The sequence below is a fragment of the Xiphias gladius genome, chromosome 17 (genome assembly GCF_016859285.1).
Source record: "Xiphias gladius isolate SHS-SW01 ecotype Sanya breed wild chromosome 17, ASM1685928v1, whole genome shotgun sequence".
Classification (NCBI taxonomy): domain Eukaryota; kingdom Metazoa; phylum Chordata; class Actinopteri; order Istiophoriformes; family Xiphiidae; genus Xiphias; species Xiphias gladius.
The window spans coordinates 9075738-9137187 of NC_053416.1; the positions used below are offsets into that span (position 1 = coordinate 9075738).

At 41.2% G+C, this 61450-nt stretch overlaps 4 protein-coding genes across 11 annotated transcripts; 2 read left to right on the forward strand and 2 right to left on the reverse strand.

The window, feature by feature from the left end:
• Positions 1-6493: 6493 nt before the first annotated feature.
• Positions 6494-26788, reverse strand: LOC120802449. 2 transcript variants are annotated; one of them, XM_040150287.1, is made up of 8 exons: positions 26452-26697; positions 26294-26341; positions 26151-26174; positions 10664-10791; positions 10479-10536; positions 10099-10179; positions 7483-7792; positions 6494-7140 (listed from the first exon to the last, which is right to left on the reverse strand). In XM_040150287.1, exons 2-8 carry the CDS (start codon positions 26308-26310, stop codon positions 6859-6861), a joined length of 900 nt encoding a protein of 299 aa, XP_040006221.1. In that variant the 5' UTR covers positions 26311-26341; positions 26452-26697; the 3' UTR covers positions 6494-6858. The 2 variants fall into 2 exon arrangements, with proteins under 2 accessions (XP_040006221.1, XP_040006222.1); XM_040150288.1 differs by lacking the exons at positions 26151-26174; positions 26294-26341; positions 26452-26697 and adding an exon at positions 26761-26788.
• On the forward strand, positions 15603-25818 carry LOC120802446 (LIM domain kinase 1-like). Of its 3 annotated transcripts, none has more exons than XM_040150277.1 (15): positions 15603-15830; positions 18261-18399; positions 19270-19382; positions 19548-19721; positions 19881-19986; positions 20146-20417; positions 20494-20683; positions 20824-20910; positions 21318-21449; positions 21547-21606; positions 21714-21779; positions 22760-22946; positions 23483-23538; positions 23749-23906; positions 24471-25818. In XM_040150277.1, exons 1-15 carry the CDS (start codon positions 15787-15789, stop codon positions 25072-25074), a joined length of 2388 nt encoding a protein of 795 aa, XP_040006211.1. In that variant the 5' UTR covers positions 15603-15786; the 3' UTR covers positions 25075-25818. The 3 variants fall into 3 exon arrangements, with proteins under 3 accessions (XP_040006211.1, XP_040006213.1, XP_040006212.1); XM_040150279.1 differs by having other exon boundaries at positions 21417-21449; XM_040150278.1 differs by having other exon boundaries at positions 19273-19382.
• LOC120802448 (septin-5-like) lies at positions 26754-39294 on the forward strand. 5 transcript variants are annotated; one of them, XM_040150282.1, is made up of 13 exons: positions 26755-27125; positions 27223-27396; positions 30726-31115; positions 32957-33053; positions 33436-33522; positions 33750-33873; positions 34107-34241; positions 34413-34530; positions 35613-35714; positions 35802-35898; positions 36142-36304; positions 37146-37248; positions 37340-39294. In XM_040150282.1, the coding sequence occupies exons 1-13, from the start codon at positions 27102-27104 to the stop codon at positions 37409-37411; spliced, it is 1686 nt and encodes a 561-aa protein (XP_040006216.1). In that variant the 5' UTR covers positions 26755-27101; the 3' UTR covers positions 37412-39294. The 5 variants fall into 5 exon arrangements, with proteins under 5 accessions (XP_040006220.1, XP_040006216.1, XP_040006217.1 ...); XM_040150283.1 differs by having other exon boundaries at positions 27226-27396; XM_040150284.1 differs by lacking the exon at positions 27223-27396 and having other exon boundaries at positions 26756-27125; positions 37340-39293.
• A 127-nt stretch (positions 39295-39421) lies between these two features.
• mntb (MAX network transcriptional repressor b) lies at positions 39422-57297 on the reverse strand. The gene is made up of 6 exons (XM_040150280.1): positions 56921-57297; positions 52314-52899; positions 52150-52191; positions 51685-51796; positions 44590-44782; positions 39422-44020 (listed from the first exon to the last, which is right to left on the reverse strand). Exons 1-6 carry the CDS (start codon positions 56991-56993, stop codon positions 43215-43217), a joined length of 1812 nt encoding a protein of 603 aa, XP_040006214.1. The 5' UTR covers positions 56994-57297; the 3' UTR covers positions 39422-43214.
• Between the last annotated feature and the right edge of the window lie 4153 nt (positions 57298-61450).

Here is a 61450-nt window from a genome sequence, read left to right on the forward strand (position 1 = left end):
GAAACAAATAATTAGGTTACATACATGTTAACAGAAATGCCATAGAAAAGTAAAGTTATAGTAGATATGGTAATATATCAGAACATTGGAATGGCAATACTGACAAGTGATTTGTTTTATTATGGTAGCTTGACACTTTTTCAGAGCAGCTATAAATATGAGTAGATAGGTAGGACAGGAGTGGTTTCAAAGTTAACATCTTATATCCCATCAGTATACTGCAGTATGGTAAAATACCAAAACTGTCACATTTATGTGGTTTGAAAACGCAGTCGTCCTATTCTAAAAAACTGATCAGATTTTTGTCTCATTCCTGTCCTGCCTGACGACGTCAGTTGATGACACATCACTTCCGCTAAAAAGCTGAATACCAACAGCAGCAAGGTGTTATGATGTAATAACTGTGATTTTAGTTGATCCACCGTCATTGCTTTAGTTGAAGGGTGATAATGTTTATGCAATGGTAAAAAATTTTTCTTTATTTCCAAAAAGCAGTATTGTTTTTGTTTCAGAGTACCTGCTGGAAGGTGAAATTAGATGTTAGATAAATCCCTCCAAGGAAAAGCAATTCTGTAACTGGCAATAGTCAATAACTCTATTGGCCACATTTAGTTGCCTATCTCATGTGTATAAATGTCTTTTTTTAATCACTATGTTATTATCACCTGAGAAGTCAATACTTATACTATGTCTTATTTGTTGTGATCTTCAGGCTATGGTACAGCTGGATCTAAAGCTGCTAAGTACGGTAAGGTGTCATTTGTCAAGTAGAACATTATATGTATTTTCGTCTAGTTGTTTGAATTGAGGGAGCAGAGCTGTTTATAGGCACCTCTTTAGATTTTACCAGAATTGATCTCTTTTATAAAAATGTAGGGCAACCCACTGGCGTTGCACCTGGGGTAGGAGCAGGAACTGGCACTGGAGGAGCAGGTACAGGGACTGGCACTGGAGGAGCAGGTACAGGGACCGGCTCTGGTATTTCAGTTAACGGCACCAGCACTGGCAGCGGTGCAAGGACAACAGCTGGACCCAGTGGTAAGCTTCTGTTTCGAGGATTAAGAATACATACTTTGGTAACAGTCAATTATTAATCAAAATTATATATATATATATATATATATATATATATATATATATATATATATATATATATATAAATAATAATAATAATAATAATAATAATAATAATAATATATGTGTGATAATCTGTCTTTTGGATCAGGAGGACGACTTGGAGGCGCAGGAGGCACACCAGCTCCAGAAGGTATCTGATTTTTTTGTCACACCTCCTATTGATTTATAACTTGATACTACTGTATTCTGTTTTTTTCACCTTCCAATCTGATCTGCTCATATCTAATTATTGATATAACATATCAATAATCATACATATTGTCCTATTTTCAAATCTCAATTGTTTTATTACTTTGCCCTTATTCCAGGTGATGGTGGTACTGGCAGTGTGATAGAAGGGTCTGGAAGTTCTGGAGGAGAAGGTGTGTTTAAATTAGCTTGATTCCTAAGAAACTGTCTTTTCTTACCTTGAAATCATGCACAGATTTTGTGCATAGATGACAATTAAAATTGAGGTCCAAAGATGTAATGATCTGATGGCTACGGAAGAATTCCCCCAGACTGCACGGCAAACACCTGTGAAAATGAAGGGACATAACACCAAAACATTAAAACATTATTACCTGAAAAATATAAAATATTGTTTTCATTTAGTTACACATATTTTTTGATATTGCACTGTATATCCTTCTTTAAAAAAAAGTGTACATATGTGAAAAGGCTATTACATCAATGTTAAAACAGGAGGCACTGCTGTAGCTGGCAGGCCAGTGGGAACAGGTGGTGATGGAGATGGCCTGAGTGGAACAGGAATCCCTATCATTGGAGCAAAACCAGGTACTTTGGTCATTCATGCTACAGAGTCAAGATACATATTAATGCAACGTAACTTGTTAATTTATTTGGCTACTAATTAATTCAGAGGTGTTTTGGAAATAGTATTAGTGAAAATGTGTTATGGTAGAAGAAACTTTGCTATCTTAAATCTCACAATTTAGTCTTGTAGCTGTTGTCTCAGATGTGCTGTCTTCTCAATTTCATGTTTTATAAATTATCTTTATAAAACAGGACTCAATGGGACCGAAGTTCCAGGTCAGTATTTATTTCATTGCCCAAGCTTCTAAATGTTTGTCATTTCTATCAGGGCACATTTGTGGCTGTGTCACTGTTGAAACATAGGCTATGTTTTGGTCCTGTATCTTTCTGTAATTCTTCCATGTTAGTCAGCTGGAGATCCAAAAACTGTTTAACAGACGTCAAATGAATTAGGAACGGTGTTTCCTAGATTTTGGTGTGGACACTGCCACCACGTGGCCATTTACTTCTTTACTTCTGAACTTTGAGGTGTAGAAGAAAAAAATATTTTCCCTCCAGGATCCAGACATTTTTCAACATTCCTGCCTCCACACATAGTCTACCATTTTGGATCACTGCTATATACGCTGTTGTTGTTATTTTTCTCAATTTTAGATGATAAGTTTCAACATGCATTTTGAAAATGCACAGACTTAACCACTCAATTTAAATCAAACTTTTATATTTATTTAATATTCTTAATATGGGTATATAATTTAAATAATGGAAAATTTGAATAGGATTTTTTCAATATATTTGTGTGACAAAGCATTTGGAATGTATGTTTACATTACCCTAAAAGTTTAACTTTATTAGCTCAGACATCAAGTTTGCCAAAATATTTACAGAGTTCTTACAAACTTTAAATTTTCAGACGCAGACTGTATATTTACAATTGGAAATTGAAAGGCAACAACATTCACACTACTGCTAGAATTCAGATGACATGTGGATGGACAGTGAACTCAAATACTGTATGCAACATTTATAATCATCGCATTTCCTTGTTTCCTTTGTATTTGGAATAACACGACTAACAATTGTGTTCTCATATCCTACAGGTTCCACAGGAGCCGTCCCTGGTAAGTTTGCATAAAGTATCCTGAACACCGATGTCACTTGTGAGAGGTTAATAGAGCTTATGATTTAAAGTTAAGGTATAAGAATTTTGTAAGAGCATGAGCATAATAAACATAAAATCTGCAAGATACGGGACACAGTGGCATATCGCACTATCACAAATGCTTTTAATTTTGATTCAGATCACAATATTTCTCCTCATGAATGCTTTCACAGCTGTCACTGGTTTACCTGTGCCTGAGAGTGAGTTTTTTTTCACACTTCCAATCACAAAACTGTCACCACAGAATATTGCATGGCAGCCTGACACTAGCTAAAAACTGAAACTGGCTAAAAAACATATTTCAAGAATATTCATCTTTAAAAAATGTATTGCAAAACTGTCATTACAGTTGGTGGCGGGGCTGTGAGACCAAGTGGTAAGTAAACCTCCATAAACTGCTCAGTAAAGTATAAATATTGTTTTCAGGATTTCTCTTACCAGTATTTCTACTCTTGTTTCAAACAGCTGGGACAGGTGTTGGTAAGTAGGAATATGTGGCTCACACACTTCTAAAAGATATACAAGATGTTGGTGATGCATGCACTTCCTGTAGTGTCAACTGGACTGGCTTAGAGATTGTCACTCTGGTATCGCTCGTCGTTTTCTGTCTCTAAAATTCAGGTACTACAGGACTTCTCTCTGGAGGTGAGATTTCCCACTAACCACCTTCACTTACCTTGCACTTTATTAGGAACACACCATACTAATACTGGGTAGGGCCTCCCTTTGCTCTCAAAACAGCCTCAGTGTTTTGTGGCATGGATTCCACAAGATGTTAGAAGATGGTAAATTGTGGCTATAAAGGGAAGCACACGGTCAGCAACAACACTCAGATAGATCTTGGCATCCCAACGATGATTGATCGGTATTAAGGGGCCCACAGTGTGCTAAGAAAACATTCCCCACACCAGTACACTACCACCCGCAGCCTTTATTCTTGACACAAGGCAGGTTGGGTCCATGGGTTCATGCCGCTGACACCAAATTCTGACCCTACCATCTGCTGGTTCTGCAGAAATCGAGATTCAGCACAGGACAGGCTACATTTTTCCAGTCTTGAGCTGTCTAGTTTTGATGAGCCTGAGCCCCCTACAGCCTCAGATCACTGTTCTTGACTAATAGGAGTGGAACCTGACATAGTCTGCCACAAGGTTCAGCGTACTGTGCATTATGAGATGCTTTTCTGCTCACCATAGTTGTAAAGAGTGGTTATCTGAGTTACTGTCGCCTTTCTGTCACCTCCAACCAGCCCGCCATTCTCCTCTGACCTCTCTCATCAACAAGGCGTTTCTGTCTGCAAACTGCTGCTCCCTGGATGTTTTTTGTGCTTACCCACCATTCAGAGTAAACTTTAGACATTGTTGTGCATGGAAATTCCAGGAGATCAGCACTTTCAGAAATACTTGATTGGCTGATTAGATAACTGCATGAATAAGCAGGTTTACCTGTGTTCCTAAAAAGTCATGGTGAGTGAACAGTGCAGAGCACTTCTTCGCCTCATGCCTTCCAACTATGATACCTGCTTGTGCTACTGAGATTTGTAATTGCAGCCTCAATTTCTATATCCTGTCTGCAGAGATCTTGTGGCTGAAATCAAGGAAAATATTCCCTGACTTTTCTAAAATTTCACTGTATACATTTTTTCAGGTTCTGGTGGTGATCTCTCAAGTGGGACACTGCCTGGAGCCAAACCTCTAAAACCCCCAGGTGAATAAAATAAAATCCAGTTCACCCTTAAACAAGTTACAACTCAAGTTTCATGATTACCAATGGGAAAACGCAAGTACATACTATATGAGTTCCACTGAGTGATGATCATAAGGTCAACAGCCACTTATCAAAATCTATTATACTGTACATTCAGAACAGCAATTAAGTGTTGGCCGTCCCTCCTTTCCATTTGTCGAAACCTACATCAGTCTCATAACACTCATTATGTTTCAGAAGAGATTAGGGCAATAATATGTAGAAAGAAAGCAGGCAAAAATTTAAATAGATTGGGAAATCCCATACTCGGGACACACCGGGCTTCTTCTCTATAACAGTATAATCCTATGCTGAAATACAGGTCCTTTCTCCTTCTGTGCCCTGTCTGCAGGTGTCCCCAGAGGTGACACACCAGGTGAAGGAGATGGAGAGGGAGGTCCTGATGGTGAGAGAGGTGGTACAAGAGGCAGAGGACTGGGAGGAGTAGAAGGGGGTCCTACCAGTGCAGGAGGAACAGGAGGAGTTTCAGGTGGTGTAACAGGTGTGGGGAGAGGAGACACTCCTGCTACTGGAACTGGAGTTGGACCAGAAGGGGCAGCTGGAGGTGTAGGAGGAACACCAAAACCACCCAAAGGTGCCATTTTTGCCACCATTCAGTATCAACAACTTTGTATCATAATATACAGAAAGACTATAAATATAACAAAAAAATTGTCCCTACATCCTCAAGAAAAAGTGCTATTATATGTTTATATTTAAATGTAGCATACGGACCTGATGGGACTGTGGCAGGAGGTGTAAGTGGTGGACCTGGTGGAGTTGGAAGCGGTCCTGGGGCAGCTGGAGGTGGTCCTGGGGGTGTTGGAACCGGTCCTGGAGGAGTTGGAGCTGGCCCTGGAGGAGTTGGAGCTGGCCCTGGGGCAGTTGGAGCTGGCCCTGGGGCAGTTGGAGCTGGCCCTGGAGGAGCAGGCTTGGTACCTGGGGCTGGTGGGCCTGGTGGAGTAGGAACAGGAGCGCTTAAACCTGGAAAAAGTGAGCTGCTTTAATGTTTTGGTCTCTGAAATGTCTGTGTATTCACTCCAAACATTCATACCTATCCCTATATTACAATGAAATATTTACATATACTGTAAATATCACACATTATCCATCATAGGCTATGGTGCTGGTGGAGCTGGAGTTTTACCAGGTGGAGGTATGCTAACTTACACTATCTTTGCTATCTACAGCAAACATAACTGAAACTTCCTAAAATACAATGAATTTTTTTTTTTCTCTCTCAGGTATACGTTACCCAACTGGAGCTGGATTAGGACAGGGAACAGGAAAACCAGGCAAAGGTTCTATAAACCATCAACTATACAGTCATCTTCCTAATGAGGACTAATTTTGGCTTTGGCAAAGAAAGAAGATACATGATATATTCAATGTTTCTCTCTCTCTATCAGTATATGGAGCTCTTGCAGCAGGAGGCCAGGGTGGAGTTGGACCTGGCAGTTATGGAGTTGGTCCTGGTGGCTATGGTACTGTTCCAGGAGGTTATGGTGCAGGACCCGGAGGTTACGGGGCTGGCCCCGGTGGCTATGGCGCTGGGCCTGGTGGATATGGAGCTGGACCTGGAGGCTATGGAGACAGAGGCATTGGTGTTGGTCCTGGGGGTGCTCGACCAGTCGGAGTTGGAATTGGTCCTGGAGGTTTAGGTGGAGGTGTAGGAGGAGGAGTAGGCCCCGGTGGAGTCGGCGGTGGAATGGGAGGATATGGTGGTGGTGTGGGTCCTGGTGGTAAGTTTACTCTATGAAACCAATATAATTAAGTTAAAATAATTATGATTAGTTTTGATATAAAAAGAACACCTCTCCTTTAAATGGCATGTAATTGAAATATTGGTTGACTGTTTATTTCATATGCTCTGTTAAGCAGGTACAAGATACGGCACAGGCCCAGGACTGGGTACCGGCACTGGCAAACCACCAAAAAGTATGATAAGAATGGACTGATATTCAGAGTAAACATACAGATACAAACATTTATGCAGAAAACTGAAACTGAAACAATATTTGTTTTTAGGTTATGGAGCGGGAGCTGATGGTACTCGGTTAGGGCCTGGGGGCTATGGGTATGGACCAGGTGGAATTGGTACTGGTCCAGGAGGTTTTGGACCTGGTGGTTTTGGGCCTGGGGGTCCTAGTGCTGGTAGTTATGGACCTGGTGGTTCTGTACCAGGCGGATATGGGCCCAGCACTGCCGGGACAGGACTGGGTGGTGCCGGAACCAGGCCAGGTGGTTTTGGACCAGGTGGTGTTGGCACAGGACCAGCCAGCTATGGACCTGGTGGAGCAGCAGCCATTCCTGGTGTTTACACTGCTGGAGGTCCAGGACTGGGGACAAGAAAGCCACCCAAATCAGGTATAATGATCATGTGTTTTAACATTAACAGTATTTAATAATGTAATATATTTTAAGATATATTCAGGCTGTTAACTTCTTCATCACTGGGTGGAGCTCAAGGTAAGAAACTTCTTAATTCTAAAACTTGTAATGTACAGATTGGTTAGTGTATTTCTTTATCTCTTTGTACATGATAACATATCACATCTAGCTAATCATTACAAATATGTCTTTTATGATGGCACTTTGACGCAGTTCTGTTGTTTGTCAGTGTACAACCAGGTTAGGGTTATTAAAAACCTATGGCTGTTTTCCATGTAAAGGGGCTTTACCTGGTGGAACAGATTCTGGACCTGGCAGATATGGGCCTGGGGGTTTTGGGTCTGGAGGCATTGGACCAGGTGGAGTTGGCACAGGACCAGGAGGCTTCGGACCAGGTGGCGCTGGCACAGGACCAGGAAGCTTCGGACCAGGTGGCGTTGGCACAGGACCAGGAGGCTTCGGACCAGGTGGCGCTGGCACAGGACCAGGAGGCTTCGGACCAGGTGGCGTTGGCACAGGACCAGGAGGCTTCGGACCAGGTGGCGTTGGCACAGGACCAGGAAGCTTCGGACCAGGTGGCGCTGGCACAGGACCAGGAGGCTTCGGACCAGGAGGGCAGGCATTAGGAAAAAGAAAACCTTCTAAATCAGGTAAGTAATGATCATACAAGTGAAGCAATAAGGCAGGTGATACACAAATATTAATTGTAGTGAAGGAGAAACCTATTTGATTTTATTGATTTATAAGAAAAGTAATTAGTACAACATTGTTGAAGTACCCCTTCTCATCCGTTTTTTCCAGGTTATGGAGGAGCGGGATATGGATCAGGTGAGATTTGGGTTAGGATTAGGGATGGTAAATATCTTTTTATGTATTTTTGTGATATTTCTTTTTTTTTTTAACTTAATCTTTATTTAACCCATTAAGTCTCTTGAGATACATTCTCTCTTTTACACGAGAGATCTGGCCAAAACGGCAACTTAAGACAGGTGTCACACAGTTAAGAACACACATCGTTAATTTACAACAATCACATACAGTATAACACAATAAAACAAGACCTGAGGGACATGAGAGAGATCAAACTTGACTATTTAAAACAATTACACTCCTCATAAGACATTTTTTGAATGTGATATATATGTGGTTTATACACTAAAAACTAATGCAATCTGATGCAACAGCTCTACGATAAATCCTACCGTCATAAAAGTTGTAATGTTCAGTTATTATTAAAACCATTTCAGAGAGGCATTGATTCAACTTTGTCAATTCTGAGGATGGAGTTTGTGGTGCTGTTAAATTGTATTGCAATAGAAAGTTATTTCTATTATTTTGTCCACCTTATTTGTACCATTGAAGGTATGCTAAATAACAGACGCACATCCCTGTATAATGCAATACAGTTCAACAGCACCACAAACTACAGCCCCCAAAATGATCACACAGTTTAATCAACACCTCTATAAAACAGTGTCAACAAAAACTGAACATTACAACCTTTGTAGGCTTTATCACACCGCCGTTGTATTAGACTGCATTAGTTTTAGCTAGGTGTACCTAATAAACTGCCAACTGAGCGTAGTTTTGCTTATATATTTATATTGTTGTGCTGTTTCCCAGCAGGAGTATTAGGAGGAGGTGCAGGAGCTGTTCCTGGTGGAGTTGGAGCTGGACCTGGAGGCTATGGTCCTGTAGGATATGGTCCAGGGACTGGATCAGGCCCTTTTGGTTATGGGCCTGGGGGTGCTGGACCTGGTGGTTATGGCCCGGGAGGTGCTGGAACTGGTGGATATGGCCCAGGAGGTGCTGGAACTGGTGTATATGGCCCAGGAGGTGCTGGAACTGGGCCAGGGGGCTTTAGACCCGGTGGGGCTGGTGGATATGGACCTAGTGGCCAAACACTTGGGACAAGGAAGCCTCCTAAATCAGGCTATGGCTCATCATTGGGTGGAACTGGCTATGGACCAGGTAAAATTCTCTCCTGATGTATATAAATGTTTCATTAAAAGGTTTTTGATAATTAGTAATACCAGCAGTACACAAAATTCATATTTTTACTGGATATTGGCCCTACTACTGCTAAAGGACCAATTCTTCTATAACAGACCGCAAAATTACTGCGGGTTATGGCAAGAACATACTTAAAAAACAAATGTAAGTGACTCTCTATTTGTTAAAATACCTTGATAGTTTTAAGGTGGGCAGCACTAAATGTCCAACACTGATTCACTCATAAGAGTATGCCGTGCTTCAAAGCAAAAGGAAATGAGTCACAAAGTCTGGTCAGCAACAATCGGGAGTATAAAATGCAGTTCCTCTCAAATGTGTTATTTATTTTTTCGTATAGTCTTCATGTAGCTGAGAGCCTCGGTGATGCTCAAAGCAGAGACTGAATTAATATGCAGATAACTCTCCTTTTATACCTAGAATTTAATCCATATAATTAAAAACCATTTGGATTAATCATTAAGAATGTAATGTCATGTAGAAAATATTACTGACTTCATATTTCTGGACAGAGGATGGTCTTAAGTCACAAAGATATTTATTAGGATGGATGGAGTTGTCCTGTAGCCAACCAACAGAGGGCAACAAGTAAATATCTAACCTAGGAGTTCTGCATTGGCTTCAACAGCCAAGGCCAGTGTTGGCGTAGTGAAGGATATGAAATTTTACATTACTAAAAAAGAAAATTGTAAATAATCGTGACATTTCCATATTATACAATTGATGAACAAGTTAATACAATATACTTGAATCCTTGCCCCCGTGATAAAACTGGACTGCAGACCAGTCTCCTTCCTTTGGTTTATTCATTTGTTGCTTTGTTTTCCTTAACTTACTGGTAAACATATCTATTATTCTACTTGCCATTTATGTTATCTAATATACCTCAACCACACCTGTGTTCATCAGGTGGTGGAGTAGGTGGGCTTCCTGGTGTGGGAACAGGAGGTATCACTGGAGGTGGCACAGGTGAGTTTCTAGTTTACAAAGGAAAATTATAGATAAAAAAGTGAATACATACAAATATGAAGAGGCATCAAATTACAATTAATCAATTTTAGGTTTTTGACTACAACTGTAATAAAAATACATTATTTAGAAGACCTACCTCAGGTGCAGCAGAGCACATACTGTACAGTATGTCCTGGTGTTCTTGTAAAATGTTGTAAAATGTGAAACAAGTATGTCAAAAATGAAAGATCTAAACTATTAAAGCCTTTCCACTGTTATGGTTATTAAGTGCTTGACTAATTTCTAAATGTTTATTCTCACTCACCTGTTCAGGCAGTGTAGCAGGAGGAACAGGAAGGGCAGGAGGTCCTGCAGGAACAGGCCTGGGAGTAGGAGTGGGCGGCTTACCAGGTCAGTTTAAATAAAGCACTGACAAAACACAGAACAGTAAACCCACAGTATAATAATTTGCAATTTTATATTTTTAGATTTGAAAACAAATGCACTCACAAAATACCTTGCCTGCTGGCTGGTGTGTCACAGTTAACTCAGAGCATTGTGAGTAATGCAGGCTGTAATATGTCCACTCTTCCAGCAGGGGGTGTTGGCCCTGGATATGGTGGGGTAGCTGGTGGAGGCTATCCAGGTAAGACACAAGCACCTGGTTACTCTGCTTTCCTGACACTCAGTATACTGTTTGAAATGATTTGAAATGAAATGCATACATTTAAAATATTGATAAACCCTGAAAGGGATCGACACACATGGTTATATGCACGCCAGGTATGAAACAGGAGAAGCTTTCATCCTGAGTGTCAGGCCTTGCATGGTGAATATTTGTCTGGGTATATTTTCATTCACGTCTTTGCTGAGATAAACAGAGTAAATGAGACCAGTGTAAAGATGATCAGTTGTTTATTATGAGTTTGTCTTCTGTTATTGTTCTCCAGGATATACGGGGGCCGGGCAAAAATGTAAGAAAACTCACTGTGTCCTCTGGGAAGAAGCACGCTCTAATTCGCTTCACCGAGCACTTTATTAGGAACACCATAGTAATACTGGGTAGGGCCTCCCTTTGCACTCAAAACAGCCTCAGTGTTTCAGACTTCAGCATGGTTGATGCCGAATTCTATTGTACATGAAAATCCTAGGAGATCAGCAGGTGAAGCTCCTGAACTGTGTGTGCACACATTTTAATGTATTGCACTGCTGCCACACGATTGGCTGATTGGATAATTTCTACGATGGAAGGTGTACAGGTGTTCCTAATAAAGTTCTCTGAGTATATGTCTAACATTAGCATATAGATATACTACACACACACACACACACACACACACACACACACACACACACACACACACACACACACAAATACAACATAAATACAATATGACCATAATGACCTTGATTAAGACAATTACCCATTTTTTCCTTGTTTCTTAAAACGACTTTAACATTAGTTTAGGGGCTTTTTATTCTTAAACACAAAAGAGAAATGAACTCTGAATTTCTTATGTCTTGTAATTATCTTGTCAATCAAACAAATAAAATCAAAAATGCTGATAATTTTGAAATTAGTTTTGGAAAAATTAAGTAGTGTATGCTTTTGTAATCTCTAGGCCTGGGTATCATTGTAGAGAGTCTCAGAGCCTGTATATATCTGCACAATAACTTTCCTTTTTACTTTCTTGTCCTATACAGCCAAGGCACAGAAGGCAGCCAAATATGCAGCCATGCAGGCCTTACTGGGAGCTGGGGCCTACAGAGGTAAAAATCATGAAAAATGTATTGCTTTACAGAAAGCTGTATCTATACACTGTAAAACGTTGTACTGGAAATATGTGAAGTCCAGTCAACTTAAAATTTCTAGTTCATTCAGACCCATTTCAAAACTCATAATCAACATAATCATGAGTTCTTCTGACTTTAAGCGTTGAATGAATGTTCGGAGAGCACTTCCCCGGCTGGACTGTATGAGGATTCAAATTCTCAACAAAGTTTATCTCCTTCTAGTTTAATGAAAAGTTACATGATGAAAAAAGTTTTATATATTGTGGTTATTTCCATTATTTCCCCACTAACCATGGTAAAAGGTACTATAAACTTTAGTAATGATCACTATGAACTTGCAATTCAACAAAGCCACTAGGAGCAGCTTCTTGTGTAAAAACCACAATTTTCTCTGCAGTAAGTCTGGTTCAAAAATGGTTTCCACAGATCTGGCATGTTTAAGACTTGCCACATAGTCTTACAATCACAAATACAGTAACTATGTGGCCGTGTGGCAAATGAAAAACTGACCTTTCAAACTGAGATAGTGTCACTGTGAAGCTATTCTGACTATAATGCTTATTATTGTAAAGTGTAACTAAACTTTTGGTGACCGAACTTCATGTCTTAAGTTTACTGTCTTTTTATGAATTTATTATTTTACATTACAACTGCAGAAAAATTCTCCAGCTAACTCAAAGTTTAAGGCTTTAAAGAAACTTGTTTTTTCATGTTGACCTAGCTTAACATGTTTTAGATTGTGATTTTTTTCCCCATAAAGTATGTATGTTGTATGTCAAGGGTATGTCTCTGTGTTGGTAATTAGGTGCTGGCTGTCAGGGTAAATACTGTGGCCGAAGGAGGAAGTGAGAGACCAACAGACAGGAAGTGACCTCATTCAAACAACAGTGGTGCTACTGCGTGATCCCAGATTGTAAACGTCTTACCTGCCATAGAAGCTAAAGCTTCAACACATTCCACGTTACCATTTTTATTTTCTCTAATTAGATTTTATACAAGGGTCTCTTTCAAAAAGAGCAATGGTTCTCAACCTGCTGAGGTCGGGATTCTTTAAAGCAAGGCGATGCCTCCGTTGCAGGCTGCCGTGCAGACTGGTGAAATGTGTCCCTGTCATGTTGTTTTTTTGATTATTCAGCGATTTGACTGGTCAAAGACTTAAAAATATTCACCATTTCACAAGAAGAAGCACAAGTTAAAGTAAGTGTGTATGCGGAAACATTTGTTATAATAGCATTTTTCACCCATGAATCACCTTGTGACTCTCTGGGGGTCCTGACTACCAGGCTGAGAACCACTGAAATAAAGGATCAAGATTTATCTTTTAATTGTAAGACCAAGCTGTGCTATAATACAGTTTTTGCTTATTGTTGTTGCGTTGAACATCATTTGTGTTCCCGTGCAAGTATCGCCATGAATCCTCTGGGTGAAGACCAAGGACTCCCTCAGGGCAGCTCCTTCAGACCTGTCTGCATGCTGACACAATGTTTTGTTTTTTTTTTACACTTCTCCAAGGCCACATTTTAGTCCAGTTAGGCTGGATTTTCCTTTGGTCTGCAGAGTGTAATGTTTGTTTCATTAATTCACTGTGTTCTAGCTTTTACATCAAAGTGTTAATTCTTGGATAGTCTGTCCAGCAATGTGTAGAGAGAGTAACAGACGGCTGCTATTTTGGGGAACTGTGAAGAAAAGGGACTCTTAATGGAATTTGGTGTGGTATTTGGACCAGCCATTATCTGATCCCTGAAAAGCAGTCTGTGTTCATTTAACTGTGCTCAGGCCTCAGCAGTATCAAGAGATGTTGAGACTGAAGGTCCTCAGCTGTTAACACTTGTGAAATTCTTCCACTCCATTCACAACACTAAAGGCACTGTTTTATAGCTACATAACACTAATTGGTATTCATGTAAAAATTTTGGTTGACATGAATATTTTTTCATTATTTGATGGATGTATTTTTTATGATATTCTGATGTGGCTTAGATTTGACTTTTACATTTGCTGTTACAGAAAGCATTAAAACTCAATGTGAGGCAAAATGATCTGAATACGATGCATTTAAGTGACATCTGAGGAGCGTTGATTACTGTGTTTTTCTTTCTTCTTTTTGATTTACCTCCTTTAACACTGTTTGACAATTGTTCACGTTTACTCATCGTTTTAAATTATGCTGAGAAAAAGCAGAAAAAGCTAAGTTCTTTATCTATTTAGTCTCATTTTACAAATTTAAGTGAATTAATACAGTATTAAATATTTGAGTTATTTTGTTTGAGTGAATTTTAACAGTTTTTAAAATTATGTACTACTTTGATAAATATAAGTGCTTTGTTTTCTACATTGTCTACATTGTCTGTGATATAATTAGGATAAAAAAAAGTGCAACTGAAACTCATCTTGCATTTGAGCTTACATTTGTATCTCTATCATGTGGGTCAGCATGTGTTTTTAACAGCTGTGTTTTTTATATGTGGCCTATGAAGAAAATTGTGCACTTTTGTACACTTTCAGACAATGCTCTCTAAAATAAACAAATGACCAATGACAACTCTTTCAGGTTACTGTTATTTTAAAGCAGCTACAATCATTGACTATGTAGCACATGCATAAAATGTGAAACGGTAGGGAGTTGACGCAAGTCAATAAGAGGAAGCTGGACACTCAGAATCAGATGTTGGTTTTCTGTTGAGGTTCTAATAACCACAAGTTAAGCAGAAAAGAAAAGAAGGAAAAAACAAACTACCCCCTGGGCAGACTTAAAAACAGTTAGAGCGGCAGTCAAGCAATTGTCTTCATGGTAACTCATATTGAAACACCAAGTAAACACCACAGTGTATTCTACTGCATGCTTCACAGCACTGCACAGAATATTATGTCGTCTACTGCAGAGATGCAACCACAGAAGGAAAGCTAAACCAAAGAAGACATACAACATACAGCCCCCCCCCCCTTAACCTTAAGCTATTAATTTTGTTGCTGCACTAATTATAGAAAATGCTATTTGAAATAAAAATGCATGCTCTGTAACCAATGTCTAGTGCAGTCAGGTGACTTTGTTATTACTCTGGTGTCTTCGAGCAAAATTAAACAGCAGAAGAGCCACACTCCCATGGATAATCTGAGGGTATCTAAACGTTATACTGAACAGTATCAATGGTTTATGTCTTCTGATTCTGACCCCTTCTCCTTTCTTACGCTTTGACTGAAATCTTCCTGTGTTTGTTGTGTGTGATGAATAGAGCGCTTTACTGTAGGATCAGGACAGAGCAGTAAATGGAGCATTCATAAAGAGATTATGCCTGTGCGGATGGGAACGGAGCTCAGTTCAAAACACACAGACTCGCTGAATCTCCTACGCCACTTCTGAGAAAAACACATGCTTATATTAACTCATATTAACACTCATGTAGGTCCACATTTAAGAGTTTGTAATCTTAACTCTCCCAAACTCTGTGGACTCTGCAGAAGAGTGTAACTGTATCTTGCAGAGGTCTACATACTGGAAGAAATAGGAGCGGGAGGGTGGAGCAGAACTTCTTTACTGGGATAGGTCTGTTTCACTGCAGCCGGCAGAGGAAGCCTGGCCAGCTGGTGTCAGTGGGTCAGAGTTTTTTTCTCACATAGCTCCTTGGCACATTAGAGAGGGAACTCATATGCACAGGAAGCCTTTGAGCGCATGGGGAGAGAGAGAGTTTAAAAAAAAAAAAAAATGACAACGCCTCCTACTACTCAGAGCAGAGTACATGTATGATCTGCTCATGAACAAAGCAGCTAACAAGCTCTTTTCTTAACTGGGTGGATTGTTTCTGAGTGACAGTTGTCCATCTGTGAACTGACACGACAGAATGTCACGGCGGGACCAGAGGTTTCGGAGAGGAATGAAAGGACGGTAAGAGCCACTGTTGTTAAATAGTGAGATGTGTATGTGCAAGTTAGAGAAAGGAGGGAAAGAGTATGAAAGAGTGAAAGTCAGTGAAAGAGAATCTAAGAAAACTGTAGCTCGACAACTGCGATACTTCCTCAAACATAGGTCTGCTGCGACAAGCACATACATGAGCAACGCCTGCTTCAAAAGTCTCTCTACTTTCACATCAACTATGAGTATGTGTATGAGTAGTTTGTGAAACCAAAATAACAAGGCAACGTTACTGCCTTGTCAGCTATAGAAGCAGCCAACAGTACAATCCATAACAACACTTTTTCTGTTTGTTTATTTTGATCCCCATTTGTTTAACCCGACCAACAACTGCTCTTCCTCAGGGCTATATTATAACATACATACAGAAATACTCCTAATGCCCACACTTAAACCACATACATAACACCACTGAGACAATAATCCCTGTAACACCCGACACAATACAACTAGACCAAAAACAAATGTTTGCTTTTAAAAACTACTTTTACTTGAAGGAAGTCCAGCAGGGCGAAACAGGCAATACAGGGAGGAAATCATGGCAGGAGAAAAAGTCATTAGCTTCTTAAAATTTGACCTCGGTTAATGTCCTGACATCGTGACGTTTGTTTTATGTACACCAGGTGCAAGCGTGTCCGCAGCTCCACTTTTAGTGACACAGGGACAGATCTTAGAAGAGAGAGGTTTTTGAATGACTAAAGATGCAGCACGAGCCCAATGAGGGGAATACTTTCAGGTGGAGAAATTGGGGAAATGTGAGGAGATGGATGGCAGTAGGGAAAGCGAGAGAGGATAAATACTTTAGATATATGCCTCTGCAGATGTTTAAGCGGAATCACAGATGTGAAGCTGTAAGGTTCCACATCCGTCGCCAGTAGCACAATAACAAAGACAGGAGGTCAAAAATAAACTTGCAGCTGTCTGATGGTTATATTACTTAATTATTTCCTCAGTAACTAATGAGAGGTAGGTCTACCAAATCTCTAACAGTACTTCCCATAGTGTTCATTATCACAGATATGGTATCAAGTAAGTAAAAATCACAGATGACCATATTGCTACTCTCTGTTAACAAATGGCATAAAAAGTGTTCCTATTCCCAGTTCATTAAAGTGTTTGCATTTTCTACCATTTAAAATTAAGAAAAGAACTACTGGGTATAGTTGTCACATTAATGACATTGAAGCGGTCTCTGGCAAGCACAATACACAACCACAGTAATGACTGATTAGTACCAAAATTCAAAAGAAGTAGGATCATGGTTAGTACCACTTTAAGTTGTGTAACAAGATTTCAGACTGCACCGACAACACAATGAACAATTTTTCTAATGTAATCAAGAAAAGCTTGATTTATCAAGGTTGACTGATCACAGTGAAATGCTGTCGTTAAGCGTCTCTTACACCCGAGGAAAGTTGAGTATTTTCTTTCCCTAACTTGATTCTCAATAGTAAGGCAACCTTTTCATCCCCTATTGTAAGAGCAGCATGGCATTTACAGTTGAGGCTGGGAGAGAGGAAACATGGAGCTGTACTCTGTCCAGGAAGTTGACTCCCACTCTGGCTGTAGTGTTGGAGAGATAAGAAAGCAGGTTTTTACTGTACATAGGTATTATTCTACATCCAGTTTTGGCCAGGATGCCACTGAAAGTTTTTGTTTGCAGATTTGAAAAGACTGAATGTGAACATGCGGCACTGCATTTAAGGAAGGGTTTTAAGTGGCAACTGTCGTAATGTCTGCTCTTCGGTAGTTCTCTCTCACAATCTTTGTGTGGGTGTGCCCAGGGGAAACTCACATTAAGTAACAGTGTTTCTGCGGAACATGTGACTGACCAGTGACCCTAAATGAGTAGTCCTTTTGTGAGAAGCAATATTAATTTGGTGTCCAGATGAATGTGACCTCTGTCACGGTGACATCAGCAATTTGAGATCTGTATCAGTTCAACACCATCCCTGCTGTGAAGATAACTGTATGTCCTCCAGGCGGGTGCTGGAGAAACAGAGAGCAGCTTGATGTTTCAACCTCAACTTTGTGACTAATAAAAGCATCACACTGTCACACAACACAAGCAGGGTCTTACAAGTCAAGAGAAGAAAGGAACTGGGTATCAGTGGCAGAGTATACGGTGTGCTAAAAAACAGGCTAAAGGAAGGAAATAATTTATGGGCCAGCTGACCTGGAAGTGTTCTACCTGATCCTGTGTGACACGATCTAACAGGTCGACTCTCCTCAAATCTCATGTGTTCCATCACTGATGAGGCTCGCGTTACTTTGCTCCAACACACCACTGAAGTATCTATTGTCTTACAGCCTATCTAAATCTGGATTTCCTCTTGTTCCTGCCATTTCATTGATTCGCCATGGCCATATCTCTCTCTCTCTCTACTTCCCTCTTTTCTTTAGGTGCTGTGAATGTGGCTGTATCTTGTCTCACTGGTACTATGAAAGAGAGGGACAGCTCTATTGTAAGAAGCACTACTGGGCCCGTTATGGAGAGCACTGCCACGGCTGCAAGGAGACAATCACAACAGGACTCATTATGGTGACATGATTATCACTTTTTAAATCATTAAAATACCAGATGACCAAAATGGAGGGTTAAAACCTTATGCCACAAAGCAATACAAACAACTACAAATTCAATGTGTATTATTTTGATTATACTATCACTCTGATGCTTCAAGGAAATATTGTAACTTAATGGCACAGTAAAACTGTTCCTTACCAAAGTCATTTTGTCTGTGCAGGCTATAAATTTTACTGTACACTTACTACAAGACTACAGAAGAGGAAAGCCTCATTTCCTGACTAGTTTTTCCTCCTGGTCCAAATTTTGTGATGTTGGCTAACATCCCATTATTATTAGTCACAACATTTACAGAAAGTTACAGACACAACAAACTGTCCCAAGCCAAAGTCACCTTGGCAGATAATCTTCCTTCCCGTTTCTTTTTTTCCCTTTTTGTTGCGAATTGAAATTGATAGCTGGTGGGCTAGTTTAAAAATAGCTGCTTTACTGATCAGTCAGATCCACCAGTTGTTCAAACTAACAAGTGGCCATATAAATATCAAATATGTACATAATGTAATATCCGTAGATTGAAGTATGGCCGTAATCAAATATAAAACAAAATACCAAATCTTAGCAGGTTACAACGATTATTCATACATTCAAAGCCTTCCTGCCCCTTGGTTCCCTCCGGGTATGAAAATAAATACTTTTTTTCCCCCATTCAAACCAGAGGATATCCTCTGAAAACATCCTGACACTACAAGGCCTTGATGCAGGAATGTATAGAAAGAATGCATAATTCAGAGCTGCATTTGGCCCTTCAAGTCTGACCCCACCAAATGTCATATGGTGACCCTTGGCCTCTGCATTGTGTTTTACCAAACTGCCTCCCTGTATAAGCAGGTTGCTGGAGCGCAGAAGTACCACCCTGAATGCTTCACTTGTATCAGCTGTGATATGTTCATCGGAGATGGAGACACTTACACGCTCGTCGAACACACCCAACTCTACTGGTAAGTTTGAACCAGAAAGGAAAATTTGCAAAGTTCTTTTTATAACTGCATCAGAGATGCTAAAATTGTAATCATGAAAAACAGAAAAGGTATAAATTGTGGACATACAGAGATCTGATTCTAATGTGTGCCCTTCGTTCTGTCCCCTTATTTTTTGTTCTGCAGTGGTCACTGTTTCTGTCAGGATGTAGTATCAGCTGTTAGGTCAGCTTCTCCACTCACCAAGAGTCCCCACATGGTGGCGCTGGTGTCCCTCCCTCCCCATACAGGCAGGCGACGAGGCCTGACTGTGGCCACTGACCTCAGCCAAGACGCATGTCCTCTCGTCACTGTTACAGAGTGAGTCTCTCGATCTAAGACATGAACAAGAGTGAATTTTTAATTTAATTAGCGCTAACCTCTCAACTAAACCCAAAAACTGATCCAACAGCCTCTCCCTCCTTTTCTGTCTTATTCCACCTTTCCTCCACCCATTCACTCATTCTCAATCTCCCTCAGGTTAGATTCAACTGTCCTCAGCCCAGATCTGCTGTCCTCTGTCCACACTGGTGATCACGTACTGGAGGTCAACGGCATTCCTGTTCGCAACATTTCCCCAGATGAGGTAGGCCTTAAACCACCTACTGACTTAGTAATAATATCCATTTATACAAGTATAGATGAGAAGTGGTTACATTTCCCTGCATGCACAAAACATTAATTAATAAGTAATACTTAAAAACCACAACATTACCAAAGGCCAACGCAACATTCTTTCCTCTAGATACACTATGTGATCCAGGACACAAGCAGACCACTGCAGCTGACCATTGAACACAACCCGCAGTCTCCTGATGACCTCCTTCGCTCAAACAATCCCCAGGACAACATCAGCTGTCCTGAGCCCTGTGTCCGCAACAAACTTTCTTCAACCTGCAAACTCCCAAGTCTGGAGGAAGAGCCAAGTCCAGTTGTGGAGACGGATGCACAAATCAGGATGAGCCTCTCACCGCCTCAGTACCAAGGAATCATGGGAATGCGATCCAGACACATCTTGTAAGTGCTGACTATTAGCCTATTTTGAGTCATTTTTCCTCTCCTTCTCTCTAAGAATTTTTCTTTCCTTTCCCAGGCGCAGCTGTAGTATAGATAAGTGTCCTCTGTCCCCTGGAGCAATGTCACTTTTATCTCAAAGGAGAGATATGGTTCGCTCAGAGTCCCTTCGTGTGGACCCTGGAGATCGGACCCACCGCATCTTCAGACCTTCAGACCTCATCCATGGAGAAGTGCTTGGCAAAGGCTCCTTTGGACAGGCTGTCAAGGTACCACAGTTACTTTTTTCTATCAGATTGTCCCTTTCATTTTTTATGGGTAACTTTCTCAAAACATTTCAAACAACTGTACGCCTAGTTTTCAGTTCTTTGCAAGACTGATTTTAAGCGACCAACTTGTTTCTGTCAAGGTAACACATCAGGAGACAGGGGAGGTGATGGTGATGAAAGAGTTGATAAACTTTGACGAAGAGACACAGAAGACTTTCTTAAAGGAGGTAAGTGGTCATCAGAGCAGGAGATGCCATGTGTTTTAGGATGTACTTAGCAGGGAAACTTACATTTTTGATACTCATATGTATTGGATGTACAACATGTTAACCTCACACCGCACACTCATATTTACCAACCCTGCTAGTGGTCACTTTATTTAGGAGACTATAAAGCAACAAAAACAATAGTACATTTTAAATCTAGGGCACTAAATCAAGGAAGATGGAGGTACTTCACTACGGAAACCTTCTTATAGGTTGTAGGTTGGTAAAAAAGCTGTATTTTATTAAGACTCCCTAGCACAGTTTTAAACCAACTTACACAATCGAGAGGATTAGTTGACTATCTTACCTATTAGGTATCTTTATGTTGCTATAATGTCATGAGACACATTTCCACTGAATTTCTACAGGTGAAGGTGATGCGCTGTCTGGATCATCCCAACGTTCTAAAGTTCATTGGACTGTTTTATAAAGACAAACGAATAAATTTTGTCTCTGAATACATCCAGGGAGGAACTCTCCGAGAGACCATCATTAAAATGGTAAATTAAGATTTTTTTTTAAAGTTTTTTATGTTGATTCATGAGTACTATCAGAGAACCCAGGCATTGTATGTTGATCACAATCCTTTTGTTGTAGGACAAGGATTTTCCCTGGAATATAAGAGTGGGTTTTGCCAAAGACATTGCAGCTGGAATGGTGAGTGTTTCCGGTTTAATATTCTGAAAATAAAAGATTAAAATCCAAAATGATTCCTTAATCTGGTACAAACTTAATCTAATGTATATAACATCTCTCCCTCTAAGGCCTATCTTCACTCCATGAATGTTATCCACCGAGATCTAAACTCACACAACTGCCTGGTCAGAGAGGTAAACAAGTGTTTCCATCACACCCACCCTTTATATATCTCCATTTCAAGAGCGGTATGTGTTGTAGTGTTACATTAATATCAGTGAATATGTTGCAACTGCATTAAATTTGAAAAAATTTATGGAATTAATCTGAACAAATAAGACTTGGTTAGGTTCCGATAGCTGGCACCATTTTGGGTCCAATTACAAATTGGTAAAATACCCAGATTTGTTCTATTAAATCTTTTATCTATTCTTTTTAGCTACCAAAGATCAATGTAGTCATCCAGCTAAAAAGTAATTTTATAACCTATCTGGAAAAACATGTTTTATAGATCTGTGAAATTTAATGTTTAACTTTTGTAACTTAAATATTAAACCCATACATAACTTTTGTTTGTTAAAGTTGTTGAAAGCATTTCAAAAGGCTTCTAAGTCTTCATTAACAAGACTGTCGTTCAGCTTTTGCCAACCTCTGTATTTCATTATTACCATATAGTTTTAGCTTTTCCTTGTTGCATACATAATAGATGTCAAGGCTGCCAAAGAAGAGGTCGAAACTCCACTTCAAATACACTTGTAGTAGAAAGAAGAACTTTACTGTCAGACCAACACCTTACGGTTTGTGGCCTTCATTAGGGTCATCCATGAGGGCCACAAGCCGAATGCACTGGTCTGACAATAAAGTTCTTCTTTCTACTTCAAGTGTTGCTGGAGTTTTGACCTATTCAGGTTTTTTCCCTTCTCCATGCACCCTGGAAGTAAGTGAAGTTGTGCAAGAATTCCCTACTCAGTCTCTACAAAGCTGTCAAAGAAGCCATTAGGTTAGTGGGAAATGTGATCTTGATTTTGAGAAACAGAAATGCTACACATAGCACTTTCAAACAAAAACAGAACACCATAACCTAACTGTGTGTTCGATCTTTCATCTAAAAACAGAGCATAACGCCTTCATTAAATGTTCTTCACATGTCTCTCTCTTTCTCTGATTTTTTTAGAACCAGTCTGTGGTGGTGGCAGATTTTGGACTAGCCCGGCTGGTGATGGAAAAGAGGAATCAGAGCAAAACATCTTCTATGGAGCAGCCTGCAAAGGGGACATTGTCAGAGTTCCGCAGGCCTGACCGAAGGAAGCGGTATACTGTGGTAGGAAACCCCTACTGGATGGCCCCCGAGATGATCCATGGTGAGTGCATAAGGTTTCAGACTATCAATTATAGCAGGGGATCAGCAGTCTCTAAATCCAGGACCCACAGGGCGCCCAAACCCAATTTGACCAAGTGTTTCTCTCTGGGATCCCATAAGTATGGATTGTTTGTTTCCAGCCCTGTATGTACTGGAGAGATGATAGTAAAATGTGACTAGGTCTAATGCTTTTATTTTTGGGAACATCTGTATTAGACAAGATGATGAGAAAATGTATTGTAAGCCTAATTTCTTTTTTTGAAACAGTAAATGTTGGTTTCTTTTTTTAAATAAAGTACTGTACACATTCTGGTTTGACACAGTTATAAATATTCTAAGTAAATTTTCTGAACAGTGTTGACCAATCTCAATATTCCTCTTAATACCATAAGTGCCCCAGTGCAAAAAAAATACGCACAAGGGGGGGGAACTGTGTAGGTCTAATAGTAGATCTAATCTCTACATCTTCAGCATGGGCCAGTATGTGACAGTAAAGATTTGCTTCACATTTTCCAAACTTTCCTCTGCACCTCTCAGGAAAAACCTATGATGAACGGGTGGACATCTTTTCCTTTGGTATCATGATATGTGAGGTAAGAACAACTAGGCAAAGTAAAATGTTCCTAAAAATATTATGACCTTGATTTTCTAAAAATTCAAAAATATGTTGTGTTGACTGAGTTAAAGTAGTGTATAAATGTCAAAGAAACAAACCTATATTATCCGTATTTTTAATTAATCAAGCATCTTCAATTCAAATTTGAAGCTGAGTATGTACAGTATCTTTCTCGGTCTCTCCTAAGATAATAGGCAGAGTCAGTGCCGACCCTGACTACCTTCCCCGGACAAATGATTTTGGGCTAAATGTAGCCGGTTTCCTGCAGCAGTACTACCCTAGTGAGTGCCCCTCAGCCTTCCTGCCACTGGCTGTCCTCTGCTGTGACATGGACGCTGATGAACGGTATGATCGCACAACTCCAGTACAACTGCAAACCTAAATTTATATAGAGCAAAATATAAGCTACATGTAAATATGCACAGTTAGTATTTTGTTTCAAAACACATTTTAATTTTTATGTTTTAACAGGATCTTTGTATAGTTTGTGGAACGTCATTCTATTCACATCTATTCAATGATGTGAAAGTAGATGTGAAAGTATAGTGACAGTGTAATGTTGTAAAGGAAACGCTAAACAAAATATTGTATTCATCTGTTACCTTTACCACTACAGTCAGCAAGTCATAGGGTCATTTTCTGGTTAGTTGATGCAACAAGTATAAAGTATACTATCTCATAGTAACTGATGTATGAGGCCACACACCGCTTTTAGCGTTTATGCAGGGCTCTTGGGCTTTGGGCTGCCCCAACAGAAAATACTGTACCAAGCTATGCATTACACAAATAAACTAAACCAAGAGAGTGCAGAATAGTCTACTAAAAATTTAGTCAATGAAGTACTGCTGTAGAGCATATAAGGCCCTAAAACCTCTCATTAGTACAACTCTTTGTCTTTCACTCTTTCAGTCCTTCCTTTTCAAAGCTGGAGGAGTGGCTGGAGAACCTACTGATGCACCTCGACATTGGTCTGCATTTGCTCTCTGAGTTAGAGCAGCTACGTAGAGCCTTCTGGCAGGATCGCAACCACGAAAACGACTCTCACAAACAGGACAACACCTGTAATTCTCACGAACAAACCCACTGCTCAGAGCCACAAAGACAGAGCCCCGACCCTAAGCAACATTCCGACAATGGAAATAACCACATAGAGCCTGATCACCTCACTCAAAGCCAAGACCAAAACAGCACGCCTGACAGCGATTCAGATGAACAGCAACACACACATGATAACCATGACATGAGGACTGAGCACCACCACTCCTGTTTGAACAGAGATGGTATGAACCACTCACAAGACAAGAGCCAGTGTTGCCGGTCTATGAGCACAGACTCAGTCAAGAATGGGTCTGAAACCTATGAACACAATAACCCCTCAGGACAACCAAAAGTCCAACACAAGCCCTCAAAACCACTGCAGGTCAACAGCTCGCTGCCAGGCCAGTCTAACAGGCACAGGAGGACATGCAGAGTGCTGTGGGACAGATCTACAGAGGACAGCTCTTTTCTCTGATTTTTTAATTTGATGGCATAAACAGGACACATCCACAAAGCGCCGTTTTGAGGGATAAAACACTGTATGAACAGTGTTTGGGAGAGAACTGAATGAATCGTAACGCTTTATGTGGAATACTAATGGATTGAAAACCTGCAGAGACATTAAACCAATAAATGCTGATTCATACAGGATATTTTACACGAGAAGTAGTAACAATTTGTACACAGTTTGATAACAATTGCCTAGCTCATTACATTTTCCTCACATTCCTCTGTGAACCAGTATCTACTGTATGTGGTTTCAACTAGAGCTCGACCGATAATGGATTTGGTTGATATCCATATTGACATAGGAGAGTTCAACATTAAATACAATAGTGGCATATTGGCCGTTATTCATTTTTTAACACATAACAGAAACAAACTATTTTGATAAGGATTCCTTAAATTCCAAGACATCTGTCTGATGGACAGTCTACAACACTGTTTTTAAATTACCTCAAACATATCTTTTGCATTTCTGTATCACAATTTGTCTTTACTTATTGGCCAACATCCACAGTATGAAAATATTAGTATATCTGTTATAAGCTAAAAATGGCTGGCCAATTTATCGGTTGGGCTCTTGTATCAGGTTTTTCTAGAAGCTGTGAAACACGTGGCACTTTACTCTTTAAGCTACATTGCATGGATCACTTATTTATCATAATTCCTTATGCATTTTCTGTTAAAAATTTTAAGACCACATCCAACGCAGAGCTGTGAAAACATAAAACTACAACTGTAGTTAACTTAATAAAGAAAAATATAAATTCATACGACTATTTAGCATTGATCACTCACTATTTAACATACGTAAAATTTACTCCCACTCGTTTATCAAATGCAGTCTTTTTTCTAAGGCAGTATTTAGCATGGAACATGGAAGACAACTATTTGCTACTCCTAAAGTGACCACACATTTTTGGTAATTTGATATTTCACACATAGAGTATACGTCGTTAACAATAACAATTGATATGAATGAATTATGAATAATAATTATAATACTTAACAGAAAACACGTGTATTAACCAAACATCAAACACTCACCTCTTGTAGGCTTGATAGATGGCTCTAAAAAAAAAAATTGCAGCAAGCTAATTAAGTTAAATTGCTCCTTTGTGAGAAAGGTTAATGTAGTCAACTTGGGTACATCAAAGTCACAGGGCTAATGTAATGCCATTAAAGCGTACGTTTTTCTGAAAGACATAGTTAGCTCCTTGCTCGACGTGGACGAAAAACTAAAATTAAAAAGTTTTATTTAGGTTATATGTATCTATTCTAAAGTTATTTTTCGTTATTTTGCATTTTTATCCGTACACCAAAACGTTTAAAAGTGTTTTTAATTTACTTCTTGAGCTAGCTCAGTGTCTCCGATGCGTCTCCAACTGGCGATAACGTACCAAATCGTAGCTTAGTGTGGCACTTAGCGTAGCATTAGCTAAAGTTACATTACAAAACCCGAAACTCGTGGCTGTAGCATCCACGGCTGAGAGGTTCGTCTGTGTGTTCAGTATGTAGCATACGTACTCGTATTTTCACTAAAACGTGGCAAAAATGTGGCTAAATACGGGGTAAATGCCTGGCATGGACAGATTTTTTTTTTTTTTTAGCCGTAAGGTACGCAACGTACGTCATCACGCACTTTACATTTACTAACCTGGCAAACATTGACGCCTAGCCCTTGGCCACGACACAGTGCATGTGGAAGTATTTCTGGCTTAGTCGGGTTAATATGTTAAAAAAATAATTATTATAAAGAGTGTGGTCTAGACCTGCTCTATATGAAAAGCGTCCTTATGATTTGGCGCTATATCAATAAAACTGAATTAAGTGATTAAAGCCGGGCCGCTGGAGTCCACTGAGACCCAGTTGGACCGTGGCTAATGGACATTAGCATACCTTACACAGACCTTAGGGGAAAAGTCAAAACACTGTTTTTCCACTTGTCGTCCAGCCGCGGCGGGCTGTGTCTTCAAATGTGTTTTTGTGAACCGGCACATGTCTACTTTCTTCCCCGGAAAGGTAAAATGTTACTTCATTGTTCCTCCTCAGCTTCTCCGCCGGTAACGTTTGTTGAGTTGTGGAAGTATTGAAGTTAAACGCTGGTTCTTTTTGGCAGCAGACCTGTGTGTGGCATAAACACATTTCAGGATACAGCTCGCTTCTGGTGGGGAAACAAAACAAAACAAAAAAACAACGTACGGATATTTTTCCTCCGAGATTTGCGGAGGGGACCGAATCCCGTGGTGTCGATGGCTCAGATGGGGTCATCGGGGCCTCGTTCGGGACTGAGGTGAGATTTACTCTATTCTTTTGAGTTTTGCAAGAGAAAGGACATTGAGAATGAGTGCCAAATGGGTTTTTTGTTTGTTTGTTTTATCGTTGTTGTGTTTTTTTGTTTGTTTTTTGTTTTTTGCTAATATTAAGTGTGGTCAACCGCCCCACTTCTGTTAAAGTGCTTTTCCACGGGGTCATTGCTTGGGGGCCTCTCCCACGCTGTGAATCAGACGGCCCCGATCGAGACTGGGAGCGAGGAAGAAGCACCCGTCGGGTCTCTAATGCTCGAACCTAAACCTAAAAACGCAGGTTTTCCGTGTAGTGTTGAGCTGTGTAGGGTCAGAAGTCTGACAGTCCTTTTACGAAACATTACGTGGCATTGATAAACAGCACAAGACCATCATGCACATGGATAAAACATGGATATGCAGTGGCTTCAGAAAGTAATCACACCCCCTCGCTTTTTGCGCACTTCGTTGTGGTGTAGATTTAATTTTAATTAAACTGCCGTTTCCGCAAATCGGTCTAAACTCGATAATCCACGATGACAAACTGGGTGTCTGCCTTTCCGAGCTCCGTCCAGTCGGTCCAGTTTTGCCGCAGGTGGACTCCGGTCAAGTTCTAGAAAACAACTCAGTGACAACTGAAGCGAACAGGACGCACCTGACCACAACTTGTAGTACCGCAGCAAAGGGTTTGAATACTATGTCAATGCCAATGGAAAGTTCATCCTTTTCAAATTAAATCTGCAATACAATATAGTGTGCAAAAAAGATAAAAAATAAAAAAAGTGTGGAGGTCTGAATAGTTTCTGGAGCCACTGTAGCTACAGCCCCAGTTTGTGCTTCCATGCTGTTGAAGTTTGACTCACAACCAGGAGCTACAATATATCATATAGGTGGTATGAGCATAATATTGATCATAATCATTCAAATATAGAGCAATAGCAGTTTTTTATTATTATTATTATTATTATTATTATTATTATTATTATTAGTGCAGTAGTAGTAGTAGTAGTAGTAGCAGCTTCCTACACTGTGGCCAATGGGGAGTAACAGCCTGCCCGGCTCCTCTGGCCTACGCTCCCTCGTCCTTAAAACCACGTCAGAGCGGGCAACACTGAGCGCACTAAACCCGCGGCTCGGTCCAACCAGCGCATGGCTCGATACGCACGCACGCACGCCACATGCCTCATCACATTTTATTAGTCCTTGCGTAGTCCGGCCTCGCTGACATCGCAGCCTGTCCGTTTTCTGCCGGCAGCAACATGGAGCACATGTCTTCCCCGGTCAGGTTCCGCGGCAATAGAAAAGGTACGTCCACGACGCGGAGCACCTGCAATCTATACACGCCTCGGTTGCGTCGCCGATTTGTTAAAAAAAAAAATGACCAACGGTATCTTGAACAGAAAATTGCTCAGCCAGTTGAAAAATCACTATATCAGCCTGTAGCGTCCCTGCAGGGATGTGTGTGACCTATATAAACTAAGAGATAAAATGTTGTTTTTACTGGTTTAAACTCATAGTGCTGCATTTTATTTAAACGTTTTATTTATTGATATCAGGAGGGTAAAGACTTGTAAATCGACTTACTTTTTAAATTTTTAATTTGTCCCTTTATGTATTTCCTGAAGACCAATTGCCATCATTTTCTTTTCCCAATATCCAGCTTATACATCAAGTCCTTCTGCATTTGTATTTTTATTTTTTATGAACTATTCATCCCCCCCCACACACACACACACATTTACTTATGCTTTCCTTTCAAAAAAGCTGCAACTTTCTCAGAAAATGAGGTAGGACAAAGTTGTAGAATTGTCTTTAGTGATAGTGGTTATAGCTTGTGCATGCCTGTGTGTGTTTAGGACTTAAATCTCCATCCCCTCCACCCCCACCCCGTCAGAGCATTAGAAGCTGGGTTAAGCCTGCTGCAAAGCTTTGTGGGTAAATGAGAGCTGACAGGCAGAGGGATGCCACACAAACCCTGATCAGGCCGGCGGCAGCGTGGGCTGCGTTGGTCTGCTGCCTTCAGACCAGGTCAAAAGGATGATGTGAGCACAGTGTGAGGCTGGAGGGATGTGTCTCTCCTGTAGAGCAGGGGTGGCGGTTCGGCTGTCCAGACTCACTCTGGGGGGGGGACTACCTGTGACGTGACCAGAGCAGGTTTGGAGTGAGGTGTTGGAAAACGAGAGGGAGCACAAATACGGACTGCACGGTCATTCATACAGCCCTGCTGAATATATGCATCCACCTGCTTTGTTTACATAAGATCCACACTGAAAAATGCTCCTTAAACAAAAGAAAAAAAACAAGCACTTCAGTCTAGTTAATATATCCAGTTTGACCCTAGTGTTTACTGACATCCAGCTCCAAACTGTCTGTTGTCTGTACCTCCACCCATCCTGGACAGATGGACGAGGGCCTCTGTAATGGTATAATGGGATCACAGGTTAGAGCTAATCAGTGACGAGGGGGCATAGTCAGCCACTACAGCAGAAGGCACATGCTCGTGTTTGGAGATGTGGCCACAGTAGCCAGTTAGTCAGTTAGTGATTGACTTTATATCTGCAGTGTGATCGGAGGGCCTTAAAATTAGCTGTAGATAATCTAAATTGTAATATACATACGTAGATAAATAATATATAGTTCTAACAGTCTCATTCACAAACAGTTGAGGGGAAAAAAAGACCCAAAATCAAAGTGGGATTTCCAAAATCATGAGTTTTTAATGTTCTACATTGAATAATAATCCATCCCTAGTGGTCCTCTCTCCTTATCAAGTTTACTTAACCGCTGATTTTACGTTTTTTGCGTGCTCTCGTTGGCTTTCCGTCTGTACTTCAGGTTGGACTTGACAATGAAAAAGTCATGTATGTCATGTGGTCAGAGCCCCATGACTGGAGCGATAGGCGGCAAACTGCAGCAACATTCAGGGTGTGACATTTCTTCAGCGCTCCAGACCATCGCTTTGTTTCACCTGACTGCAAGCTCGAAAGCTTCAGAGTACGTTGTACAGGATTGCAGGACAAGGGCTCCTGTGAGTCGGGGCTTGTTCATCTGCAGCCGATAATTAGAAAATAATAAATGCAAAATGAGGGAAAGTAAAAAAGCAAAATACAAGTTTTTCCTCAACATTTTTAAGATTTAAATGTACTTTTTTTTTTTTTTTAGTCCTTTTAACTTTCAGCCCTCAAATAATTATTTTTATTGTACCATAGTTGTTTCAAGCAAATCAGTAAATAGGAAAGATCACTTCCTTTTTAGTTTTGACCAAAGTGAGTTACATTCTTGAGACTTTTGATGGTCCATATAAAAACATGTGTACCTCTGCTGCCTCCTGTCCCAGTTGTCTAGTCTGTCCATTGATGACCAGGAGGACACTCAGTTTCCTTACGCCATGAGGGATCTCCCTCCCATCTCTCAGTATGGTGAACAGCAGCAGGCACCAGGTCACCAGGCACCAGCCAACCCTGAGGCAGAGGGAACTGGGACAGCAACCAACGGGAGACATCCCAGCCTTCCCAGGACTCTTCCTCTGCCCCGTCCCATCCCCTGCCACCCTGCTGGATCTCCGACAGTCCCTCACAGACCAAATTGTGTGGGGCTGGACGCAGAGTTTCAGCCCCTGCCGCTGAGGAGGCAGCTCGTCTCTCAGGTGTCTCTGGACTCTCCGCTCAGCCCGGCCTCCCGTCCACGCAGTCCATGGGGACGCTTTGACCCCTATGACTCTCCAGAGGTGTGTTTTTTTTGTTTTGTGTTTTTTTTTGTGCTTCTGTTCACTGTGTGTGTACATCTTTATCATTAGTATGTGTGTTTATTGTTTGTTACTGTCTATTGTCATGTCGTTTGCTTTTTTGATGTAGTTCTTTTTCAGTGTTTGCAGATTGAATTAGATCTATATTAGGAAATTCTATGAACCTATGCATTCCCCAAAACCAGAGGCAACACATACTTTCAAGAAGCAAAACAATAAAAAAAAAACACACATCTTTGAGCTGAATTAAAGAAAATCTTGTTTAAATTAGGAAAAACATTTGAAATTACATTAGTTCATATTTTTTTACAATTAAATCAAATTAAACTGAACAAATGCTCAAAAGGAAGTAAAATCACGTGAAATGTATAAATAAAACTAGAAATACCAACTGTTTCTAAGCATGATGAACATAGCAACATTTGATCAAATAAGGTGTAAGAAACTGACAATAGATATGTAGCAAGTCAAGAAAGGGCCAGAGGAAGAACAAAATAATAAACTCTTACACACATTATAACACCTGGATTCATATTCATGTTTTAAGACCCATATTTCGTAGAATAAGATCCCTTACTTTATTTCCTAGTATGTCTCTGGATCTCTGGATACTGCCCAATACAGACATTTTTCTCTTCCTTGCAACCTGTTTACAGCTGCTTCATATTCACCTGCAATTTAAAGAGTTAGCGAATACAGAGGTCAGACATCAACTTTCAAGTTCAAAGCATAGCTGCACATCGATGTGGTTAACAGGCGTTAGATCAGACGCAACACCTCTGCTCTGCGCCCAAAGTTCATCTTTGCCGAGAGAGTCGGGAGACTCTGGCTGTTTCCCTGATGCTACTGGGTCAGAGGGAACGTGAGGCCAACAATACAATGAGTACGCCAACATGTAAGATCTTTGCTGCATCACAGAGGAATTCAGATTAAATCTGCGGGGGTTTGACAGGGCTATTGATATCAACCCATGACTGATTAGTTAAACAATGTTAACATTTCAGGCTTTTGACCGACCTTTGTCTGACCCGTGCTCGTATTTGTAACAGAAATGCTATTAGGTGCTGTAATTTGTCAACCCAGTAGCATGAGAATTTTTTTTCTTTTTCTTTTTTTTTGTTTATTATATTTATCTGTCAGAGACCATTCACAAAAAAACATTAATCTCATACAAAGAGAAAAGCTGTGTTGTACCAGATTTAGCTACTAGCAGATTTTCCTCTACAGACCCTGGGCAGGTAGAAACAAACACTAAAATAACTAATGCAATTAATCCAAATACAAGTTCAAAACAACATTAAACACTAAACTCAAGCTCTGATCATTTGCTCTGTGCAAAGTTGTACGAAGCTTTTTAGTGCTGGAAGTGGAATCGGAATACAAAACTAAATTCTCAATGTTCAACATGGTATGCTTACTAAGTTTATCACATTAATGATACCATCGTGGTTTCCTATCCAAGACCGTCAAGGCTTTTTTATAAAGTTGGCTTTAAGGCTGTCTGTCTTGCTCACCTTACACCAGCATGTAATGCAATATTGGAAATTAGAAAAAAAAAAAAAGTCATTACATTCAGAAACTCACTTACTGTTGGGGCCTCCAAACAGTAAGTGAGTTTCTGTATGGCTCATCTTTTTGGTGAGCTTTTTAAACTCATGAAATACCAACTCGGCATCTACCCTCTTCTCCATTTTTACTTGTATTTTACTTGTATTAAAAGAGAAAAAAAGTTGCAATAATCTTCCAGATTATCACCCATTCAATCCTTAATTATAAATAATATGCACGTACATACATTTTAAGTTTGTGTTTTCTTTCTGCAGGATCAGGAGAAGGAGTATGTGGGTTTTGCCACGTTGCCCAACCAGGTTCATAGAAAAACAGTGAAGAAAGGTTTCACATTTACAGTCATGGTGGCAGGTGAGTCCCTTATGTCTGCTAACCCCCCCCCTAAAAAAAACAAAACAAAAAAAAACCACATACAACAAAACACGCCATCAGAGCAGATGTCAGTTGACTGGCACAATGCTAAGAAATGCCCTAATCGGTGTAGATTACAGACATCAGACATTATTGCTCTGAATTCTACATTTGTCAGCCATGACTAAAAACATCTATGACTGATTAGTGGGAGCATGGTGTTGTGTCATTTTGTGAAGAAGTACTTTCTTTTTTGGTAAAGGTTTTGCAACCAAATGTGTTCAAATAAATTACAAACATTTCAGCATAGCTGGATGTGACATTTTACTCATGCTACTACAAGAATCAGGGCTCGGTTGAGTCTCTCTCTTTCCCTCTGTAGGAGAGTCTGGCCTCGGTAAATCCACACTAATCAACAGTTTGTTCCTCACGGACCTCTACAAAGACAGGAAGGTTCCTAATGCAGAGGGTGAGATTTCTTCTATTATTCATTTACATGTAAATGAGGTAGGAAAAAGCAGCTGGAATCAGACTATGTCCTGTAGATGTGTGGTTTATGTGTAGAAAAAAAAAACGTCATTATTAGCTGTCGTTTACCTGGTGCAAAACGTGATGCTGCCATTACCTCGCCTCGCACACACTGTTAACTTGTTGCCTGTGTAGATTCAGTTACACTGCACCTGCATCTGTCTGCAGAACGGATCAATCAAACAGTCGACATCGTCAGACACACCATTGGCATTGAGGAGAAAGGAATCAAACTGAGACTCACCATCATAGACACGCCAGGGTTCGGCGACGCCGTCAACAACACAGAAAGGTGAGGTCAGAATCATTTCACTCCTGCAGACTCAAACCAGCTTGACCCAGACATGACACAGTGCTGCCCTGGTGGCACTTCTGCTCTACTGAACAGGCTCCAAGGTCTTGAACTTCAACTTCAACTCATGGCATCACAAGCACACTGAACATGCTTTTATTTTGAAATAGGTCACGTCGGTTCTCGGCCGTGCTTGTTGTTTGGCTCACTCAGATTTTATGTGTTTGCATCAGCTGGAAGCAAATAGAAGACTACATTGACCAGCAGTTTGAACAGTACTTCAGAGATGAGAGCGGGCTGAACAGAAGGAACATCCAGGACAACAGAGTTCATTGCTGCCTCTACTTCATCCCCCCATTTGGCCACGGGTACACTGACAACATGTTTTACTTCTGCACATGGAGCTAAAGTAGCACAACATTACTAGAACAGCCACACCTAAAAGTTCTTCAATATCTTTTGGGCCTATTTCTGTATGTGTACATTCACACACACACACACACACACACACACAAACACGTCTGTTTTCCTCCTGTCAGTCTTCGACCTCTGGATGTGGAGTGCATGAAGGCCTTGCATGAAAAAGTCAACATAGTTCCTGTATTGGCCAAAGCTGACAGCCTGACACAAGCAGAGGTCTGCAGAAAGAAGATGAAGGTACGAGATCAAAACACACACACACACACACACACACACACACACACACACACACACACACACACACACGGCTTAAACCACAGGTTCTTTGTTGTATGTGTCCAATGTATTCAAAAGAGCGATTTAACATTACACGTCCACCAAGTTTGGTAACGTCAGCATGCTAACATGTTTATGTTAAGCTTGTATAATGTTTTAGTGTCTTTTGATGTCTCAGTTTAGCTTTTAGCAGGCTAACATTTGCTAATTAACACTGAAGTCAAAGTACAGCTGTTGGAAATGTCATTAGTTTAGCAGGTACTTAATAATAAACCAGATTATTGGACAACTGAAATGTTGACCCGATGATGGCGCTAGAGGAAAAGTTGAGGGAGCGCTAAAGTTATTACAGTTCACCCTGAATGAATGTGTGAACAAAATTTCATGACAGTCCAACCAATAGTTGTTATATTTCATCCAAAACCACAAATGTGAACCTTGTGGAAAAGTCAGGGGATTTCCAAAGTCAGCAGCCTTCATCCTCCGGGGACAAAATGGGAGAGTCTGTTCAAAATTTAATAGCAATCCATCTAACAGTTCTTGCGGTATTTCTGTCTGGACCGCAATGGCGGTCCAGTTGACCAATATTTCCGCCCCCATAACCATACCTCAAGGCACAAGTGTGGCCAAAAACATAATGGACAAAACTGACACAGGAGAGGCCAAGATATCTGGACTTTTGGTCCCTGGATAGTGTCTTTCATTAGACCCTCCCTCACTGGTAAACGCCCACATCTTTCAAACTTCAGGCGTTAAAAATTGTCTGTCTGTCTCAACAAAGACTGGTCACTGAATGGGGAAATAGAAACATTTGGAAGCTCCAGAAAAGAGACTTAAAATCAGCGCACAGCCTAATAACACACTTTTGTAATGGTGCTATTTCAGCGTTAGCATCACCTCAATCTTCCCACGGACTCTTCAGGGGAGAGTTCAGGCATCTAGGCCCTCTAGTCTCCGTCGAGAGAGAAGTTTTAGCTTTAGTTTTTTCTCTCCGTCTGTTTCTCTCAAGCAAAAATTTTTGTATATGTGTCCATGTACTCCAGATCAGAGAGGAGATCAAGCAGTTTGGCATCAACATCTACCAGTTTCCTGAGTGTGATTCAGACGAGGACGAAGACTTTAAGAAGCAGGACCAGATCCTGAAGGTTCTTCAGTTAATTTCTCACGGTTGAAAAATGCCGTCTCATCCACGTCAAGACTGACAGCTCATTGTTTTTTGCTTCTCTCTGCAGGACAGCATCCCATTTGCAGTAATTGGGAGTAATGTTCAAGTGGAGGGTAAAGGTCGCAAGTTCAGGGGTCGTGCCTATCCCTGGGGTGTGGTGGAAGGTATTTCACACAAACACACACTCAATAGTTATAGTTTTTATTTTCTTTCCGATTTTTTTAGATTTTTATTTTCAATGCAGTTTGTTCTTCTAGCCTATCATATGGATGGTTTTATCAGTCGTGAGATGGTTGATGATGGTTCACTATCAGTCGATTTATTATGACCTGGTTCTGTTGTTCTGTTGTCTAACAAAGTAAAACCAGTATGATCCAGTAACATTGTTGCTGCCGTTGCATGGTCAGTGGAGAACCCGGCTCACTCTGACTTCCTGCTGCTGAGAAACATGCTGGTGAGGACGCACATGCAGGATCTGAAGGACATGACGCGTGAGACGCACTACGAAAACTACAGAGCACAGTGCATCCAGAACATGACACGCATGGTGGTGCAGGAGAGGAAACGCAGGTGGGTGGAGGCAGGATGCACATGGTCACGGGTGGACCTGAGTCATTAAAATTCGGTCTCTGCATTTGCTTATTTGCGAGCATCCGTAAGTTTAACGCAAGCGTTGGTCATTATTTACCTCTTACTTTCTTGCTTCTATGAGGACAGGGATTTGTTTTTAGACCTTTTTTTTTGTTTTGCAACTTTATTGATATTTTCAGGGTAAAAGAAGGGTCCACATTAGACTTGTCTTTCAATGAAATATGTAATGGGGTGACTTCTTGTACGCACGCATGCAGTATGTTGTCCAGTTTTTCCAGTATTTTACACATTGATCGCAGTCGTAAGGTAAAGGTTGTCTGGGATTTTGACCAGGTATGATGTGACAAAAGAGCAATTGCTCTTATTATTTCTTCAGCAACCTCTTGCCAATGTAGAAAAATGAAAGGACAGGCCCAGAGAGAAGGAATATGGGTAGCCATGTTTTTTTTTTGTTGTTTGTTTGGTTTTTTTTACCACACCGCCTCCAGCATTCATCCTCAACCTGATAAGCTCTTTGAGTAAAATTGGAGTCACAAAATGTTGGATTATTTTATTCCAACAGAGCTGTCTTCAAGACAAGACAAGAATTGGTAGTTTTACTCTGTCTTTTCCATCTATCATTCCAATCCGCTTCAGATATCTCCATTCTCCCATTTCTGTTTTAATTAGTTTTGTTTTCTGTTATATATTCATAATATTAGATGTTCCAGGCCTTTTTAAAATACAGTATAGGCTGTTAAAAATTTAAAAAAGTACAACAGATGTTCACGCAGATTGTTTGTCTTCTTTGCGTGTATGTGGCTGTGAATATGGGTTTTAGTTTGCGTGAGAAGTATCGAGAGAGGAGCGAGGCAGATTTTCCTCTGCCGCTGGCCGTCGTTGACACCGAGAAGGAAAGACTCATCTTTGAGAAAGACGAAGAGGTACATCTCTCTCACTCACTCCCTCATTCATTCACTCACTCACTTACAGCGGTAATCACCACTCGTTTGTTCATTTTTTTCCTCTCTGTAGCTGAGGCGGATGCAGGAGGTGCTGGAGAGAATTCAGGAGCAGATGCAGCACAGCCAGAGAGGGGGCTACTGATTTTTCCCATAATTCCCCAGGGGAGGAGTCAAACAAGAAGCACCCAGGAACACACAGGAGGCCCTGTTTATGAAATCTGATGTCAAAACAGTTGGAATTTATATGAAAAGGAAATCAGGACTATTGCATTCAGGTTCTTGTCTGATTGCAACTCACCAGAACAACTTAACAGTGAGCCAGGCTGGAACCATGGTTCTCCGAAGATACGTGTAAACGTTTCTGTGGGTCTACGCAGAGAAGGGTGTTATGAATAATTACAGGTTGCCCAGGCCTGCAGAGGAGCCAACATTTCCAAATCCCAACAACGTGTCTTGCAGACCTGGGCCCTGTTCTTTAAATGTGGTTTAAATAATTCCGGCTAACATCGGGCTAAAATAATCCTGTTAATTCTCATCCAGCTAGTCTGGTTCTTTAAACGCAGTTTGCGGGTTGATTAGTTGTTATCATGGATGAAGCTGTCTTGCACTCACACTTTCATATGAATGGATGAGTGCATATACATGAGGTAGTTGTGTTGGGAAGCCTCCCAGCATGCACTGGTGCAATAGATTCATGGACAGAAGACTAATTTTATGTGTGTTCCTGCATTGTTGTCCTCAAAGTTATGTTTCAACGCTGGTCAGACTACGAGCAATGTTGGTGCATGAACGGTGAGGTTCTCCCCAATGGACATGCATGAGACTTGTAAGTGATGATCATAAACCTGCCATGAAAATGAAACTTTACCAAAATCGCTTAAAAAGCTGCGTCAAGTGCGTAAACTATTTTCAGCAAAGTGACTTTTGCAGTTTACCTTTTAATAAGTTTTAGTGTATTCAAATGACAGATTCACATTTTAACATCACCTTAAATTTTATATTTTCTAACTCCATTTGTCTTTTAATAGTTTTAATTTTTCTAGTTGAGTTCATGTCTTTTTGCTCTCAGTATCTTAAAACCTGGACTGACTCTTTTTTTAGTGTGCAAGGTTTTATTTTGTTTTATATTTTATCATGTATAAGTATAGGTACTTTGTGATAATTACACCACCAGATCATAAAGATTTCTAAATGACCTGCATGTTCTCACCTGGAATCATAATTATATCAACATTCTTTCAATATATCTCTAAGAAAGTGAGTTATTTGTAACTGAAAATTAGATGTTGTATGGGATTAACTGTAAAATTCATGGTCACGATCCTGCTAAATGTCATTAAAGCTGCCCTTTCTTGGGTTTGGACTCAAGGACTTGTTGCTCAGGCAACAATTCCAGATAAATTTTAAACCAGCTTTGGACAACCCAAAAAAAAAAACCAAAAAAAAATCCAGACTCGTGTCAAATCATCAACAATCTAATCTGGATAACGCAGTCACCCATGTACAACGAAGGGGAGCAAGCCGACTGGCTGATCCAACTCCTGTCAGAAGGCCGATGTGTGAACTTTACAGTCAAACTCTTGACAGGTATAGCGAACGGCTGCACAAGCTCCCGTACGCGCGTTTTCTTACCCGCAGCCAGGAGAAGCATGGTCCAGCCTTAAGCAGTCGCAGGGTCCGTGTTGTGGTCGACAGCACTTTTGGAGGTCACACTGGCTCACCGCTGGATGGAGTCTGTGATCTTCAGGTATGAGTCGCTCCATCTGAAGAAAGAGGTGTTGTGCTGCCACAATGTATTAGTTTTGTTCGGTTTGTTTTAGTAATGTGTCGTAGTGTGGCTCTTTAATTAGTAATGTGACACTGCCATCTAGTGGTCACTGTAGTGATGTTGGGCTTTAAATAAGTAAACTACATTTTTCACGTTTTATTACTTGTGATTGATCTGTTTTTTTTGTTTGTTTGTTTTTTAAATCTTTAAGTCTGCTGTTTTGTAAGGACAAGAACGTCAATAAATAAAAATAAAAAAAGCTTTCTAACTGCAGTTTATGTTTGTCCACATTTTTACACAAGACCATTAAACACAGGAGCAAACGTGTTGTAAATGTAATAAGATTTATTAAGAATCTTTATTATTTCATCAGCATAATTCTTCATTAATATGTTTTATCCATTATCATCATTGTTATCTTAAACAGTGGACAGTTAGATCTAAAAGGCAGCCCAAAGTGTACAGGCGATATATAACTTAAAACTTTCTCCATAGGGAAAACATGTTTTTATATTCATATATAATATCAAGGTAGCATGAGGTCCAAGATCCTGCCCACGTTATACAGTATTGTACATGGTCCCAAAAATAAACATGAAAACAAAACCTTTAAACGAGAAACTAAATGGCAATCTACATGCAAAACAAAATCAAAAAGAAACAAGCATTTAAAATCTTAAGATACATACACTCATATGCCAAAACGTGCATACAATCACAAATTTACAAAACTTTCATACATACATACAAATATTACAAAACTCAAACTGAATATTAGACATTATTATGTTATCAAGAAAAGAGCAACAACTTTTTTTGTTTTTTACTTTTTCCACTCTATGTCTCAGTCCAACTCACAAAATGGAAAACTTAAAAACATTAAAAAAAAAAAGAAAAAAAAGAAAAAAAAAATTATGACAGTAAATCTTTGTCTCTTCCATTCGCTCAGTGTGTACGTGTTTTGCCAAGGTTGTCACAGTGTTCAGGAAAACTGAGTATAGGCACACACGATAGCACCCGAACAGGCTCATACCATAAATCACCTCTGTAAAAAAATAGCTTGCTTGCTACACACACACACACACACACACACACACACACACACTCACACTCCATCATGCACAGGGCAAAATGTATAACCAAAAAACAGAGCCATGCTACAGGTACAGTAGGATTAACTATAGTACAGAATATAAAACATATTGAATACAGTCACATATACAGACATAACATACCGAAACAGCAGAGGAGGAAAGGAGCAGATCCACGCAACATTTGACTACATACACATACACTGATGGGAGATTTCATGGCGTGACGTGTGTAGGCTGGCAAGAAGGCTGTGAAGCCATGAGCGTGCACGTGAACATCACAAAAGACACTACAAAAAGAGGATTGCGACACAACACATTTTTCCATTTCGAAATGAAAATATTTCATAACTGATTTTCTGGACTGGAGCAGAGGATTTAGCGTGCTGTTCAATACTGTTTGTCGGAAAATGGCGCTGTCGAAAAGGCCATGTTGCTGCCAAATTATTCTCCGCAAAACTTCAATAAAATGTAAAGTGATCCCAGGCTTGACCAATACTTCTTCCATTCTTTTTAATATTTTTGTGCTATAGCCAAACTTTTCAAGACCTTTAAGTGAGAAAAATATATCTCACCTAGTTCTTTCCCCAAAAAAAAACAAAAAAACAGAAGAACCTTAACTCAAGGTCAACTTATTACTTTTTCTGGTCTTTTCTTCCACATCTCACAGTCTTCTCAGCAGTTGGAGTTTATCAGGTGACCAAAGTTCTATACCGTACCTAATGCAATGAAGTACAAAGCTTCAATCGGAATCATTTCCCGAGTTAAGATTTTTCTTTTTTTCTTCTGTTTTTTCTGGTCAAATGACTTTTTTCAAGGTCAAGACTCAAATTTCGCACTCAACGTGCCTCTCATTGTTTACTTCCAGATTTCAAAAGCCTGTGCAGGAAGTCTGTGTTGTGCCCCAAGTGTTGTGTGTGTGTGTGTGTGTGTGTGAGTAACATCAGTATGAGGTCTGGGATGAGGCAGCAGAGGGAGCTGTTGCATTAGCGTGAAGAGGATGAAAATCTGTGTTAGCCCTACAGTGTGTTAGGGGAACATCAACCATGATTGCGACAAGAGGAAACCTGCCAGTGAATGTTTTGAGAGCAGTTACTGCTTTCTGCACAGGATCTCAACATCTTCTCCCGGGGTCGTCTCTGAAATCAAATTCACCAAACAAATTTCAGGCATTTGCAATAAGCTGACAACTTTTAGACTTTGCACTGTCCGAACAGTCTGTACCAGGCCTCGCATGAACAGTCTTATCAAAAGCCAATGTAAAGCACACGCAAACACTGCTGGACCTTTTGGAACGATTCTGGCTGGTTTCCTGAGCACTTACAAAGCCTCCGTCTCACCTCAAAGTCACCACTGATTCAGCGTACCCAAATGACAAATCTGTACGTGTATGATCTCTCAAAGTGAAATCATCTTGTTAGGTCGTATCCATACCTTGGTACAGTAAGAATCAAATCAATCTGACAGTAACAGATATGTCCAGGAGCCTTTAACATTACCACTGTTCTTTCAAAAACCCTTAGAAAATAGCTGACATTTAATTCCTTCCAAGCTTTTCACTTTGGGATAGGTAATCACATCAAAACTGGGGTGCATCGCTGTTATACTCTTAACTGGCTGCAGGAATTACTTTATCAATGAATAAATGGGAAATCCATTTTTGCCAATTTCTAATCCCAACTTGTTTTTTCCACTTTAACTCCAGTCTGTTTCAGGACTCTCTGACTGCTGAGCTCAAATTTGTTGCTCTAGTAGTTTGGTGGTTTCCTGAGAGGAAATGCAATGTCTGTGCATTAACCAACAGGCAAAGGTCATGCTGTCTCCCAACATGACTTCTCCAAACGGCGAGCGATAACAGATGGTACTGTATGTTGAGCAAACCAAGCAATCCTTGTCCTAATTCTTCCCCTCTTTAAACCTGCCCCTCGTGTCTGGAGGTGCTCCATATCTGAAACTCCACTGTTTCGGAGTCGCCCTCCAAAAAGAAAGCCACGAGCGGTAGTGGATAAAATGACTCCACTCACATCATCATGAGATGACAGCAGGACAGAAATCACATGCAGAGACGATGAGGTTGTCTTTCTCCCTCGTCTTGTCTTTCTTAAGTGCAGATCTGATACAGTTTCATTAATGCATTACCATCCACTTCTCATTCTTTTTTCTTCAATTATTTGCAAGGTGTTTGGTGCCCAGTGAAATGGTGAGGAACTTTCAATTCGGAGGACGACGGAGAGGATCAGTCAGCTCCCGAAGCAAGTTTTGTACATTTTTTTTTTTTTGTCAGCGAAGGGATGATATAAGAAAACTGGAAGCAATGTAAATGAGGAACTTGACTGTCATGGACCTACAGTTTTCTTGATAACAAGAAATGAAAAACTGCGTCAACAGTGCGTGACAGTGTTGTAGCTCTGTGGTCTACTTCACACTTGATCAAAGCCTTGTGTGTAATTTATTAGGATTAGTGAGACCACGGAGCTCCCTCCTCCTGCTCTCAAACACATCAGTGACATTATTCCACCACAATGTCCCACAGGACACCGTGATTACACGAATACAAAATGGCCACATACTGTATCACCACAACAGCCTAACGACAAACGACTCTCTCGCTCCAATGCATTTTCCCCTCAATGGGTCAATGAATAGTTAAGGTAAATCCTTGATGCCTGAGTGTGAACTGAGCTTATTATGTTAGTGCTTCTGGTTGTAAAGGAAGGAGAGAAGGGAAGGAAGGAAGGAAGGAGAGAAGAAGGCAAGGAAGGAAGGTAAAACAGAGTTCCTGTCTTTGCAGCGGAGACAAATGTCACAGTCTTTTTTTTCACAAACAATGGCCGGACCCACTGACTGACTCTGCTTTAATGTTATTGTTCACAAACTAACAGAGCTGCGACCAGAATATCTCTGAAGATATTTGTCACAAGATGTCCAAAAAACACTTGTTGATGTTTTTTTTTTTTTGGGAAATTTTCATGTGTCTGTCAGAGATTCTCTGCTATTGATTATTGATAGGAGTGTGAAAACTCATCCAGAAGTTCTGAATCTTTCTCTCCTTTCAGTTCATTGCATCTTTTTTTTATGTTACTCTTTCAGGCCAGTTTGAGTGTGCTGACAGGAAAGGTTGGGACTGTAACCATGGTGACAGGGTTGAGGACGGCAGCCTGTCCAACCAGCTGAGGGTGGGGGGCCAGCACTGCTGTGGGTTTCCCTAGCGACGGGCTCCCCTGGCTCACCACGGCTGCGCTGTTCACCTGGGCTCCATTAGTGTTAGCTTGAGGATTAGCCTGGACGTGCGGCAGGGTGTGATGCGTGAAGGTGTGAGTGATGTGGCCCACCATGGTGGGCTGGGAGACAGACACGCCCTGGGAGTAAAGAGTCGGGAGGCGGGATTGCAGGGGAGCTCCCAGGTGAGTCACCGGGTGGACGGTGATATGGGTGGCTATCGGCTGGTGAGTGGCGGTGCCAGCTGGAGCCGCTGTGATCGGCTGAGGGGTAGAGGAAGTTGGGCCAGGTGACGGGGCAATGTGTGTTAGGTGCTTGTGATTGGCTGGCAGGGCGTGATTGACAGCTTGGATGACTGAAGGGTGGGAGACGGCGGCGTGAGCAATGACAGTGGGCTGGACCTGCACAGCCGAGGGCTGAATGGGATGAGCTGGCAGCGGAGGGGGCGGACCTGGGGCCAGAGCAGGGGCTATGGCTTGAGGGGGAGGGGGACCAGAAGGGGAGGGGGTGGTCAGGACTCCAGAGAGAGGCAGGGTGGTGTGCTGGATTGACAGGTGAGGGGTGAGGAGTGGCTGGGCTTGTAAGATGGGAGGTGTTGGTTTGGGGAGGGATGTGGGAGCAGGAGGAGCAGGGACCTCCTCATCCATGTCCTGCTCAAAGTTGTCTTCTCCTTCTGTAGACCAGAGAGGAAAACCGTCAGTCATCATGACATGATGCAAGAAAACAGTTCCCTGTACACATACTCTGTGCGTGTATGCATATGTTTATGTAAATATGAAGTCCACTGAGAAAACAGTCTAGAAGTTAATTAAAATTCTAACTAAAATTTACCACTACTTACTCTCCTCTGCCCCACCTGCTATAAAAAAAGCTTCATCTACTTCTGCACTTTTTGTGGTTAGTTCTGTATAAGGCCTCAATTTTGCTCCCTTGCGGACGTGCAAGTAGAAAGCTGCTGACACCATGGGTGCGTAGTTCCTATTATATGACTTTCTAGTCCGCTTGGAGTCCGCATGTGCAGTTGGTGCCCTTGCAGTGTGGTGGCTGCAACACAATGGAGGCTACACGGACGTCTGCACACAATCTTGCATGCACCTTCTGATGACTAAATTTTCGTCCCTCGGACCTTAGCGGAACCTTGCGGAACCGCGGAATGCAAAAAGTATAGCACTCGCCCAAGAGTATCCGGTAAAAGGTAAAATATCACGTATGCCTGTGCGTTGTTGCATCTCATCCCTTTACCTGAGGCAGTGGACGTGGAGGCCTGGTCATCTTCTGGCTGGATGGTCTGTCGGAGGACCCTGTCGATCTCCATGACGTCCATGCACTGGCTGAGCTCGTTCTTCAGCTCGGCCAGGCGCTGCTGCGTGGCGATCTTCTCTCTGGCCAGACGCTCCATCTCATGCTCATACTCCTTCTCCTTACGCTTCAGAGTCTTCCAGGGGGGACACAGACAGCAGAGTGGATGAGGATCGCTGGCACAGTGTAAAAACACTGTAAAACATTTCTAACCTCTACTAGATAATCATGATATAACTAAGAAAAAACAGTTGACAGTTGACACATTGTAAATTCTCAAATACAAGCCTATGTTGAGCTAAGGGTGCAGTCTGTATAGACAAATGCCAGAAAACAAAAGTATAAAAAATATCTACTACAATAGTTCACATCATAATGGAAATTCTGCATAATGGTGATTTCCACAACAATATTTACATTCATTCCATGCTAAACCTCTGTTGATCTGATATTCTCTTTTTAACATAAAATACTGTCCTCAGTCACTTCATTAGCTCTGACCAATAATGCTTTGTTGTTTTTTTCCCTGTATGTTAAGCTGCTGTTAAAGAAGCTCGACACTTCTGGAAACTTTTTAATAATAAACAGATGGAGGAAGTGTTGAGTTTGTATTACCAGCAGCGACAGCAAATTAACAAGGCAAACAGGAGTAGTTCATAAAACAGGGAAATGGGGTAATAAAATATATCTATAAATGAAAAAAAGGAGAAAGAAATGAAGGTCAGGCCACTATTAGAGAATATACCTTATGTACACTATGAAGCTAGGATTAGTTTTAAATATCTAAGGTTCAAGCAATGGGCATTGCAACAAAAAAAGGAATTAAGACCAACTTTTTTTCACTGTAAAGTCTTGGCCCACATTTCTCCCAGCTTGCACAATCCTGAAACACTGTGTTCTCCACGCTATCCCAGTGTCATACACCAACAGGAAGGCATGCACGCAAATTCAAGCATGTTCACACTGCTTCTGTCTTTGTCGCCTAAAGCTCCTCCCATATCCTGGATATCATGCTTGTTTTTGAGAGAGCAGGGTCAGAGTGGGAGTGAACGTCCTGCTCTCTCCCGTTTCAAACAATCACACTAATTCATCGCCATCCCAACAATTCTGATGTCACGGGATTACAGTCAGATGTGACTGAATTCAAGTCTAATTCTTGGCATAGCACTGTCATCCGAAGAGTAGTAAGTAGCATGTGTGTTTGCAGATTTACAAATGAGGAAGAAAAACCCAGCAGGAGACACAAAGAGAAAGAAAACTTAACCAAATTATTTAGACAGAGAGAGTGACCCAGTTTCTGTGTGGGTCAGCTGACACATGATCACAAAACAGTACGACAGGCTAAGAACATTAGCACAGATTACTAGGGAGGAATGAGGGAGAGGGGCGAGGAGGGAGAGGTGAGGTACAGTGGGGGAAAATGGGTGGGTAAAGGAGGGCAGACGATGGAGAGGTGGGAAAGGAAGGGGCTAAAGGATTATGTTGGTAAACAGAAACCAGTCAAACGGTAAGTTTTTGCTGTGAGCAGCCGGTTAATTTCATCAAAACTACGTATCTGGCTAACTTGTTGAATAGGCAACATAACCCTTAAACCTCTGGAATAAAAAAAAAAACAAAGACAGACCAGGCAGAAAACACAGTTTCCTGTCCTACTGGTGCAACTCAAGAGAAAACGAAAATAGAATTACAAGAAAGAGGACAGAAAATGAGCATATGGGGACACATGATCCTACTACAGGACACTCACTTCAGTGAGCAAAGCTGTTTACTCTACAGACACGTGATAGCCTCACACGCGAGCCCACTTTCCTCGGCACTCCCGTCCAAACTCACTGCGCTCTTTGCAACAGCTAACAATCCAGACCTGGTGAACTCTTCCAAAACAGTTCAACATCTCTCATCCAACACTCACCCCTCTGTGTGCTTCCACACATGCAGCCTTTTACAGTAATTGTAGGGGCAGCTTTTTGACGTCAAGTGAAGAAGAGGGAATTTTGGAAATGACAGCAAATTAACTCCATAAACTTTAAAGCTCAAGACTTTATAACATTTCCAAAAATATCCAAATAACCCTAACATCTGACAACGGAGTTAAATGACATTGGTGGTTTTGTGGTAATGGTAACTTTCTGTCGTTGCTAGAAGTTATTCCAGTTGATTCATGTCTCTGATTTCATAACTTCTATATTATGTCTCACTCACTGATTATAGTCCTTCTGCAAGACAAAGCATGACACTGGTGACACACATACAGTCACACAGCAAATGGATGGCTGGCCACAGAGGAACTACAACTGCTTATGTATGTGTGCATGCTTATCCATGAACATCATTTCAAGGTCTTCTCATACAAACCCAGACACCATTATTCCTGCAGCAAATCACCAAGGAAACAGCTGCCACCCATAGCCGTTTCCTTGGCAACCTCATCCGTGAGGATTTGGTTGCTTGAGCAGCAGTTTGTACAAAAGAAAGAAAAAAAAAAAAAAGGAGCAATCTAATTTGGTTAAGCATAGGGGTAATTACATATAAGGAGTGATGTGACTGGACGTTTGCCAGTAGCGTGCTTTAGACACCCCCCCTCTGTGGACTTCCATCCCACACTCCCTCTCCTTCTACCCCCCCATCCATCACTCCTTGGACCTCCCCTCCCTATTTTCCCCCCTTCTCCTTTTCATCTATGCCTCCATTATCCTTCCTCTTTCAACACGTACTCCCTAATAAAAAAGGTGAAAAATCACTCAAGAGTGATGATATTTGGCCTGACAGGTGTCTCTGCCTTAATCACATAAGCATCTAAGCATGTACACACAAGTCTAGTACACAAGTGATCTGAATGTGCAATAGGAGTGATAGGAGTGATGGAAGCACTTGAAGCCCTGAAAGCTCACAGAGTTGACACAAAGACCAATATAACCAGGATTTAATTTGGTTTAGTCTTTACATCACACACACCCTCATACGCACTCTCCCGTGCAAACAAACATGGAGGAACAGACTGACTACAGGATCCTGGCCACCTGCCCCCTGTTGCTATGGTTACCAAGTGTTCTGAAGGCGAGAGACAACAGGGCGACACGGAACGAGAAGGACCGAGATGAAGAGAAGACGAGGGTGAGACAGACAGAGGACAGAGACTGTGGAAGTACTGCCGTCCTGCTCCGTTAGTGTACCGGGTACCTGCCGCTGTCTCCCTCCCTCTCTGCAATCTAGAGGTGCAGAGCAGATCAGAGTGGGTGAGCTAGAGTGACGTCATCGGGCTTGCACTAGCCATGTGCTCAGATCTCACGTGGCCCAGGGAGAGGGGCTGAGGTTTAAAGGTTTATATGAGGAGAGGCAGCGAGAGAGAGAGAGAGAGAGAGGCTGGGGAAAAAAAGAAGGGGGCAAGTCAATCATCTACAATAAAACCTACCGATTACCGTACTGTCCCAAATATAAGAAGATATTTTTTTCTATAAATAAAATTTGGAAATATGGAGGTCATCTTATATTTGAGGACTACACAATTATTTGTCCAAAACATCAGATGTTCTTTTTGAATGGAGAAAGTAACGTTACTAGTGTACAGGTAGTACACAGCAGTACAGCATTTGATCAAATCTGAATCCAGTTCCGAATCCGCTTGTCGAACCCAAATCCTTTCAAATCCTTAATTGATATCATTAAATAATGCAGCAGCTAAATTAAGACAAACAACTTAACTGCTAAAAGTGGCTATCTTAAAGCTGGGCTCAGACTACAGGAGTTTGGGGCCGATTTAACCCCGATTCAACAATCGGAGGACAAATCTGGTCTGGGACCTTAGTCGGTACCAATTATCAAGCAGATTATCTGGTAATCTGAGGGGTTTAAAGATCCAGTCTTCCCGAACTGCTCGCAGACTCATTAGGGACGCACTGATTAATATCAAGCACATTTGACATTTAAGGGTAAAATTTGGATGATTACGATTATGATTACATCAGTCCCGGAGCAGCTGACGGTATTGCCAAGTGACAGTAAACATTCTAGCCTTTGAGGCTAACGTTACCTAGCACAAGTACTTCTGAGAGATATTAAAACTGACAGTTAAAATCTCACCTCCAGTTCTTGCTGAAGAATTTTCTGGAAGAGTTTTCTCATCCAGACGCGTTTAGCCTTCTGCTTTTTGTTTTTTCTCACTGCAAAGTATTACTAACATTACAGAAAGTGATAATCTCCATTTTGTTTACGTCTGCTTCCCCATGAGATCACGGGAGATGAGATCACGAGGTGGTTCACTGCTGCCTGATTGCTCCCTCTAGCACGATAATCTTAGTAATATCCTGTGGTGTGTGATACGCCATTATTTTCAAATCCTGTAGTGTATGCATGTTTGAGATTAGAGAGAAAATAATCTGTTAAATTTCTCCTTCTTTGCGTGATGCAACCCAAGTTCAAATCAGTTAGGATTTTAAAACTCCTGTAGTCTGAGCCTGGCTTTAGCACATCTCAGTAGCTGCCATCTCATTCTGTGACCCTGGGGAATTTCATGTGATTCAGTGGTTAAGTTACCTTTAAATCACATACTTAAATTGATTAAATTGTAAATCAATGTATTTTATTGATTTCTAAAATAATTTTTAATAGAGTAGATATAGACACACTCACACAGATAGAAACAGCCAAACACAGAAACGCTGGATTCCTATTCCCTTAATTTCTTTCTGGATCAATAAAGTATCAAGTATATCTATCTAGCTATCTATCTATCTATCTATCTATCTATCTATCTATCTATCTATCTATCTATAAATTATGAACTGTAAATAATACTCAAACTAAAGTTAATATTTCAAAAAAACAAACAAATGGACCCTGCAACCGTCAAAGGATAAGCGGTATACCTAATGGATGAATGGATATTTAAAATGGATAATAAAGCTGAGACAACATATTTTGTTGGTAGATGCTGCTTGAACTTATCCAAAAGGCATAGTGCAGTATCTACATTATTAAGGATTGTGTGGGGTTTCTTTTGGGGTATAATTATCACCTTAAAAAGACATCAAATCGACGCAATACAACCTTTCTATCTGTTTTACAGTTTGCCGTCCAGCCTGAAAACTTGAAACCCTTTTTTCTCATTTTTTTGCCTCTCTAGTTAATGCACTCTGCCGTTGTAGGGCAGTGTCATTATTGGTTGTTAGCCTTAATGTTGCTAGGCTAGTGAGTGTCTTCATGTCCCTATTTTTTTTAGAGTTAGTCATCTCTAAAAGCCTTTCATCAGACAAGTTCAACCTGCAGGAGTTTCTGAAGGCTTGTGTAACGTGTTTTCCTGCCACGGAGGAAACTGATTCATGACGAGTGAAAATGATTCCAAAGAGTTTCCTGTGTTTTTAAAGCACACGACAGCCACAGAAAAGGATTCTGGTCCCTTTTAAGAGTGTGTGAGTATATAATTGATAGACAAACTGTAAACGCCGATGTGGGATTTAAATTAATTTCTACATAACTGAATTTAGTAAAATAAAAATTCAGGTTTAAGAATTTTACAGCTGTGTTAGGTTTTCTTTGTAACCGGGTAATAATTCAATATTACTGTTATTGATTTTCAGTAGAATCATACTGTCTTGATATCAACAAATTGTGGTTTACACGTGTGAAGAGTTTTTGTCAAAAGAGATGCATAAGTGTGAAAAAAATCATTGGCTTTAACATTAGTTTAATCATTTCAAATGTGATTGTCCATATATTAGCCATCTCGTGATATTGGAAAAATGTGATATTGTTTTCAAGGACATTGCCCTGTTAACTGGTCTTTGCAGAACAGTGTGGGCTAAGGGAAATATTGTAAGCAACATGCATCTTGTGTTTGTTGTGTTACAACCAGGGCTGCAACTAATGATTCTTAGTTCCCAGAGCCCAAAGGAACATCCTCAGATTACTGTGTCCAACCAAGAGTCAAAAATCCAAACATATTCCGCTTACAATCACATTAAATAGAGAAAGGCAACTACTCCTCACATTTGAGAAGCTGTAACTGTGAATATTTGAAATTTTTGCTTAATAAATTATTAATCAGTTATTAAATGTGTTGTTCGCTTAACTCTCTGTTGACCGAATTATTGATTCATTGGCTGACTGTTTCAGCACTATTAGCTATCTTTCAGTATATATGTGCTGTTGGCATTTGTTTTTGTGGCTGGTGAATGGAATGACCTGTCCTCCGTACATTTCTTTTAAAAAATGAAAACTCGAAGTAAGCTGTGCAGTATGGATTTCCTTACCAGCAGCTTTGGTCTGACGCATATCAAACACATCATCATCTCCTGTCAAAGACTGCCTCAAATCCCTCTCTGTTGTGCTCCCTGGCCCAAGATTTTGGAGCCAGCCTTGTTTTGCACAACTTCTTCCATCTCACAGCCCTAATTTAGCTCTTTCCACTGACTCCCCATTGCATACATCTGCAAACTCAAAATCATGACGCTTCTAGTCCACAAAAAAACAGAACACTGCATCTAGCTCCCGGCCGCAATTCATTTCTGCCAGTGCAGAAATCTTGCCTCACTTCTTCAGGCTACATTCCAAAATGCATGTTACTTCTCTACACAACTACAATATGCTACAAGTCTTTTCCCACTAACATGTTACTCCTTTTCAAGTTTAGTTCTTGTGACATCCACGTCCTTTTCTATTTCATATTGCATACACTACATGACTACAGGATGGAGTTACACAACATTTCCACTGGATAAGAACTTCACTGAAATGCCTAAAATACCAACTAATGTCCTCAACAAAACAAAACAGTTCTTGTGTAGACTAAGGAAAACACTGATTTATACACCACATCCTTATAGGCTGATTCACTATTATTTGGCAGATGCCATTTCATGGTCAAAAGAGACCTGTGCTGTACCCACAGCTGAACCAGTCAATTAAAGACGAGACAAAGGTGAGAATTATATGAAAAACAACAAGATGGTGGTACCCAAAATATTGTGTTGGACCACACCAGTATATAAAGGCTCAAAGTTTGCTAGGAAAGCTGAAAGAATGTATTGAAACCCTTCTTACCTGTATGTAACGCAAAGCGCTGCGGAGAACGCTGAGGTTGGAGGTTTTCTTCTCATCAACATTTGGAACGTTCTTCTTCAGCGTCTCAAAACACTCTTTGAGATGTGCTCGCCTGAAGGGCCAAGAGTCAAGAACAAAAAAAAAAAGAATCACACTTTTGATTTGGTTGTCATTAGCGAAATGTTTTGGAGAATATTCGCTATGTATTAGTAAGTCAATTGATTGCTTGAGAGGTTAACCAAGTTTTTGCCATTAGTGGAGAAGGGTTTCATTTTTCATTATAGGTGGAGGAAATGCCATGACCTCTGGGCTTATGAAACTCATATATCATAACGCACTTGTGTGTTGGTGTGTGTGTGTGTGTGTGTGTGTGTGTTATGTGGTGGTCAAGCTAACAAAAACAGGGATGTTTTCCTTAATTCCTGGCGAGTTAACACCAATTGCGTTCAGATTATTATGACCAACCTGTTCTTCTCCAGTTTATTATGCACCTCTCTGGTCCCCGCTCTGGAAACACACAAATAAATGATTAAATACAACCATAAGCCCATTTACACTCTTGTATCAACTTTGACAAACACACACACACACACACACACACACACACACACACACACACACAAACTGACCCTCCCGGTCTTCTCTTCCCCTCCATCCCCCTCATATCTTCCATCGTCACTCCATTCAGCCGCGGCTGAGATGTGGGTGGAGCCTGATGGGGAACCAGTGCGTGCTGGGAGCCAGAACCATTCGTGCTGATGGAGGTTGGATATTGAATCTGAACCTGAGGCTGTGACTGGCTGGGCTTTGCACCAATCAGCTGCTGACTAGTCTCTACTTTCATCTGGGGGGCGCACAACAGGTGACGAGAGGCCGGCTGCTGATGCTGCTGTGGAGGGGAGGAGGCATTCTTGGCTGGCGGGGAGCTGTTGAGTGATGTCGCTGCCACAGCTATCGGCGTTGTAAGCGGAAGGGGTGGAACCGAGGGTGTCGCAGTCACAACTGGGACCATTGGGATGACGGCGATGGGGACTTGAGGAGGTGGGAGAGAGGGGGGCGGAGGGGCAGGAGGGTGATGTGGCTGTTGACGGTGAGTGTCATCACTCCAGGTGATGTGGTTGGCTCTGACTGACTGAGACGACGAGGTCACAAGTTCCACGCGCCTTGACTCTGTCTCCCTGTTGATGAACTCCTTCTCTTTGCGCTGCTCTTCCTCTGTAAGAAGCGAGAAAGAAGATGCAAAAAAGGAGTGAGCAGAGGAAAATACTGGATGACACCAAAGCAGTTAGAAGGGCTGAGGATAAGGATGGATGTCAGAGGAGACAAACAGGAAACTCTCCTGATTGTACACTGAACAGAACCATCGGACAACCTGCCCTTGATTTAAAAACAAAAAACAAAAAAAATTTACTAATTAATTAACTAAATCTTTTTTGCAGCTTGTTTCACACATGTACTGCTGCATTTCTTTGAAAATGTTGTATTTTATGCATTCTATTTTTCAACTTTATTTTATCATTATCGTTATTCAGTGGGTTTTATTTTCCATCTTATAATTCATTCATTATGGCATCTTTTCACTATTATGTTCATTCTATGACTGTTTTCATGTGAAACACTCACTGCATGTAATTTATTTACTGTAAAGTACTCTGAGCTACATTTCTTGTATAAAAGGTGCTATACAAATAAAGTATATTATTCTTATTAATTATTAATTATTGACTATTTTACAGTGATAAAAAATCTGCCTTTCATACCCCAGCATACAGTGTATGACAACAATGGTGCACAGACACGCACACATGGATAGTGGATGAAAGCAGAGAATACCAATTTGGACACCATTAATTATTTCTAATCTATCAACCAACATCCAAAAATGTATCCAGGTTCTCTTCAGGTAATCTTAGCGGTTTCATTGCTGTGCTACAGAATACTCTGCCAGAGTGGATGTCACTTTGTTTTTGTAGTGAACATCTCAATTATGTGCACACCAACCTACACAAAGAATGATGTCATCTGGGAATCACAAAGTGTGTGTGTGTGTGTGGGGGGGGGATCACAGTAATTGTGTCTGTATCTGTTTCCTGACTGGAGAGAACCCCCCCCTCCTGTCTGCCCTGTGATTGGACTAGTCCAGCACTGAGCATGCTTCATCCTGTGGGCTCTGTCAGGGGCTGTCTGACCGACAGCAGGGGACTGTTGTCAAGGAGCCACTCAGCTAGGTCAACCAAAATTGGCACGATGACAACCTATAAATGAAGAATTGTTGGATTAAAAAAAAAAAAAAAGCAAAGGAAAAAAAAAAGTTAAAAAAAAAATTTACACCGTCGGACAGGAATGTTCCCACACTGCACTCATACTGAGTATGCAGACACCCACACACAAGCACATTCACACACTTAATAACATGAGTAGGTAGTTATTGCACACCGTAGCATGCAGACTCAAGGCAATGTGGAAAGCCCTCGGTTACCATGGAAACAGCAACATTAGAAACAGAAGATCCCAGGGATTCCTCAAAACTGCACAACGCCAACACACAGCCCAGCCATCACTACCATTACAACACAAATAGAAACACCTCATGCCAACATGCCTGGTTATGTGTTAAATAACGTTTCTTCTCTATGTGACACTGCAAACCCCTGATGACGCAGGTTCCGATAACCTGGGGCAATAGGACGCCTCGGGGAAGACCTGCACAGTTAGATACTGTCGTCATGATGATATGCACGACAAAATTCCTATTCCTCTGCACTTTAAGAATAGAATATTCTGTTTAATTTGTGAAAACCGACAACAATCCAGTGAGACCCTATTGATAATGCTACTTCTGAGTTACAATGTTATTCCTCAATTATTCAGGTTTCTCCTCAAAACTCCCGCTGAGCAGCGGAAGACAGACATACAGGTCCCTCATTTTGTGAGCCTTAGGCTTGGGTTTAAGTAGCATGGGATGACATCTTATCAAAGTATCTAGACCTGAACCAATTAGTCGATTAATTGATCAATAAAAAAACTAATCTGTAACAATCTTGATGACTGGTTAATTGTTTAAGTAATTTTTCAAGAAAAAATAATATTCTCCCGTGTGAGGTTTTGCCTCTCTTCTCCGTCATATACAATGCCAGCTGAATGTTTTGGGGTTTTGAATTAACAAAACAAGCCATCTGAAGAGCCCGTTGATCTTAACTAAAATAGTTATTAAATTTTAGTTTATGCTTTACAGTTGAGACGAGTTTGGTATCCACGAGGAAGAGCACCATTTATTGTTTTGGATCTGAATTTGAATTTGCATACATTTGCCACCTTGTGATATGCAGTATGTTGATACCGGAAAATATCGTTTATGATATCTATGGCTGCAACTAATGACCATTTTCATTATAGATTAATCTGCCAATTAGTTTTTGGATTAATCGATTTGTCCATCACAGTAAATTGCGAAAAATTCCTGCAACAATTTCCCACAGACCAAGGGGATTCCTTCAAATGTCTGTTTTATTCAACGAACAGTCCATAAATCCTAAAATATTCTCATGTCTGACACTGAAAAGCATTAAATCCTCATATTTGAGAAGGAAGAAACAGCGGATATCTGAAGTGTTGGCTTAAAAAATGACTAAAACAATTACTGATTAGTTTTCTATCAATCGTCTAATTGTTGCAGTCCTAACAATATCATGATTATGATTTAAACCATATTGCTGAGCCCCAGTTTCAATGATGCACTGGAGTCATTTAGACTCCAGTGCTTCTCTTAAGATCAAAAAATGCAGTTGCAAAACTACACACTATTATTTTTTTCCGTTTGCTAATGTGACACACAAAAAAAAAGGTTAAATTCCTTAAAGGGGCCAAATAGCAGAAGGAATAATAATCTCTGGCATAGAAGTTGATGTCAGCTGAGACTTTACTGACAAATATGTGTATTCCAAATTTTCCAGCCTTTGTAGTACAATCCACACACACACACACCATGCCCCAGATTGTCAAACGCACGCAAACGTAAATTACATAACTTCTGCACTGAGAGGGGCTGGGTTTTGGTGGGGGTGAGCGAGGAGATTTGCCCTACTTACCCCCCTTTCTCTCCGTCTGACCCGCCACTGTCAGTAGGCTGAATGGGAAGGGCGGGGACGAAAAGTGTTTGTAGTGTGTGTGTGTGTGTGTGTGTTTGTGTGAGTGCGTGCGCGTAGGCGTGTAGGGGAGGAGGGCGCCAGTGTGCACGTGGTCGCCGTGGGTGGATCCCAGCACGCGGTAGGGTAAGTATGCAGGGGGGGTGGGGGCGGCGGAGGGGGGGGGGGGTTTGTCTGACACGTCATCAGAGGGGAGAAACACAAAAAGCAGCCCCCCTTTCACCTAGACAGTGATCATTATGTCGATTGACAATTCATCGGATTCAAATAAGTAGGGGGGGGGGCACACAAACAAATATTCGATGAGCTCGCGCGCAGATCTAAGAACGGGACGGTGTGAGCGCGTGAGTGCCCGCCCCAGTGTGTGTCATAAGATAGCTGAGCGATGTCACGGTATTATGTAAAGAGCAGCCTCTGCTCGCCACCGCCCTGCCGGTGCTCGACGGGCAAAAAAAAAAAAAAAAAAAAAAACTGGGGCAAATCGATTCTGAGGGGGCTCTTTTCTGACCAACTCTGCGGAAAAAAACCCCTCATCCATCACTGATTTTAACAGATTGTATTTTTTGGAGTGATCGGATATGTATACTGCAATAAAGTGCAAACCTTAGATTTGGTTACTTCACAACAAAGATACTACACATGAATAGACCACGGTTACTGACAGGAACTGCTCCGCTATGTCCCTCAAACACACACGCACACCAAATCATACATGCGCTTACGGTGACTCACAAGAGTGTTGAAACTGTCACACACACACACACACACACGCACCGAGAGCGCGCAAAGTAGTTCGGAAAAACAACTTTGACCGTTTCCGCATTAAGGAGACAAATGTGTCTGATAATGAACCACTCGGGGACTGCAGACTGTTTGCAGTGACTCGAGTCTCTTTTTTGGCATGAACCCAGGGCGATAAACAAAAACTACAAACGCTTCCGTTCCTCATAGGCGGGTCGGTTGAAAATGCAAGCCTAGCCGCTGATAGTAAGGGGATAGGGTCCCTCAAAAGGCTGTGTGGGACTGAGCGCACATTGTTATTTGGTGTCATGTCCGCTCAGCACGATGCACCAGTCTGCTGTTCAACTTACCACGTGTGATCTGTTGTTGCTGGGCTTGCCATTCCAGATATCTGGCCGCCTCCAAAAGTGTATCGATGCTCATTGCGCGTAAACCCTCACGACAGGCAACCCGGTGGCCCGGGACGGAAAGAGGAAAAAGACCGAGGGGTAGGTAGTGTCCCGCTAGGAAGCGCCGTGTGCACGGTTCACACCCGCAGCCCCGAGCTTGTCGTCCCCTGTGTTTCTGCTGAAAGCAGAAGTGCAGTTTCTAATCCGGCCGAGCGGAAAGTAGATCCTCGCATACGTAAAAAATAGGATTGCAACAAGATGGCGATGCGAGCAAGGGAATACACACAACAAGGCGCGTCGTGTTCTCGTTAAGACCCGCCCCTCCCGGATTCCTGCCCCGCCCTGTTACTACGGCCACCGACAAAACCCGGCGACCGCATCACCCCTTGCTCCTCCGCGCTGTCGGCTTTGGCAGCCGGTAGCCCTCCCAAGTCACAACATTTCACCTACTTTGACATTACAGCTATCAGAACCTCTGTTTAAAAGCTCCCGAAACAAAAGCCCGCTCACGGCGAAGTCGCGTTTCTCTGTGGTACCCGGGAAGGGGAGCCCCCGTCGATGTCAGCCGTCCTCCGTGTTTTCGTTCCCGCAGCTGGTCCGCAGCGCATGAAGACCAATCAGGCGCCAGCGGACCAATCAGCGCTCAGAACAACAAGGCATGGTGCTGGTCCACATGGGCACCCGCCCGGCCTGAGCGCGGCTCATTTGCATGTCGAGAGCGTGACTGGCCACCCTGCTGTCTCGAGATCAGTGCTGTCAATCAAGAGGCGAGGGGCGGGCTTACTAGTGTATGTGTGTGAGTACTGAGGTGGAGCGGCTGGCCATAATCTACTACTATTATTATTCATTAGGTCGATGTTTAAGGCTCAAATCGTAAGAATTACTGCTAAATTCAAACGTGTTACCAAGTAATTACTAATGAGGATTTAGTCTGCAGCACAGGTAATGCGTTATTACAATTCAAATTGTGTGTGGGGTAATGACAAGAAAGTTTTTCAAGCACATGTCGAGACAAACATTTATATGAACAACTAATATATGATAGACTACTGTAACTTAAAAATTAAGCAGATATATTTTGTTTCCCCTGACTAAAATGTTGCTACCTTAAGAAAAAAAAAAAACAACTATAAGCAAGTAGATCAATTGTCACATTTCCTTTGCAGCAGAAACAAATCAATTATGATATTGAGCTGCAGCCAAAAGACCTCAAGGATATTGTCTGATAGATAGAGGTGGTGGATAGATAGTTAGATCAAGTGGATATTCTTAAAAAAAAAAAAAAGGATTGGCCAAGGATGTTAACCGTATATACATAAGTTAACAGTATAAATTTATTAACTTAAAAAAACTGAATATGTTGGTATGTACTGTTCATGATGTGTTGTAATTGTAATTTTTATTAGAATGTCTTCAAAAAGTTAGTTGCAGTTTTTTTTTTTATTGTACAATTATCCATCTTTCACAAAGTATTTTATTCCCCTTTTTTTTCTTGCCAGTTTACTGCCTCGATTCACCAGATTTTTTTTTTTTTTTCCATGACCAGTGGTCACAAGAATTTTCTTTCTCTGTAACTACTCCTTTTTTCCTTTTGGTATAGCGCATTTTGGTTCTGGTTGTTGGATATTGTGTATTCTATAATGTGACTAACGATGGATGCGTTAAACATTATGTGATGATATATAATATGTGATGTAAAAGCAGTGGTGCTTCATGTAATATAACTCCCTGAAGGGGAAAAATAAATCTTGTTTACATGTCATGATTAATGGTTTACATGACAGTAATGTGTTTGTCTATATACTGTATATACACGGACGCATGTATTGTATGTGTGGCTGCATGGTAACAGTCTTTGATTGGACACCGTTGAGTCGTATATATCCTCCACCACATCACAGGGTCTGACAGTCTAAGCCAATGAAAACAGCAGCACAGAGCTACATAAGAGCTGCCTTCACCACGCCATGCGCCCTGCCTACACATACAAACCCACTAACACCATTATTATATAGACTGTCAAGCTACAAAATAGTTTCTCAGGTTTATCAGAAGAAACCTGAAACTCAAAATGATAAGAAAAAATACAAGTGAGTGAGTCCATGAGTATGTCTGTGTGTGTGTGTGTGTGTGTGTGTGTGAGAGCGAGAGAGAGAGAGAGAGAGAGAGAGAAGGAGAGAGAGAGAGGCGGTGGGAGTCATTTTGCAACAGGCTGAGATACCATGACAGCATGCATGAGAGAAAATGAATTAGGCAGAAAAGGAGGGGAAGGGAGAGAAGAGGAAAGACAGAGCTGCAGCACATGGTAAACACATGAGCTACATGAAGAAAAGTCTATAGGGATGTATGCATACACAGAGGAACAAGAGGAGGAGGAGGAGGGGTGGCTTGGAGAGAAGCAGAGGGTGGGCGGTATGTGAGGCAGGGACGGGCTGACCCAGTTAGAAGTGCTGCATCACTAGTGGATCTACAGAGCAGAAACGACGAGAAAGCATGGCAATACAGGAGACTTTAAAACAGAGAAAGTGCTCAACGATCAAATGGACTTAGAAGAGAGTATGTGGAGTCACAGATATTGGGGGGGGGGGACCTTTGTTTGGCTTTGATCAAACTAAAAACTTAGGATTTATTGCTTGTATTGAGTGTGACGAATGTGAAAAGAAAAAAAAGTACCTCTCAATAGGATTTATGTAATTTCCAGCAAAAACTTATGTCTTTGTTCCCAAACGTAATTATTCATAATTTCCTTGTGTGAAAAGTTAAAAAATGTAAACTTCTTGGATATTTACACATTATCAAATCTTAGATCGATTTCGGCGTTGAACACACTTCGCACTCAATCTCAGCCTTAAGTAAGACAAAACACTTACCCTAACCACATCTACAATTCCAACCCTGGTCCTAGACTTGGAAGTTTTTTTTCTTGAACTTACTGTCATTGTGAAGACATCAATACAAAAACAAATTAACATTAATGTTTCTCCTCTGCTGCCTCCGTTGAGACACAAGATGTTCATGTTTATTATCTTTTCCATGACATCCATGTGACCGCTGCTCACTTGTATACAGTGCAGGCAAGCGGCTGTTTTTTTTTCCCTTATAGGGACATGGATCTCTCCATACACGCTGCCACTAGAGAGCGCCACATACTGTAACATACCTTGTACAGTGCTCCTCCAAACCTCCTCCCATCATCCTCGTCAGGCTTCGCAGGGATTAGATCGCTGGTCACGTAAACTATAGTGGGACACACGTAAACTATACTGGGATGACACACAAACCTATATATTAACATAGACCCTGGAGCTGTCCTTGCTTAGGTCTGCAATTGAAACTACTTGAATCTGTCTGCATATGTGAATAAAGAAAAGCAAGTGTGCTGTATGAAACTGTTCAATCCTTTGTGAGAGAATCAGTACTGCTGCATCAGACAGAGATGGCTCTGTTGTATTCATTGACCTTGAAACCTCTCAACACTTCCTCATCATGCCCGCTTATCTGAATCACTGCTGATTTATACCTCTCTGCAGCACCCTTAACTTTATGACTTTGCTCTAAATCTAAATCAAAGAAAAAGAGAGAAATGGGTGACCTTGAAGCGATAGAAAAGTGAGCTTCTTCTAGCCTGTTTTGATGTCTTCAGTTTGCATGAGAGGAAAAAGTGTGCACAAGGCATGAGAGAGTGGTGGCGAGCGGATGTAGGGCAATGTTTCTACTCCAGTTCCTCCGCTGAGAAACAGGAGTTTCAGACTGAGACAGGTTTATTAGCCTTTAATTGAGTCCCACAAAGCCACCTCTCACTTCTCTGTGCATACGTCCTTTTACTACATGAACTTTGTGCCATAAGTGCTTTACTCCACCACTACCTGTTTCTCCACCCTCACAGACCCGCAGGACAGAGCAAGGTGTGGTGCTTCCACGCTTGCCGTTCTGGCAACTGTTGCCAGGATACCGAGGATCACAGAGAAAACAGTAATTGCTCTGTGTGTGTGTGTGTGTGTGTGTGAGCACAGCAGTAGGCTGGGGTACCGTACATAATTGATAAGGGGGCCTGAACTGTGCCTGCTGCCTCCTCATGTCTTTGCCTCTCCAGTCTGAGCTTGCAGTGAGAGTAACTGGGCTGTACCTGAGGAATAAATGTCAGTTTATTGTACTGTTCTCTCCATATCACACTTAATATCTTAGAGTACAGCATCCTCCCCATCTCACAACTCATCTTTGATTAACAAAGCTACTAGGTCAGAACTGATCTGTTACTCTTCTATCTGCATCAATAACAGCAATGACAGTCTGCATCTGACCCATGCTCAGATGGAAGTTTCCTAAAGATGCTAAGAGACCGTAGTGTAGCACCCAGAGCCAGAGAGTTATGCATTAATAATATTTGGTTTTTTAGAGCAGCAGCTTTCAAGTTTTTGTCTAGTGACCCATTTCTTTCTCAACACTTTACTTTGATCATTAAGTTATCAGACCCAGATTTTTTTAAAATTA

Coding starts and splice junctions, on each gene's coding strand:
- LOC120802448 (XM_040150282.1), top strand. CDS start 27,102: ATGTCTACTTTCTTCCCCGGAAAG. Junction 33,054..33,435: donor ATTTACAGTCATGGTGGCAG/GTGAGTCCCTTA, acceptor TTCCCTCTGTAG/GAGAGTCTGGCCTCGGTAAA. Junction 34,531..35,612: donor TCTGCAGAAAGAAGATGAAG/GTACGAGATCAA, acceptor CATGTACTCCAG/ATCAGAGAGGAGATCAAGCA.
- LOC120802446 (XM_040150277.1), top strand. CDS start 15,787: ATGTCACGGCGGGACCAGAGGTTTCGGAGAGGAATGAAAGGACG. Junction 20,418..20,493: donor ATGCGATCCAGACACATCTT/GTAAGTGCTGAC, acceptor TTCCTTTCCCAG/GCGCAGCTGTAGTATAGATA. Junction 21,780..22,759: donor ACAACTGCCTGGTCAGAGAG/GTAAACAAGTGT, acceptor TGATTTTTTTAG/AACCAGTCTGTGGTGGTGGC.
- LOC120802449 (XM_040150287.1), bottom strand. Junction 7,793..10,098: donor CCACCACCTGATGAACACAG/GTGTGGTTGAGG, acceptor CCTGGTCCGAAG/CCTCCTGGTCCTGTGCCAGC. Junction 7,141..7,482: donor TCCAGAATCTGTTCCACCAG/GTAAAGCCCCTT, acceptor TCTTGTCCCCAG/TCCTGGACCTCCAGCAGTGT.
- mntb (XM_040150280.1), bottom strand. CDS start 56,993: ATGAGCATCGATACACTTTTGGAGGCGGCCAGATATCTGGAATGGCAA. Junction 52,192..52,313: donor GGGAAGAGAAGACCGGGAGG/GTCAGTTTGTGT, acceptor GTGTGTTTCCAG/AGCGGGGACCAGAGAGGTGC. Junction 44,783..51,684: donor GCGCTTTGCGTTACATACAG/GTAAGAAGGGTT, acceptor CCCCCCTGGAAG/ACTCTGAAGCGTAAGGAGAA.